General features: G+C 48.1%; 2 protein-coding genes across 4 annotated transcripts; both read right to left on the bottom strand.

Annotated features, from left to right (window-relative positions):
* Positions 1–37437: 37437 nt before the first annotated feature.
* Positions 37438–43576, bottom strand: LOC125520618 (ATP-citrate synthase beta chain protein 1-like). Of its 3 annotated transcripts, none has more exons than XM_048685579.2 (17): positions 43420–43576; positions 41735–41846; positions 41542–41644; positions 41335–41400; positions 41125–41248; positions 40742–40876; positions 40346–40406; positions 40181–40257; positions 39643–39798; positions 39416–39544; positions 39201–39333; positions 38972–39099; positions 38726–38831; positions 38566–38642; positions 38397–38467; positions 37979–38263; positions 37438–37885 (listed from the first exon to the last, which is right to left on the bottom strand). In XM_048685579.2, exons 2-17 carry the CDS (start codon positions 41832–41834, stop codon positions 37810–37812), a joined length of 1827 nt encoding a protein of 608 aa, XP_048541536.2. In that variant the 5' UTR covers positions 41835–41846; positions 43420–43576; the 3' UTR covers positions 37438–37809. The 3 variants fall into 3 exon arrangements, with proteins under 3 accessions (XP_048541536.2, XP_048541537.2, XP_048541538.2); XM_048685580.2 differs by lacking the exon at positions 43420–43576 and adding an exon at positions 42936–43088; XM_048685581.2 differs by lacking the exon at positions 43420–43576 and adding an exon at positions 42731–42881.
* Positions 43577–55626: 12050 nt separating this feature from the next.
* LOC125522612 (uncharacterized) lies at positions 55627–56417 on the bottom strand. Its single transcript, XM_048687655.2, has one exon. The coding sequence runs from the start codon at positions 56363–56365 to the stop codon at positions 55799–55801; it is 567 nt and encodes a 188-aa protein (XP_048543612.1). The 5' UTR covers positions 56366–56417; the 3' UTR covers positions 55627–55798.
* Between the last annotated feature and the right edge of the window lie 15672 nt (positions 56418–72089).

The raw sequence follows: 72089 nt of genomic DNA, 5'->3' as shown, positions 1-72089 counted from the left end.
CCCGCCTCACTCACAACTTCTCCATTAATGGGTTAATTAAAGCATCTGGACGGAGGGTGTTTACTTGTGATCCCATGGCAGCATTTGCTTTGTTCGCATTTTCAACTGGTATTCCGCCCTAATTTAAATTGCCACATAGGGCAACGGATAATACGACCATAAATAAAATGACAATGGATAGTACAACGACAAATTTACAATGGCGCACATAATAATCGTCTTACATATTCCGAATAATTTAAAATGCCACATGCGGCAAAACCCGAAAAACACGGGGCAAGAGAAGAAGGAAATTGCAGACAACGATCTGGGTCGTTACTGTCTCTACTCGTCGATGGATCGCCGGACGGCGAAATCCTCCAGCTCCTTTTTCAATTCCTCACGACTTTGCTTGAAAGCAGCCACGGATTCCTCCACCTCCTACTCGTGCTCGATCCGGAGCTTCCTCAAGCCACCCATCAGTTCCTCGACGACTGCTTTCAGCGTCATCTCCGAGGCACTGCTCTGCTCATGCAGCATCTTCCATCCGGCGACCTCCTCCTCCTTCTCGGCGACCAACTTGAGGAGCTTCGCATTGTCATCCATGAGTTGCTCGACGAGGCCGGTCGCCTTGTCAACCGAGGCATCGCTGATCTTGAGCAGCTTCATCAAGCCGTCGACCAGCTCTTGTTGCGTAGTGACGCCAGCGAGAATGTCGCCGTCGCCGGTGAAGGACTTCAGGAACGCCGGCTCGTCGCGATGGCCGACGCCGCGAATGCGCTTGTGAGAGCCCTCGCTGTTGGGGAACGTAGTAATTTCAAAAAATTTCCTACGCACACGCAAGATCATGTGATGCATAGCAACGAGAGGGGAGAGTGTTGTCTACGTACCCACGTAGACCGACTGCGGAAGCGATCACACAACGTAGAGGAAGTAGTCGTACGTCTTCCCGATCCGACCGATCCAAGCACCGTTACTCCGGCACCTCCGAGTTCTTAGCACACGTACAGCTCGATGACGATCCCTAGGCTCCGATCCAGCAAAGCTTCGGGGAGGAGTTCCGTCAGCACGACGGCGTGGTGACGATCTTGATGTTCTACCGACGCAGGGCTTCGCCTAAGCACTACAACGATATGATCGAGGTGGATTATGGTGGCAGGGGGCACCGCACACAGCTAAGGAACGATCTCAATGATCAACTTGTGTGTCCATGGGGTGCCCCCTGCCCCAGTATATAAAGGATGGAGGAGGAGGAGGCCGACCAAGGCTATTGGTGCGGCCAGGATGGGAGTCCTACTAGGATTCCAAGTCCTAGTAGGAGTCCATCAAGAGGGGAGGAAGGGAGAAGGAAGTGGAGGAGTAGGAAAGGTGGCCGGCCCCCTTTTCCCTAGTCCAATTCGGACTAGAGGGGAGGGGGGGCGCAGCAGCCTTTTTCCTCTTCCCACTAAAGCCCATCAAGGCCCATTACTTCTCCCGTAACTACCCGGTACTCCGAAAAATACCCGAATCACTCGGAACCTTTCCGATGTCCGAATATAGTTGTCCAATATATCGATCTTTATGTCTCGACCATTTCGAGACTCCTCGTCATGTCCCCGATCTCATCCGGGACTCCGAACTCCTTCGGTACATCAAAACTCATAATATAACTGTCATCGAAACCTTAAGCGTGCGGACCCTACGGTTCGAGAACAATGTAGACATGACCGAGACACGTCTCCGGTCAATAACCAATAGCGGGACCTGGATGCCCATATTGGCTCCTACATATTCTACGAAGATCTTTATCGGTCAGACCGCATAACAACATACGTTGTTCCCTTTGTCTTCGGTATGTTACTTGCCCGAGATTCGATCGTCGGTATCCAATACCTAGTTCAATCTCGTTACCGGCAAGTCTCTTTACTCGTTCCGTAATACATCATCTCGCAACTAACTCATTAGTTGCAATGCTTGCAAGGCTTATGTGATGTGCATTACCGAGAGGGCCCAGAGATACCTCTCCAACCGGAGTGACAAATCCTAATCTCGAAATACGCCAACCCAACATCTACCTTTGGAGACACCTGTAATGCTCCTTTATAATCACCCAGTTACGTTGTGACGTTTGGTAGCACCCAAAGTGTTCCTCCGGCAAACGGGAGTTGCATAATCTCATAGTCATAGGAACATGTATAAGTCATGAAGAAAGCAATAGCAACACACTAAACGATCGGGTGCTAAGCTAATGGAATGGGTCATGTCAATCAGATCATTCAACTAATGATGTGACCTCGTTAATCAAATAACAACACTTTGTTCATGGTTAGGAAACATAACCATCTTTGATTAACGAGCTAGTCAAGTAGAGGCATACTAGTGACACTCTGTTTGTCTATGTATTCACACATGTATTATGTTTCTGATTAATACAATTCTAGCATGAATAATAAACATTTACCATGAAATAAGGAAATAAATAATAACTTTATTATTGCCTCTAGGGCATATTTCCTTCAGTCTCCCACTTGCACTAGAGTCAATAATCTAGATCACATCACCATGTGATTAACATCGATAGTTCACATCATCATGTGATTAACACCCATAGTTCACATCGCTATGTGACCAACACCCAAAGGGTTTACTAGATTCAGTAATCTAGTTCACATCGCTATGTGATTAACACCCAAGGAGTACTAAGGTGTGATCATGTTTTGCTTGTGAGAGAATCTTAGTCAACGGGTCTGCCACATTCAGATCCGCATGTATTTTGCAAATTTCTATGTCAACAATGCTCTGCATGGAGCTACTCTAGCTAATTGCTCCCACTTTCAATATGTATCTAGACCGAGACTTAGAGTCATCTAGATTAGTGTCAAACTTGCATCGGCGTAACCCTTTACGACGAACCCTTTTTTTCACTTCCATAATCGAGAAACATATCCTTATTCCACTAAGGACAATTTTGACCGCTGTCCAGTGATCTACTCCTAGATCACTATTGTATTCCCTTGCCAAACTCAGTGGTAGGGCATACAATAGATCTGGTATACAGCATGGCATACTTTATAGAACCTCTGATTGAGGCATAGGGAATGACTTTCATTCTCTTTCTATTTTCTTCCGTGGTCGGGCTTTGAGTCTTACTCAACTTCACACCTTGTAACACAGGCAAGAACTCTTTCTTTGACTGTTCCATTTTGAACTACTTCAAAATCTTGTCAAGGTATGTACTCATTGAAAAAACTTATCAAGCGTCTTGATCTATCTCTATAGATCTTGAAGCTCAATATGTAAGCAGCTTCACCGAAGTCTTTCTTTGAAAAACTCCTTTCAAACACTCCTTTTATGCTTTACAGAATAATTCTACATTATTTCTGATCAACAATATGTCGTTCACATATACTTATCAGAAATGCTGTAGTGCTCCCACTCACTTTCTCGTAAATACAGGCTTCACCGCAAGTCTGTATAAAACTATATGCTTTGATCAACTCATCAAAGCGTATATTCCAACTCCGAGATGCTTGCACCAGTCCACAGATGGATCGCTGGAGTTTGCACATTTTGTTAGCACCTTTCGGATTGACAAAACCTTCTGGTTGCATCGTATACAACTCTTCTTTAGTAAATCCATTAAGGAATGCAGTTTTGTTTATCCATTTGCCAGATTTCATAAAACGCGGCAATTGCTAACATGATTCGGACAGACTTAAGCATAGATACGAGTGAGAAACTCTCATCGTAGTCAACACCTTGAACTTGTCGAAAAACTTTTGCGACAATTCTAGCTTTGTAGATAGTAACACTACTATCAGCGTCCATCTTCCTCTTGAAGATCCATTTATTCTCAATTGCTTGCCGATCATCGGGCAAGTCAACCAAAGTCCATACTTTGTTCTCATACATGGATCCCATCTCAGATTTCATGGCTTCAAGCCACTTTGCGGAATCTGGGCTCACCATCGCTTCTTCATAGTTCGTAGGTTCATCATGATCTAGTAGCATGACTTCCAGAACTGGATTACTGTACCACTCTGGTGCGGATCTTACTCTGGTTGATCTACGAGGTTCAGTAGTATCTTGTTCTGAAGTTTCATGATCATTATCATTAGCTTCCTCACTAACTGGTGTAGGTGTCACTGAAACAGTTTTCTGTGATGTACTACTTTCCAGTAAGGGAGCAGGTACAGTTACCTCGTCAAGTTCTACTTTCCTCCCACTCACTTCTTTCGAGAGAAACTCTTTCTCCAGAAAGTTTCCGAATTTAGCAACAAAAGTCTTGCCTTCGGTCTTGTGATAGAAGGTGTATCCAATAGTTTCTTTTGGATATCCTATGAAGACACATTTCTCCGATTTGGGTTTGAGCTTATCAGGTTGAAACTTTTTCACATAAGCATTGCAACCTCAAACTTTAAGAAAAGACAGCTTAGGTTTCTTGCCAAACCATAGTTCACATGGTGTCGTTTCAACGGATTTAGATGGTGCCCTATTTAACGTGAATGCAGCTGTCTCTAATGCATAACCCCAAAACAATAGTGGTAGATCGGTAAGAGACATCATAGATTGCACTATATCCAATAGAGTACGATTATGACGTTCGGACACACCATTACACTATGGTGTTCCAGGTGGCGTGAGTAGTGAAACTATTCCACATTGTTTTAATTGAAGACCAAACTCGTAACTCAAATATTTTTCTCTACGATCAGATCGTAGAAACTTTATTTTCTTGTTACGATGATTTTTCACTTCACTCTGAAATTCTTTGAACTTTTCAAATGTTTCAGACTTATGTTTCATCAAGTAGATATACTCATGTCTGCTCAAATCATCTATGAAGATCAAAAAATAATGATACCTGTCGCGAGCCTCAATATTCATCGGACCACATACATCAGTATGTATGATTTCCAACAAATCTGTTGCTCGCTCCATTGTTCCGAAGAACAGAGTCTTAGTCATCTTGCCCATGAGGCATGGTTTGCAAGCATCAACTGATTCATAATCAAGTGATTCCAAAAGCCCATCAGCATGGAGTTTCTTCATGCGCTTTACACCAATATGACCTAAACGGCAGTGCTACAAATAAGTTGCACTATCATTATTAACTTTGCATCTTTTGGTTTCAATATTATGATTATGTGTATCACTACGATCGAGATCCAATGAACTATTTTCATTGGGTGTGTAACCATATAAGGTTTTATTCATGTAAACAGAACAACAATTTATTCTCTTACTTAAATGAATAACCGTATTACAATAAACATGATCAAATCATATTCATGCTCAACGCAAACACCAAATAACACTTATTTAGGTTCAACACTAATCCCGAAATTATAGGGAGTGTGCGATGATGATCATATCAATCTTGGAACCACTTCCAACACACATCGTCACTTCACCCTTAACTAGTCTCTGTTTATTCTGCAACTCCCGTTTTGAGTTACTACTCTTAGCAACTGAACTAGTATCAAATACTGAGGGGTTGCTATAAACACTAGTAAAGTACACATCAATAACATGTATATCAAATATACTTATGTTCACTTTGCCATCCTTCTTATCTGCCAATCACTTGGGGTAGTTCCGCTTCCAGTGACCAGTCCCTTTGCAGTAGAAACACTTAGTCTTAGGCTTAGGACCAGACTTGGGCTTCTTCACTTGAGCAGCAACTTGCTTGCTGTTCTTCTTGAAGTTCCCCTTCTTCCCTCTGCCCTTTTCTTGAAACTAGTGATCTTGTCAACCATCAACACTTGATGTTTTCCTTGATTTCTACCTTCGTTGATTTCGGCATCACGAAGAGCTTGGGAGTTGTTTCCGTTATCCCTTGCATATTATAGTTCATCACGAAGTTCTACTAACTTGGTGATGGTGACTAGAGAATTCTGTCAATCACTATCTTATCTGGAAGATTAACTCCCACTTGATTCAAGCGATTGTAGTACCCAGACAATCTGAGCACATGCTCACTAGTTGAGCGATTCTCCTCCATCTTTTAGCTATAGAACTTGTTGGAGATTTCATATCTCTCAACTCGGGTATTTGCTTGAAATATTAAATTCAACTCCTGGAACATCTCATATGGTCCATGACGTTCAAAACGTCTTTGAAGTCCCGATTCTAAGCCGTTAAGCATGGTGCACTTAAACTATCAAGTAGTCATCATATTGAGCTAGCCAAACGTTCATAACGTCTGCATCTGCTCCTGCAATAGGTCTGTCACCTAGCGGTGCATCAAGGAAATAATTCTTCTGTGCAACAATGAGGATAAACCTCAGATCACGGATCCAATCCGCACCATTGCTACTAACATCTTTCAACACAATTTTCTCTAGGAACATATCAAAATAAGCATATGAAAGCAACAACGCGAGCTATTGATCTACAACATAGATATGCTAATACTACCAGGACTAAGTTCACGATAAATTAAAGTTCAATTAATCATATTACTTAAGAACTCCCACTTAGATAGACACTCTAATCCTCTAAGTGATCACGTGATCCAAATCAACTAAACCATGTCCGATCATCACGTGAGATGGAGCAGTTTCATTGGTGAACATCGCTATGTTGATCATATCTACTATATGATTCACGCTTGACCTTTCGGTCTCCGTGTTCCGAGGCCATATCTGTATATGCTTGGCTCGTCAAGTATAACCTGAGTATTCCGCGTGTGCAACTGTTTTGCACCCATTGTATTTGAACGTAGAGCCTATCACACCCGATCATCACGTGGTGTCTCAGCACGAAGAACTTTCGCAACAGTGCATACTCAGGGAGAACACTTCTTGATAATTTAGTGAGAGATCATCTTATAATGCTACCGTCAATCAAAGCAAGATAAGATGCATAAAATATAAACATCATATGCAATCAATATAAGTGATATGATATGGCCATCATCATCTTGTGCCTGTGATCTCCATCTCCGAAGCACCGTCATGATCACCATCGTCACCGGCGCGACACCTTGATCTCCATCGTAGCATCGTTGTCGTCTCGCCAATCTTATGCTTCCACGACTATCACTACCGTATAGTAATAAAGTAAAGCATTACATCGCGATTGCATTGCATACAATAAAGCGACAACCATATGGCTCCTGCCAGTTGCCGATAACTCGTTTACAAAACATGATCATCTCATACAATAAAATTCAGCATCATGCCTTGACCATATCACATCACAACATGCCCTGCAAAAACAAGTTAGACGTCCTCTACTTTGTTGTTGCAAGTTTTACGTGGCTGCTACGGTCTTAAGTAAGGACTAATCTCACCTACGCATCAAAACCACAACGATAGTTTGTCAAATAGACTCCGTTTTAACCTTCGCAAGGACCGGGCATAGCCACACTCGGTTCAACTAAAGTTGGAGAGACAGTCGCCCGCAAGCCATCTATGTGCAAAGCACGTCGAGGGAACCGGTCTCGCGTAAGCGTACGCGTAAGGTTGGTCCGGGTCGTCTCGTCCAACAATACCGCCGAACCAAAGTATGACATGCTGGTAGGCAGTATGACTTGTATCGTCCACAACTCACTTGTGTTCTACTCGTGCAAATAACATCAAACCATAAAACCTAGGCTCGGATGCCACTGTTGGGGAACGTAGTAATTTCAAAAAAATTCCTACGCACACGCAAGATCATGTGATGCATAGCAACGAGAGGGGAGAGTGTTGTCTACGTACCCACGCAGACCGACTGCGGAAGCGATCACACAACGTAGAGGAAGTAGTCGTACGTCTTCCCGATCCGACCGATCCAAGCACCGTTACTCCGGCACCTCCGAGTTCTTAGCACACGTACAACTCGATGACGATCCCCAGGCTCCAATCCAGCAAAGCTTCGGGGAGGAGTTCCGTCAGCACGACGGCGTGGTGACGATCTTGATGTTCTACCGACGTAGGGCTTCGCCTAAGCACTACAACGATATGATCGAGGTGGATTATGGTGGCAGGGGGCACCGCACACAGCTAAGGAACAATCTCAATGATCAACTTGTGTGTCCATGGGGTGCCCCCTGCCCCAGTATATAAAGGATGGAGGAGGAGGAGGACGGCCAAGGCTATTGGTGTGGCCAGGATGGGAGTCCTACTAGGATTCCAAGTCCTAGTAGGAGTCCATCAAGAGGGGAGGAAGGGAGAAGGAAGTGGAGGAGTAGGAAAGGTGGCCGCCCCCCTTTTCCCTAGTCCAATTCGGACTAGAGGGGAGGGGGGGCGCAGAAGCCTTTTTCCTCTTCCCACTAAAGCCCATCAAGGCCCATTACTTCTCCCGTAACTACCCGGTACTCCGAAAAATACCCGAATCACTCGGAACCTTTCCGATGTCCGAATATAGTTGTCCAATATATCGATCTTTATGTCTCGACCATTTCGAGACTCCTCGTCATGTCCCCGATCTCATCCGGGACTCCGAACTCCTTCGGTACATCAAAACTCATAATATAACTGTCATCGAAACCTTAAGCGTGCGGACCCTACGGTTCGAGAACAATGTAGACATGACCGAGACACGTCTTCGGTCAATAACCAATAGCGGGACCTGGATGCCCATATTGGCTCCTACATATTCTACGAAGATCTTTATCGGTCAGACCGCATAACAACATACGTTGTTCCCTTTGTCTTCGGTATGTTACTTGCCCGAGATTCGATCCTCGGTATCCAATACCTAGTTCAATCTCGTTACCGGCAAGTCTCTTTACTCGTTCCGTAATACATCATCTCGCAACTAACTCATTAGTTGCAATGCTTGCAAGGCTTATGTGATGTGCATTACCGAGAGGGCCCAGAGATACCTCTCCGACCGGAGTGACAAATCCTAATCTCGAAATACGCCAACCCAACATCTACCTTTGGAGACACCTGTAATGCTCCTTTATAATCACCCAGTTACGTTGTGACGTTTGGTAGCACCCAAAGTGTTCCTCCGGCAAACGGGAGTTGCATAATCTCATAGTCATAGGAACATGTATAAGTCATGAAGAAAGCAATAGCAACATACTAAACGATTGTGTGCTAAGCTAATGGAATGGGTCATGTCAATCAGATCATTCAACTAATGATGTGACCTCGTTAATCAAATATCAATTCTTTGTTCATGGTTAGGAAACATAACCATCTTTGATTAACGAGCTAGTCAAGTAGAGGCATACTAGTGACACTCTGTTTGTCTATGTATTCACACATGTATTATGTTTCCGGTTAATACAATTCTAGCATGAATAATAAACATTTATCATGATATAAGGAAATAAATAATAACTTTATTATTGCCTCTAGGGCATATTTCCTTCACTCGCGTGCCCATGAGAGCTCGTCCGAGGGCTCCGTGGCATGCCCTGACATCTCTGTTGCGGCTGCGGCTTCGCGGCGGGACCTCTCTAGTTCTTCCGCGGCCTTGGTCTTTGCTGTCTGGTTATATGTCCACCCTAAACTCCTCCTACCGGTCATGGCGGAACGACTTGACAGAGAAAACCAGTTTTGTGGATGATGAGGAGAGGAACTGCGAAGTAATTTTCGAGTGGGTAGTTTTTATTGCCCGGTGCTAAGTGTGAACACATATTAGTTTGAGAGGTGTGAACAGATTTGCAATTACTTATTGCATTATAATAAGCAATGTGACGAGAAACAAGGTCAAAATTTATTGATGGCAGAAGGTTAACCACGTGGTTGCTCGCCGTTGAGGCGGCCGCGGTGCGCTCCGCTCTGGCGCCCCTGCGCGCGCTCTGCTCGCCGTCGAGGCAAAGTTACAATGGCAACTGTTAATAATTCTTAATAACTGTCTTATATATTCAGGATAATTTAAAATGCCAAATGCGGCAAGGCCCAAAACACTCACGACCTACATATGCATACAATTATAATAAAATATAAGCTAAAAGGCTGAGCTGGCGGCCTTCCGACGATGGTCTTCTCGGACTCCATGATCAGCATAGCACCCTTGCGGCCGTTCACTCTGAGTGTCCCGACCCGCCTCTGCCTACGGAGCTGCTGGCGCTGATGGGAGGCTCTTGGGGCTGCTAGGCCTCTTCCAGAAGAACTTGACAGCATGCAATCGCGCGCATGACAACTCCGCGGAACCGCTCCATTTCCATGTCTCTGGCCTGGTAGCAAATTCCGTCGATCACCTGCATCCTCAAGATATCACGTTGGAGATGTTCTACTTCATCGGGGACGTCACCTCTGCCAAGATGCGCTCAAGCCTGGCCACCACATCATCGAGATCAAGGTTGACACGGCCGTCGCGGGCAATGATGAAGCCACATGCTGCCTTTGTCTTGACTGAATCACAGAGGTCCTATGCCCATTCCTTGTGGGGCATCAGGCTCTCGATGAGCACTGGTGACGGCGGTTCTTCGGGTGGGTCGTCGATCATGCTGCTGAGCAGCTCTGGATCTTTTGCACGGTGGATGGCAAACTGCTCATCACACCTCCTCTGCAATATGTCGATTGTGCTCCCAAGGACTGTGACGCCGATATCACTGCCGATGGGCCATGGTGCCCGCACCGGCTGATGAAGCTCTTGCTCCCCGACCTGCTTCGGCTCGTTCTCCTTGCCGAAGATGTAACGCAGGTAGGCGTCGACGTCGAAGCTTTGGTCGTTGCCTGGCATGCTTGGAATAACTAATGGTAGATGGGTGAGGACTAGATCTTCGCAGAGTGTCGCGGCGATGCGTTGCCGCCTGGGTTATATGCAGCAAGCCGTTAGATTGTGGCGGGAAACCGGTGAGGGAATAGGTGTGGATTTTACAATACACCAATGTGGAGCGCGGGAAGCATTCACTGGAGCGCGGGAAGACTAAGCGGAGCACACACACAACCTGAATACCGTAGCCGGTGCCACGTGTTATTTATCACACAGGTGTTAACATAAGGAAATGCATGTGTAACTTACTAATCATCGCACACGAGTACTCGCAGACGCATCATGTGCGATACTCCTAGCCATCGCAAGCAACTAGTTTGCATTTTTCAAAGTTTTTTATACACACAGAATCACACACGAGCTAACTGTATTAACCGTCTGTGTTGTAAATTCTCATCGCAAATAGTTCATCCGAGTCGGCTGTTTTCCACGTATCACACACATCTTGTTAAGTTAAACCATTTCTGTTGCGTTCGCTAATCGAAAACAGTTCGTCCGAGTGAACCGTATGCCCTATATCACACACACCTTGATGTGGCTAACCGTTTATGTTGCACTCCCTAATAGAAAACGGTTCATCAGAGCGAACTGTATGCCGTATATCGCACACACATTGATATGGCTATCCGTTTCTATTGTTCTGACTCATCGCAAACAGTTCGAACAGGTTAACCGTGTGGCCTGAATCACACACGCAACTAAAATCTGAATCGTGTTTGATGTATCCTCCATCGCAAACGTTTTGCACCTTTTTTGACAGTTTTCATACACCACCGTTTGCGATTACTGCATCGCACACAGTTTCTCGAAGGGTCTCTGATCGTAGTGTCGCGTTAGCAGCATCCTGCAGGAGTGATAGTATAAAAAGTTGCCAAAAGTATATGAAAATTGTATAATATCAGCATAGATACGACGAAGACGTATCAGCTACCTCACCACCCTTGTCCTCAACAATCATATTATGAAAAATGACACAACATGTCATCAACTTTCCAACATCATTGCAGCTCCACGAACAATTCTCCAACGAGCTTGGAGCACTCCGAATGCCCTTTACACATCCTTCCCAGCTGCTTCTTGCATTATTGCAAAGTGGCTCTGTTTGTTGCCTTGGAGATCTGATATGGTCTACACAAACGCCGCCCACTGAGAATAGATTCCATCGGCAAGGCAATACCCCATGTTGTAGTTGTAGCCGTTGATGGTGCATTTCATGGTAGTGATTCCCCATTACAAAGTCTCCTAAACATGGGAGATCACTAGAGCACATTGACGGCGTTGTGAGAATCCATGCATTTCTACTTAGGAGAGAATGATAGTTGCCCGCAACAATCTCTGGTGAGCTTGAAGAAGTGATAGTGTGTCTCCACTCTCTCCACCATGCACAAGAGAAATGGTTTGTGCATGTGGAACCATCGACGAAACCATGGTTCATCAGGGAAAGTTGGTTCTGAAACATGGTAGTCCCTGTAGAGTAGCCGTGCTCTAGAGACCATATCCCGATTCAGAACTCTTCTCCCTGTGATTGAGCTCTCGAAATTGAGAATGTGCTCCACCTCCCGGTACATTTCCTGTTGGATGCTCATCATCATCTTGGCTTCTTCGTCCGAATCCAACGAATCGAGGAACTCCTGGTGAATTAATTCATCAAGCTCTGCGGGTTCGTACTCCTCGTCCGACAGACCATCAGAATCCATCATTTTGCCTACAAAACAGTAAAAAAAGGGGGTTAGACATTCTGACAAACACATGGAGGGCAAGGTGCAGTTCGAGAGTACCCGGAGCATACTGCGGCGGCGTCCGAGCCGGCGACCGTGTCTGTGCAAGCGGGAATGGAGGGGAGGAGTGTTTTCGCAGTGTTGCCGAAGCTAAGGGCTCAATACAGCGACAGAACAAGGGTGGCGGCGGAGTTAGGGGTGGGCTGATGCGGACAAGGGAGAAGAGAGGGGAGGAACAAGGACGAATCGACAAGGTCGGAGAGGAATTTGGTGCAATTTAGTATGGGTCCGACCTGTATGGTCTGACGCGACGAACACACCTGGGCCTTTCCATACCCGTCCCAAATTTTGGCCGGATATGACGGGTGCTGTCTGCGCGGACGTTTGGAACCGGTTTAAGAAGCCCGACTAGGTTGGCTTTTTCTGATCGGTCAATGACCGGGCCATCCATTCGGCCTTTCGGGCCGGTTTGGGGCGAGTTGGTGTTGGCAAGCTTGCAAATAATGAGGAAGAATGATGAGGAGCGTTTGCTTCTTATCCGTTTGAGATGGCATGTGGAAACGACGGTGCTTCATGGCAAATGCGTACGGACAGCAACCGGTGGACCAATTTCCTTTTCTCTCTACGAGTAGCAACAGTTTGCTTGGTGTGAGAGCATCTCCAACAGGCGTCTAACGGAGCCGCGCCCAAAACTTTTTTTACAACGTCAAAATAGTGTTTTAGCGCGCCGCATGACCGAGCATTTTCAGCAGATGCCTAAAAATATAATGCCCAGCTAGCAACGATGACATCTTCAGCAGACGTCCAAAATTACGCGTACCCAGCTCGCCGTCCGTGGCATATGCTCGCCGCCATGGTCATGGCCACGGGCCGCCGCCCGTGGCATGCTCGCCGCCGTGGCCGTGGCCCGCGGCCGCGCTCCGCCCTGCCGTGGCCTGCTCGCCCCGCCGTGGCCACGCGCCGCTGCCATGGCCTGCTCCTCCCCTGCTCGCCCCATCGTGGCCGCGCCCGCGCCCGCCGTGGCTGCTCCTGCACTCGCCCCGCCGTGGCCTGCTCGCCCCGTCGTGGCCGCGCCCGCGCCCGCGCCCGTCGTGGCCGCGCCCGCACTCGCCCCGCCGTGACCTGCTATAACGCCCTCGATGCGGCTATATCTCCCACGTGTCGAAGCACGATTTAGAGGCATAACCGCATTGAAAGCAATGTCGCAAGTGAGGTAATCTTCACACAACCCATGTAATACATAAGGGAAAGAGATACATAGTTGGCTTACAATCGCCACTTCACACAATTACATGAAAAGAATGTGGACGATCTTGGAGAAAAACATAAGACTTATGATAATTCATTCTTACGTCAAACTTGGAAAAGAATTTGAGAATAACTCCGGGAGAATTAGAAGAGTTAGGTAAGATCCTGGAAAAAGACCAGTGGGTTAGGGCCCACTCAAAAGAAACACCGTTGAACGATTTAAAAGAGAGAATGCACCGGTTGAATTAAAAGGCTTGAATGAGATTACATCCTCGAAAAAAAGCTTGAACGAAAGCAGAGTGAACACATGAATCTTCGAGATATCTTTAGCACTCTGGAAGAATTGAATATCGAGAAATGAAATATTATGAGGTGCACCGGTATGAGAAGGCATTTGAAACGAGGGAAGGATATGATCAACAAAGCTTGAATTAGTTCCACCGGAGAAGAAAGAGAATGAATAATGATGAACTTGAGGTTCCGTTAGAATCTTCATGAGAATCACCGGATAAGAACATTGAAGGAAAAGAATGGAGAGACTTCACAAGAATAAAATGGATACCTGATGAAGAAATCTGAGTCCTTGAAGAAACAAAGGGTGGGTAGGCGGGAAAAACAAAGGCAACTTGGAGACGGATGAAACAAACACCATTAGGAAGAAATGATAATTGATCTTGCTGATGTTGAAATGATCGGATCCACTTGAAGAGAAACACGCCGGTTGAAAGGATTGACATGACAAACTCGATTATCAAGAAGGATTAGTATTCACATCGGAGTATGAGAACACCGCTTAGGAACAGGTATGGAATCAACATTTGACTTCGAAGCAACTCGAATACCACAACTCAAAACAAAACAAAGAATTGGCTTGCAGAATAAGCCGGAACAAACATATGATAGAGATTTCGTCCGAAGTTTTCGTGGTGGGGCCTACACGGGCTCGATCATACAACACCATCATGTACAAGGCAGTGCACATGACATACGAAGCGTCCCCGAGTCGGCATAGCCAAGGACTCTTTAAGACACAACGAGACCACTGTAAAACCAACCGTGGATAGGCGGACCACTAGACGTCGAACCCCAATTTCATATCATACATCTGTCAGAAAGATATCCTAAGAGCTACTTGAATTCCCACTTATAAACTCCCAAAAATTTTCCGGTTATGCAATCAGGTGTTGGGGATACAGGGGAAGCATAATATCTCACCCAAAACTAGCAAATCCTACATCCAGCTGTATCCATCCTTCAACACATAACCAAGAAACCTTTGGAAATCGTTTACCTCAACCTTCGAAAAGCATCCGTTATACGATTTATGGCAATACTCCCGAACTCCCGCCCCAGTACTGGGTGGCGTCGAGGTTATCTCACCAACAACTGCATAAAAGAGATTTTCGATGTCGGCAAAACTATCTCAGGTATTCCAGAACTGCAACGATAAAATTGTGACGACAACACCTCGGAGCTCAACTCCCCGGGACACTGCCACAACCCCTAAATGATAGGAGGCACCAAGAACAATGTTCTCGTCACAAATCGATCGGAACGATTCCAAGATACCCGCGTGATCCTAAAAAAAATTTAAGTGAAATTTGAGAAGAGAAGAGTCAAAACTCTACGTCAGGATGCCTCACCAGAGCGACGAAAGGACTAAGGAGTAAAAAGAATTCCTAACTCTCCGATATATATAAATCCTAACTGACTCAAAACATTTCTAGACTCAATAACGCCAGCGATTCGATCAAGCAGGGGGCTCCTAAGGTCGGGGAAGGCTCTGATTACCAACTTGTAATGCCCTCGATGCGGCTATATCTCCCACATGTCGAAGCACGACTTAGAGGCATAACCGCATTGAAAGCAATGTCGCAAGTGAGGTAATCTTCACACAACCCATGTAATACATAAGGAAAAGAGATACATAGTTGGCTTACAATCGCCACTTCACACAATTACATGAATAAAGCATTACATCAACCAGTTACAATCAAGGCCCGACTACGGAGCCAAAATAAAGGAAGACTACCCCAAATGCTACACAGATCCCCGATCGTCCCGACTGGGCTCCACTACTGATCAACTGGAAATGAAACAACATAAAGGACAAGATCTTCATCGAGCTCCTCCTTGAGCTTGGTTGCGTTATCTGCACGGTTCAACGGCACCTGCAAGATGGTTTTGGAAGTATCTGAGAGTCACAGGGACTCAGCAATCTCACACCCTCGCGATCAAGACTATTTAAGCTTATAGGTAAGGTAAAAAGTATGAGGTGGAGCTGCAGCAAGCGACTAGCACATATGGTGGCTAACATATTCACAAAAGAGAGCGAGAAGAGAAGGCAAAAGCACGGTCGATGAACTATGATCAAGAAGTGATCCTAAAACAACCTACGTCAAGCATAACTCCAACACCGTGTTCACTTCCCGGACCCCGCCGAGAAGAGACCATCACGGTAACACACGCGGTTGGTGCATTTTAATTAAGGTCAACTTCAGGATTTCTACAACCGGACATTAACAAATTCCCATCTGCCCATAACCGCGGCACGGCTTTCGAAAGTTCAATACCCTGCAGGGGTGTCCCAACTTAGCCCATCACAAGCTCTCACGGTCAACGAAGGATATTCCTTCTAGAGGGAAGACCCGATCAGACTCGGAATCCCGGTTACAAGACATCCTCGACAATGGTAAAACAAGTCCAGCAAGACTGCTCGATGCGCCGACATCCTGATGGGAGCTGCACATATCTTGTTCTCAGGGCAACACCGGATAAGCAATCTGTACAACTAAAACGAGCCCTTGAGTTTCCCCGAGGTGGCGCTGCAAGGGGCTCTAGTTTGGACCAACACTTAGACAAGCACTGGCCCGGGGGGGTTTAAAATAAAGATGACCCTTGGGCTGGCCTAACCCAAGAGAAAAAAAGGCAAGGTGGAAAATGGTAAAACCAATGTTGGGCCTTGCTGGAGGAGTTTTATTCAAAGCGAACTGTCAAGGGGTTCCCATTATAACCCAACCGCGTAAGGAACGCAAAATCCAGGAACATAACACCGATATGACGGAAACTAGGGCGGCAAGAGTGGAACAAAACACCAGGCATAAGGCCGAGCCTTCCACCCTTTACCAAGTATATAGATGCATTAATTAAATAAGAGATATTGTGATATCCCAATAAAATATCCATGTTCCAAACATGGAACCAGCTCCAATCTTCACCTGCAACTAACAATGCTATAAGAGGGGTTGAGCAAAGCGGTAACATAGCCAAACAACGGTTTGCTAGGACAAGGTGGGTTAGAGGCTTGGTTCAACAATATGGGAGGCATGATAAACAAGTGGTAGGTATCGCAGCATAGGCATAGCAAAAGAGCGAGCAACTAGCAAGCAAAGATAGAAGTGATTTCGAGGGTATGCTCATCTTGCCTGAGATCCCGCAAGGAAGAAGAACGAGTCCATGAAGAAGACAAACAGACGAAGTCGAACGGATCCTCACAGACACGGCGTTATCAGAACTAACCCGAAGAAGCAACACCGGAAAGAAGCAAACAACATAGTAAACAACCACCACATAATCCTGGCATGATGCACAACCAAGTATGATGCATGTCCGGTTTAATGATACATGTCATGGCAAAGTGCACAAACAACTCTACAAGTTAAGTGGATCTCAATATGCAACGAGTTGCATATTGATGGAACACCACATCAATTATTTAGTTCACTCTCGGTTAGGTACTCAACAATATTAAATGTTGGTTAACATGGCAAGAGGTGAAGCATAACAAAACTATACCATCTAAACAATTGAAATGGGGCCGGATATAATAAACAACGAATCCGGTAGATCCCCATATGCCTTAGTAATTTATTGCAACAACAATTTTAAAACATTTAATTGTTGTTATCATGATGCGGATGACATGAACAAGTTTATGCAATATTTATGAAAATATTGACATGATAAGATATGAGGCATTTGTCATCGTGACGGAAACGAAAGGGGTGCCACGACAACGAATCCGAAAGTGATGCCACGGCAACATATCGGTCTCCGGTAACTCGATTGAGATACCAATGCAAAGGGGAAGTGTGCGGGAGCGTGTCGTGCAAGATGGTGGGTGATCCCGGTAACCGGGTTCCCCATGAATTAGCAGCAGAAGAGGAGGACCGAGCAAGTGACAACTCGGGCACGGTGCAAACACAGGGTGCAACTCATACAACACATGCAAACGTTCACGGACGGTCGTCTCGATGGTTATACCTTCGAAGCGTGCGAACGGGACGGTTCGAGTTCGTCGAGGGAAGTAGAGGAAGTAGTCGTTCACGGGTCGTCGAGGGAAGTAGTGGTACTTTTCCGAAGAGGAACTTGATGAACCCAACATCTCTAAGGCGACGGTAGTCGTACACGGCAACGGTAACTTTAGGGTCGCCCATTTCATGGTACTTAGGTGAATCCACGAGAAATGGTAGTCGTACATGGTTCATCGAGGAACCTGACGTTTCGGCCTGTAGTCGTTCGAGCGTCCGATGGTAATGGTACTCGGTCGCTTCGAAGAGGTACTTGGGGTCATTCGAACTTGCCGATCTCGTCATCTCGAAGGGGTACTTGACATTCTTAGCGATTCCGAAGACGACGGTAGAGGTACACTTGTTGTAGGGGTACTTGTCGGATCCACGGTGACGGTAGAGGTACAAACGTTCTTGCGGTACTTGTCGGTCCGGTCTTGGTGTAGATGTACATGGCAAACATAGTGGTACTCGCGGACTTCGGCGGCGGTAGTCGTACACGGTTCGTAGGGGTACTTGACGTCCACGGGGCCGACGGCAGGCGTTCTAAGCATCGAGTGTCCGGGTACTTGGTGAAATCCTCGGAGATGGACTTGGCGGTCCGGGTACGGAGTGGTTGTAGACGTTCTCGAGATGTTCTCGGGTCGATGGTACTTAGCGGGGAGGTAACCATCGGGCTGCCGTTTGTCGGAAACGAGCTGCACCAAGGAAGATCGAAGCAGCGGCGGCAGCGGCGGCAGCAACAGAGTTGGCCAAAGGGGAATGCTCAGGCAGGAGCTCCATAGCACAGCGAGGCGACGAGGAGGTCGGGTGGCGGCGATGGGCGGCGCCGGGAAGAGCATCTGCAGCAGGGCGTGGAGGAAGGAGTAGCAGAGGAAGGGGTCGCGCGGAGGGGCCACGGCGACGGCGAACTTGGAGGCGGGGCGGCGTCGGGCGCGCAGGTGGCTGGTCGCCGGCGCGTGGAGGAGCAAGAGCGATGTGGATGAGGTGACACAGGGTCGGCGAGGAAGGAGAGGCCGGCAGGGGGCGTGGCCATGGCGGGACGCGGCTGCTCGTGGAGGACGGCGAGCGCCGGCAATGGAGGACGAGCTGCGGCACAACCGCGTCGGAGTAGGAGGCCAGCTTGGCTGCGCGACATGGAGGCGCACGGGAGGAGTAGAGGTACAGCCAGCGGGCGGAGAAGGCGAAGGACGGCGGCGCTGGTGGGAGAAGGAGGCGGGGCTCGGGGCTCGCGCATGCTGGGGAGCACCTCTCCCTGGCGATGCGTGTGGGAGCGAGGGAATGGTGCGCGAGGCGTGTGTGGCGGCGGAGGGAGGACGAGGGAACGAGTGGTCGAGGGAAGAGAGATAGGGTTTGGATGGATTGGGCTCTGCTGGGCCTAGCAGGCCGGCCTGTGTGCAAAAGGGCTGCGGGAGGCTGGCGGCTGGCCTTGGCCAAATAAGTGGGGAGGGGAAAAGGCCATGAGGCCTCGGTTGAACTCCTCTCTCTCTCTCTTATTTTTAGCAGAAAACAAATAAGGAGAAGAAAAGGAAAAAGGGAGGTTAGGGAAAGAATTTGAGTACGCGGATAAATTTTCCGGACTCGCAAAAATACGGGGAATTTGATAAAAATGGCCTGAGGATTTTTAGAGGAAGAAAAATCCACACGCGTTGGATTTAGCTCGGCAAGTTTTTAATTTCGAAACCCATTCAAATGAACTCCAAATGGGTTGAAATTATAGGAGGTGACCCTACACAATAGATGTGATTTATGGGCAGATTTGGAGCATTAATGGAGAAAGTAAAATTGCAAACCCAATTTGCAATTTAACTTAAAAAGTCGAAACGGAAGGGTAGGAGGATGAGTCGGGTAAGGAAAGAGTTGAAGTGTAGTGCAATTGTGTTATGGGTGATTCTGACTTAAAGGAATATTTTATAGTAGCTCCCTAAATATTAGGAGGATATGTTATAAAGAGAACTCACCATGTGAATTTCCTCGATTTAAATGGATCAAAGATCCATGCCATTTATTTAGTTGAGTTTTTAAAAATAGGGTGCAAGATGACATGATGCAATGCACATGATGCAAAGATGAAATGCAACGGACCAAACAAATCACATGACGAAACCCGGAAATCATGGAAGGCACCTGAAGCTCCAGACTTGGGGCGTTACACCTGCTCCTCTTCTGTTCTCCCCATTGCGGTCGCGCCCGCGCTCGCCCTACCTTGGCCGCGTCCGCGCTCGCCCCGCTGTGGCTGCGCTCCTCCCCTACGCGCCCCGCCGTGGCGCCGCCCGTGCTCCTCCCCTGCCCGAGCGCCGGCCGTGGCCGTGGCTACGCTCCTCCCCTGCGCGCCCCGCCGTGGCGCCGCCCGTGCTCCTCCCCTGCCCGAGCGCCGGCCGTGGCCGGGCCCGCGCCGCCCTGCCATGGCCGCGCTCCTCCCCGCTCACGTCGCCGTCGTGGCCGTGGACGCACCCGCGCCCCGCCGCCCGTGGCCGGTGTCGTGGTTCTAACTCTGACAGTGATGTAGGGGGGTGAGTATGGAGAGGCGAGATCCTAGCTATGGGGAAGTTGTTACACGCGAGGTTTACGAGTTCAGGCCCTTCTCAGAGGAAGTAATAGCCCTACGTCTCGGCGCCCGGAGGCGGTCGACTGGATTATGCGTGTATAGGTTACAGGGGTGCGAACCCTTCCTACTAAGGAGGGGGGTGGCTTATATAGAGTTCGCCGGCCCCCTCCTGCCCTCAGTAATGCAGGGTTTAAAGTACATTTAAGATTGGGCGTTACTGGTAACGCCTCTAATAAAGTGCTATAATGACCATGAAGACTACTTAACGGCTGACCGTTTGCCTACAGAGCGACTGCTGATCTCCTGGCGGTCGAGTGATAGCTTCTTGGTCGAGTGATAGCTTCTTGGTCGAGTGTCTTGAGCCCGTCGAGTGGAATGCATTCAAGTCGATTGAAAGGTGATTTCTCCCAGGGGTGTCCTAGAGTAGGACTCTTGGGTCAGGCCCGTGTCCCTACCCTAGGTACATGTCTTCATCATGAGCCCCCGAATGGATCGAGGTTAGAGTGGGGAAAGAGTTGGAGATCTTTCCGACTGGTTCTTCGGGCTATGTGAGCGCCTCGTTTCGGGACAATCGTCACGGATGACGTTGCCATCCTTTTTCAGTCGCCTTGATCCATTCCAGGCCTTCCGTCGAGTGAATTTCTTTGTTTGTGCCATACCGAGTGCCGGCGCGATCGGGGTCTTCTGTTTTTTAGCAAGTTGTTCCGCGGCCCGCGGATGTCGCAGGATTTGGATTTTGGGAAGCGCGCGGGACGGGAGCGGCCGCAGTAATCGGAAGCGATAAAGCGGAAGTTCCTCGATCTCCGCGTCGCCTTTTTCGCCACGTACTGCGCGCGCGTCTGTTGCGGGATTTGACTGGATGGCCTGGGCCTACCGGCCAGCCACTCGGGAGCGGCCCCTTATAAGTTGCCGGCTCGGGGTTTCTAAGCCGTGCGCTCTCTTCTGCTTCCTTCTTTCTTTCTTCCTCTCTTCCTTCGCCAGCCCTCCTGCGACCCTCGGCCGTACCCTAGCGCCGCGAGCCCGTGCGAGATCTCCCCGGCGACAATGGTGAAGGGCAAGACCACTGCTTTGGAGCGCGCGAAGAAGGCGGCGGCGGCAGGGAAGGGGAAGAAGTCTTCGCGAGGTGGATCTTCGTCCCGGACCACCCTGCCCAAGGGTTGGATTCAGGGTGATTGGATGCCATCAGTGCTCCGATAGGAAGACCTCGACGACATGGTCGAGGGAGGAGCCATTCCTCACGAGGCCGCGCGTCTCCCGGGGAGGGAGATCGAGCCGCAACCCCGCGACGGTGAGTGCGTGCTCCTCGCCACCCACATCGACCGAGGGTTTTCTCTGCCTCCCCATCCGTTCTTCCGGAGTTTCTTGAATTTCTTCGGAGCGCAGCTCCATCACTTTACCCCCAATTCCATAGTCTATCTTGCCGCGTTCATTTCCATGTGCGAGGCTTTCCTGGGTTGCCATCCGCATTGGGGGCTTTTCAAGCATATCTTCACTTGCCGCTCCCAGTCGGTGAAGAAGGCCAAGTCGAGTGACGAGAAGACGCAAGTTATCCAGTTGTGCGGGGGTCTGGCGATCCAGACGAGGGGGAAGAGTTGTTTCCCCTCTATCACCTTCCCGGAGTCGGTCCGCGGCTGGCAGTCGACCTGGTTCTACTGCCAGGACCAGGCGACCCCCGGGCAGTCGACCGGTCTTCCTCCTTTTTCACTCGACCGAGCCGAGAAGCCTATCTCTCTGAAGGTCACGCCGGAGGAAAGCGCCCAGGTCAAGGTATTGGCGGGTCAAGTGGTTGAACTTGTCTGTGAGGGGGTGACTGGGATGGACCTGTTAGAGGTCTTTCTCCAGAGGCGCATCCAACCGCTCCAGGCGCGAGACCATCCGATGTGGCTGTATTCTGGCCTTGACGACACCACTCGGATCCACCCGGAGGAGGTTACCGATGAGATGCTGGAGGGGTGGTTGTCAAGCATCACGGGGAATAAAGACAACCCCCGAGGAGCCAGAAGGGTGATTCCACTCGACCACTCATATGAAGTGGATCAGGTATGTTTTTGTGTCGGATATCTGATCTTCTGTATTAGTCTTCTTTGTGTAAGTCGACTGACTTTCGTCCTATCTGTTGTCTTCCAGGCTACCACTGAGATGTACTCGACGCCCAACGGAGCCCAAGGGCCGACCGAGGAAGGCGAGGGGAGCGGAGGCGAGAGCGGGGACGACCAGGTCGAGTGGGAGTCCGACGGTGAGGGAGAGGAGGGCGACGACATCTTCTCCAGTGAAGAGGAGGAGGAAGCTGAACCCTCCCGCCCGGAGGGACGATCCAAGCTCGCCCACGATCCAGCGCAGGAACGTGGCAAGGCGACCGCTCCTGTCGGGCAGTCGTCGAAACGCCCTCGGACTTTTTCTCCTCCACCGACCGGGAAGGCTCCCAAGCACCCACGAACGGCGCCATCTAAGCCGCCCAAGGCTTTGCCCAAGATGAAGATAGCTGTTCCCACCATTTCGGGGTAACAACAACACTTGTTTTCCTTTGTCGACTGTGGATGGATCCTTGGTCGATTCCCTGGGCCAACTGACTAATCTTTTCTGATTTGTAGTGGAGCAACTTCTGAGGTCTCTGCCAGGAACGACGACCAAGAGATGGAGGACGCTGTCACCTCCAACCCTGGTACGATCACTGCCGTCCTGCTTACGAGTCGACTGAAGTGTTGGTCGATTGAATGTTGTCCTTGCAGCTCCTCCTCATGTTATCGACCTCCCGGACGACGACGACGCACCATTGAGGGTGAAGAGGAAGAAGAAGGTGTTGGCTGGCAAGACTCCGCAATCCACTCCCGCGCCTGAGGCTGCAGTTCGGGATGATGGCGAACCCACTCGGGCTTCCGTGACCTTCGCTGTTCCTTTGACGAGTGTGCAGCCTTCAGCGTCGACTGCAGATCCGTCTTCGCTTTTTGCTGCATACCCCGTCCCTGAGGACCAAGTGGCTGCTGCGAAGGAGGCTGTACGCCAGGCTGGAGTCATGATGGAACAGGTAAAAGTGGCTCGGGAGGCTTGCCAGGCGGCTTACGACGCAAGCTCGGCTCTTCAGAGCAATGTCCAGGTCAGTCGACTTCAACACTTGGTCTGTTTTGGTATGTCCTTTGAAGATTCTCTTTCCCGAAGGTCTTTAAGTTTGTACACCCACTGGGTGTGTGTGTGTGTGTGTTTTGACGAGTGGGGGCACGCTAAGTGCACCCACCGGGTGTAGTCCCCGAGACTACGGTCGGCTGCTGGCAGTCGGCTGTAGTCTTTAAATTGAGTCATAGTTGAGTTTCTTCGCTCTATCTGATCGGGCCATGTCGAATGGAACGGTATCCCGTCGACTGCGGGCAGTCGACGGCTTTCTCTCTCTTTTTTTTACTGGGTGTAGGCTTATTATCTCTTAGCTGCTCGGAAGCAACTTGTCTTTGACTCGACTTCAGGGGTCGGTCGGGTGGCCTTTGACTTGACTTCGGGGGTCGGTCGGGTGGGATAGGAACCGGTGGGGGCACGCTAAGTGCACCCACTGGGTGTAGTCCCCGAGACTATGGTGGACTGCTGGCAGTCGACCGTAGTCTTAGTGTTTACTGCCTTTGTTGCTTTTTCCTTTTTACTGAAATTGTAACTCCTCCTCTCTGGCTTCAGAAATCTTGTGATCTTGGAACCCACTTGGCTGACTTGGAGAAGCAGCAAATTCAAATGAAACTTGATCTGGAGCTGTCCAGGACAGAACTGCAGACGGTCAGAGATGGCACCGCAGGTAAGACGCCTTTGTCAACTGGTTAGTATTTCTTCGCTTTCTCCGACTCAATCATCGTTTTTACAGAAACACTGAAAGAAGCTCTGGCGAAGAAGGATCAGGACTTGGCTGCTGCCCGCAAGGAGGCTGAAGACAAGACCGCTCTGGCCGCACAGAAGCTATCTTCGGTCGACCACTTAGAACAAGAAAATACCAAGCTCAAGACTGCTCTGAATGAAGCCAACAGGGAGTGTTCACGTTGGAAGAAGGAAAACCTCACCCTGAGCGAGAAGCTGGAAGGCCTCGCTCGCGGGAGAAACGGCCTGGAGAGCTACTTGGGGGACCTCGCGAAGAAGTTGTACCTTAAGCTTGAAGGTGCGCATTCAGTTCCGACTGGTTTTTGAGTCGACTCATTCTGTGAAAATTGTCTTATCCTTGAATCTTGTATGCAGAGCTTTGCCAGAATTTTGAAGAGGAGACCAGTCGAGTGGAGCCGAGCTTGGACCCTGTTAACTCTCTTGTGAAGGACGAGGCCGCAATGAACGTGCTCCGTCTGGAGTCTCGTGTTGACGGCGTCGTGGATTACTTGGCTCGACTGAAGGTTGCCATGACGTGGATCGACCCGATACTTTGGCCAGAATCTACGCTCCAGAATGATCTCGAGTCTCTGATGACTCGACTCAATGGAATCTCTGACCGAGTGCAGGAGTGGAAGAAGTCTTCAGCTCGGTGCGGCGCTGACGTGGCTCTGTCCCTGGTCCGCGTCCACTGTAAGGAGGTGCGGGAGGAGAAGCTGGCCACCCTCCAAGTCGCCAACACGAGGAAGCACAACTTCCAGGACTTCATGGAGACATTCATTGCTGCTGCTACCCGCATCGCAGATGGGATCGACTTGGATGAGTTCGTCGCCCCTGCCAGTCCTCCTCCTCCTGAGGAATGAAAAAACTTGCCTCGGGATGCCGAGTGTATTTTGTAATCCGTTGAACTCTGCCTTAAATTCGCCTCGGAATGCCGAGTGGAAGTGTAACAGTTTTGACTCTGCCGAGCTGTGGGCTCGAGTACTTTGATCTGAGGTCTCTCCGATCTTTTAGGCTTTATTTGAACTTGATTTGTCGTTGAATCTCTTTGTGGATGACCCGTCGAGTGGGAGGTTTGCTCTCCACTTGGTAGGATTTTTAAACTTAGGCGAGTGCTGACCGCAGCTAAGTCTCTTCGTAGGAGAGCTTAGGCGAGTGCTGGACTGCAGCTAAGCCCCCCGAGTGGGAGGTTTGCTCTCCACTCGGTAGGATTTTTTAAACTTAGGCGAGTGCTGATCGCAGCTAAGTCTCTTCGTAGGAGAGCTTAGGCGAGTGCTGGACTGCAGCTAAGCCCCCGAGTGGGAGGTTTGCTCTCCACTCGGTAGGATTTTTGAAACTTAGGCAAGTGCTGACCGCAGCTAAGTCTCTGCGTATGAGAACTTAGGCGAGTGCTGGACTGCAGCTAAGCCCCCGAGTGGGAGGTTTGCTCTCCACTCGGTAGGATTTTTTAAACTTAGGCGAGTGCTGACCGCAGCTAAGTCTCTGCGTAGGAGACCTTAGGCGAGTGCTGGACTGCAGCTAAGCCCCCGAGTGGGAGGTTTGCTCTCCACTCGGTAGGATTTTTTAAACTTAGGCGAGTGCTGACCGCAGCCAAGTCTCTTCGTAGGAGAGCTTAGGCGAGTGCTGAACTGCAGCTAAGCCCCCGAGTGGGAGGTTTGCTCTCCACTCGGTAGGATTTTTTAAACTTAGGCGAGTGCTGACCGCAGCTAAGTCTCTTCGTAGGAGAGCTTAGGCGAGTGCTGAACTGCAGCTAAGCCCCCGAGTGGGAGGTTTGCTCTCCACTCGGTAGGATTTTTCAAACTTAGGCGAGTGCTGACTGCGGCTAAGTCTCTTCGTAGGAGAGCTTAGGCGAGTGCTGGACTGCAGCTAAGCCCCCGAGTGGGAGGATCGCTCTCCACTCGGTAGGATTTTTTGAAACTTAGGCGAGTGCCAGACTGCAGCTAAGTCTCTAAATGAGAGAACTTAGGCGAGTGCTGGACTTCAGCTAAGCCCCCGAGTGGGAGGATCGCTCTCCACTCGGTAGGATTTTTTGAAACTTAGGCGAGTGCCGGACTGCAGCTAAGTCTCTAAATGAGAGAACTTAGGCGAGTACTGGACTGCAGCTAAGCCCCCGAGTGGGAGGATCGCTCTCCACTCGGTAGGATTTTTTGAAACTTAGGCGAGTGTCGGACTGCAGCTAAGTCTCTAAATGAGAGAACTTAGGCGAGTACTAGACTGCAGCTAAGCCCCCGAGTGGGAGGATCGCTCTCCACTCGGTAGGATTTTTTGAAACTTAGGCGAGTGCCAGACTGCAGCTAAGTCTCTAAATGAGAGAACTTAGGCGAGTGCTGGACTGCAGCTAAGCCCCCGAGTGGGAGGATCTCCACTCGGTAGGATTTTTTGAAACTTAGGCGAGTGCCGGACTGCAGCTAAGTCTCTAAATGAGAGAACTTAGGCGAGTACTGGACTGCAGCTAAGCCCCCGAGTGGGAGGATCGCTCTCCACTCGGTAGGATTTTTTGAAACTTAGGCGAGTGCCAGACTGCAGCTAAGTCTCTAAATGAGAGAACTTAGGCGAGTGCTGGACTGCAGCTAAGCCCCCGAGTGGGAGGATCGCTCTCCACTCGGTAGGATTTTTTTGAAACTTAGGCGAGTGCCGGACTGCAGCTAAGTCTCTAAATGAGAGAACTTAGGCGAGTACTGGACTGCAGCTAAGCCCCCGAGTGGGAGGATCGCTCTCCACTCGGTAGGATTTTTTGAAACTTAGGCGAGTGCCAGACTGCAGCTAAGTCTCTAAATGAGAGAACTTAGGCGAGTACTGGACTGCAGCTAAGCCCCCGAGTGGGAGGATCGCTCTCCACTCGGTAGGATTTTTTGAAACTTAGGCGAGTGCCGGACTCGCAGCTAAGTCACCCACTGGGGGTTCTCGTATGTAAACATAAGCGACAACAATCATTGGAACACTCTTGACCTTGATAGAAATGAAGTGCGGAAGTTTCTCTTATTACATCTTTATGGGAAGGAACTTAAGTGTAAAAGGGGCGGAGTAGTTCCGCATTCCAAGCTCGCGGCTCGTCGATCTGGCGATCGACATTGTAGAGGTGATACGCTCCGTTGTGGAGGACTCTGGTGATGATGAAGGGGCCTTCCCAAGTAGGAGCAAGCTTGTGTGGTTTTTGTTGATCCACTCGGAGGACCAAATCTCCTTCTTGGAAGGCTCGACCCTTCACATGCCGGGCGTGGAATCGACGCAAGTCTTGCTGATAAATGGTCGATCTGATCATGGCCATCTCCCTCTCTTCTTCGAGGAGGTCGACTGCGTCTTGCCGGGCCTGTTCTGCTTCATCTTCGGTGTAAAGCTCGACTCGGGGCGCGTTGTGAAGAAGATCACTTGGCAGAACCGCTTCGGCTCCATAAACCAGAAAGAATGGAGTTCTTCCAGTCGACCGGTTGGGCGTGGTCCTCAATCCCCACAGAACTGACGGAAGCTCGTCGACCCAAGCACCTGCCGCGTGCTTGAGATCACGCATCAGCCGAGGTTTCAGTCCTTTAAGAATCAGACCATTTGCTCTCTCAGCTTTCCCATTCGACTGAGGATGCGCGACCGACGCATAGTCGACTCGTGTGCCTTGAGCGGCGCAAAAAGCTCTGAACTGGTCCGAATCGAAGTTTGACCCATTGTCGGTGATGATGCTATGAGGGACTCCATATCTGAATGTTAGTCCTTTGACGAAACTGATAGCAGTGCCAGCATCGAGGTTCTTGATAGGCTTGGCTTCGATCCATTTGGTGAACTTGTCGACCGCCACAAGCACATGCGTGAACCCACTCCTGCCTGTTCTCAGTGGACCGACCATGTCCAGTCCCCAGACAGCGAATGGCCAGACGAGAGGAATGGTCTTCAGGGCCGATGCAGGCTTGTGTGACATGTTGGAGTAGAACTGGCAGCCTCCGCACTTGTCGACTATCTCTTTTGCCATCTCATTTGCTCTAGGCCAGAAGAATCCCGCTCGGTATGCTTTAGCCACAATGGTCCGAGAGGACGCATGGTGGCCGCAGGTTCCCGAGTGGATATCATCAAGGATTATCCGACCTTCTTCTGGTGTAATGCACTTCTGACCGATTCCAGTCGCGCTTTCTCTATACAACTGCCCCTTTATGACTGTGAAGGCCTTAGATCGGCGGACGATCTGTCGAGACTCTCCCTCGTCTTCTGGGAGTTCTTTCCTTAGGATATACGCGATGTATGGTATCGTCTAGTCGGGAGTGACGGCCAAGACTTCCATGATCAGGTCGACCACAGCAGGAACTTCGACTTCAGTCAGATCTCTGGCACTTTTCGGTTGTGGGGCTTCTTCTGTGAAAGGATCTTCCTGGACTGATGGCGAGCGGATGTGCTCCAAAAACACATTGCTGGGAATGGCTTCTCGCTTGGAGCCTATCTTTGCCAGGTCATCAGCTGCTTGGTTTTTCAGTCGGGGGATGTGATGAAGCTCTAACCCCTCGAATTTCTTTTCTAGCTTTCTCACTGCATTGCAATAACCAGTCATAGCTGGACTTCTGACGTCCCACTCCTTCATCACCTGATTAACCACCAAATCTGAGTCGCCATAGACCATGAGGCGACGGACGCCGAGTGAAATGGCCATGCGCAACCCATACAAAAGTGCTTCATACTCTGCTTCATTGTCGGAGGAATCGAAGTGAATCTGGAGAACATATCTGAGCTTATCTCCTCGGGGGGAGACTAGAACTACCCCAGCACCAGAACCATTCAGCATCTTAGATCCGTCGAAAAACATGGTCCAATGCTCCAAGTGAACTTGAGTCGGAAGTTGCTGTTCAATCCACTCGGCGAATGGAATGGTCAGAGAAGTAGTGTGCAACCTTCTTCGTGGTCATGTAAATCCCATATACAAGCTTCTGATAGTGAGGGTATCTTTGTTTTGAAGGGGTCAAAACTTCAGACAGATAATAGACTGGGCGCTGAACTCTGAAGGCCTTTCCTTCTTCTTCCCGCTCGACCGTGAGTACTGTACTGACAACTTGTCCTGTGGCCGCAATGTACAGCAGCAGAGGCTCTTTGCTGATTGGGGCAGCAAGCACCGGCTGGGTGGAGAGCAGAGCTTTGAGTTCTGCAAACGCTGCGTCAGCTTCTGGAGTCCACTCGAACTTGTCAGACTTCTTCATCAGTCGGTAGAGAGGCAATGCCTTCTCACCGAGACGAGAAATGAATCGACTTAAAGCGGCCAGGCAGCCTGTAAGCTTTTGGACATCGTGCACGCGTACAGGACGCTTCATCCGGAGTATGGTGCCAATCTTCTCAGGATTGGCGTCGATCCCTCGTTCGGAAACGAGAAAACCGAGTAACTTTCCGCCTGGAACTCCGAATGTGCATTTTGATGGATTGAGCTTGATATCATACCTCCTGAGGTTGGCAAAAGTTTCGGCAAGGTCAGCTCGCAGGTCGGAACCTTTCCGTGACTTGACCACAATATCATCCATGTATGCCTCCACATTCCGACTGATTTGAGTGAGTAAACACTTCTGGATCATTCTCATGAACGTGGCTCCGGCGTTCTTGAGGCCGAACGGCATGGTGACATAACAGAAGCATCCGAATGGGGTGATGAAAGCTGTTTTGATTTCGTCGGGTCCATACAGACGGATCTGATGGTACCCGGAATAAGCATCTAGAAAAGACAACCTCTCGCACCCCGCAGTTGAGTCGACTATTTGGTCGATGCGAGGGAGAGGAAAATGATCCTTTGGGTAGGCCCGATTGATATGTTTGAAATCAATGCACATGCGAAGAGACTTGTCCTTCTTGGGGACCATGACGACATTGGCGAGCCACTCGGAGTGGTAAATTTCTCGGATGAACTCGGCTGCTAAGAGCCGAGCCACCTCCTCGCCAATGGCTTGCTTCTTCTGGACGGCGGACCGTCGAAGATGTTCCTTCACAGGCTTGAATTTTGGGTCGACCCGTAGACGGTTCTCAGCCAGCCCCCTGGGAACTCCAGGCATGTCGGAGGGTTTCCATGCGAAGATGTCCCAGTTCTCACGGAGGAGCTGGATGAGCACTTCCTCCTATTTGGAGTCAAGCGTCGTTGAGATGTGAGTCGGGGCAGCATCGGGGTCGGTCGGGTGAACGTCGACTGTTTTCGTTTCACCGGACGACTGAAAAGCTGATTCTGAAGCAGGCTTCTTGGCTCGTAGCAACTCGCTTGGGTCGGCAGTCTTTTGGTACTCTTGAAACTCGACCACTGCCATCTGAGCATCTGCAATCTTTGAGCCCTTCTGAAAGCACTCTTCCGCCTTTTTCCGATTGCCCGTGACAGTGATCACACCTTTGGGGCCAGGCATCTTCAGTTTGAGGTACACGTAACATGGCCGGGCCATGAAGCGTGCGTAAGCTGGCCTGCCCAAAATGGCATGATAAGCACTTTGGAAGTCCACGACCTCGAATGTCAACTTTTCCTTGCGGTAATTCTTTGAATCACCAAAAACCACATCAAGAGCGATCTGGCCGAGTGATTGGGCTTTCTTCCCAGGAATGACTCCATGGAAACTCATGTTACTGGTGCTGAGTCTGGACATCGGAATGCCCATTCCTTTCAATGTTTCAGCATACAGTATGTTCAGGCCACTGCCTCCATCCATCAGTACTTTAGTCAGTCGAGTGCCTTCAACAATTGGGTCGACCACCAAAGCTTGCCTCCCAGGGGTGGCAATGTGCGTCGGGTGATCAGACTGGTCGAATGTGATGGCAGTCTGGGACCACTTCAGGTAACTGGGTGTTGCCGGGGCAACCATGTTCACCTCTCGGTTAATGACTTTCAGTCGACTTTTTCTTTCGACATCGGCAAAAATCATCAGGGTGGAATTGACTTGGGGGTATCCATCGTCGCTGTCTTCCTTGTCCTCGACCCTGTCCGACTCTTTTTCCTTATCCTTGGACTGCTTCCCTTGGAACTGCTGGATCAGGAGTCGGCACTGTCGAGTGGTATGCTTCGGGTAAATAAAATTACCCTCTTCATCCTTCTTGGTGTGGATGTGACATGGCAGATCCAAAACATCATTTCTGTCTTGATCCTTGACTTTTTTGGGCTTCCAGGTGCCCTTGGGTTTTCCCTTGAAGTTTCCTTGGGCTACGGCCAGGGCCTCTCCAGGAGCGGCTGGCTCGGCCTTCCGCTTCTGCTTCCGACTGGAATTGCCTCCAATTTCCTGGTCGACTGCTTTCTGCTTGCCACTTCGGAGTCGATCTTCGTCTTCTCCGTTAGCATACTTGGTGGCCGATTCAGAGACATCTCTCCAGTTCGACCGAACTTCAGATTCAACTCTCTGTATTTAACACCTTCCTTGAAGGCACAAACTGCTTGATGGTCCGGCACGTTTTCAACCGAGTGATGCAGCGTGATCCACCTCTCGATGTATTCCCTCAGAGTTTCATTCGGCTTCTGCACGCAAGACCGCAGCTCGGTTAGGCCCGCGGGTCGCTTACATGTTCCTTCAAAGGTTGTGATAAACACTCGGGAGAGGTCCTCCCAAGTGTAAATGCTGCTGGGTGCTAACTGATTTAGCCATGCTCTGGCCGAGCCCTCTAACATGAGAGGCAAATGCTTCATGGCCACCTCGTCATTGCCACCGCCAATCTGTACAGCCACTCGGTAATCTTCGAGCCAGGTGTCAGGCTTAGATTCACCGGTGAACTTGCTGATTCCAGTCGCCAACCTGAAATTGGGAGGTATCACTGCAGCTCTGATGGCTCGACTGAAGCACTCTGGCCCTAAAGCGCGTACTCTGCTGCTGGCAGGCGCATCTCTATTGTGGCCTCCTCGATGAGCTCTGTTCCTGTCAACCAAACCTTGAACGAGGATGGATCTCGCATCGAAGCCTGGGTCTCTGGGGTCGACTGGAATCCTCTGCCCGACACTATGAGGGCATCTGTCATCTTGCCGTCGAGGCGCATACGACCCGCTCCTCGGGGGAGGGGTTGGCACTCGACGTTGACCATCACGGTCGAATCGGTGATCATACTGCTCATTCCTCCGGTACTGATCATGTTGGCCACCACGTCCCTCACGCCTCGGGGGCGATCTCGGGCTGTGAGCTGACTCAACTGTATCTGTTGCGACAGACCGACTGTGGATCCTATTCCGCGATTGCGAGACAGCGGAATTCTGGTCTCCCGCCGCCCGGAGCAATGCTCTGATCTGTAACAAGCCCCTGCCCGCCTCCGACTGGGAGGGCTGAATTGATTCTGCTATACGGGCCGCGGCGTCCAGATTCTGAACTGGGGTTCGATATACCTGCGTCGGCGGGAAGAGCTGGCGTCGACTAGACTCGGGAGCCCGCTGACGCGCTTGCTCGTCGAGTGCTCGCTGGAGATTCTCCAGTCGAGTGCGCTCGGCCAAGTTGGCCAAACGCGCGTCCTCCAAGGCCCGGGCCTCGGGGGTCTCTCCGACGATAGGAGTGCGGAGCGCGTCCATGTTCCGGCGGCGAAGCTCCTCTCGCTGCAATGACGTGAGAGGTTCGGGGAGATATTCGTCGTGGGGATGCGACGGATCGCCCCCACCCGCGCCTCCGTCAGTGCGAGGGAAACCAGGGGGACTGTGTGTTCCATCGACCGCCAGAACCTCAACCGCTGGATCGCTGCTGTCGCACTCGGATGCGGTCTCCACGGAGCCAGTCGACAGATCGAACAGGCCGTAGAGGGATTCGACGGGCTCGATGGCCGCGACTTGCGGGGCTGCCGATTGGCGGGCCACGGCGTGCCTCACCCACCGCTGAAGTCTCGACCGATCGGAGCGCTTGCGCTGGTGGGAGACAGGGCGGGGAGACGATGCGGGGGCCGACCCATATTGGGTCGACGGTTGCCGCAGGAGGACGCCGCGAACGCATGCGCGGAAATGTGTCGCACCGCGGGCGGGGAGCGCGTCGATGTCGAGCGGCGCCTCCTGAAGCCAGGCAGAGTTGTCGATGATGAAGGTGAACGCGCCGAGACGGATCTCGCGGTCCTCCACCAAAACTCCGCAAGAAAACATGATCAAAGGGATCGAGAAAAATTACAACTTCTCCAACTAAGGCTAAGATTCTTGCCCCACGGTGGGCGCCAACTGTCGTGGTTCTAACTCTGACAGTGATGTAGGGGGGTGAGTATGGAGAGGCGAGATCCTAGCTATGGGGAAGTTATTACATGCAAGGTTTACGAGTTCAGGCCCTTCTCAGAGGAAGTAATAGCCCTACGTCTCGGCGCCCGGAGGCGGTCGACTGGATTATGCGTGTATAGGTTACAGGGGTGCGAACCCTTCCTACTAAGGAGGGGGGTGGCTTATATAGAGTTCGCCGGCCCCCTCCTGCCCTCAGTAATGCAGGGTTTAAAGTACATTTAAGATTGGGCGTTACTGGTAACGCCTCTAATAAAGTGCTATAATGACCATGAAGACTACTTAACGGCTGACCGTTTGCCTACAGAGCGACTGCTGATCTCCTGGCGGTCGAGTGATAGCTTCTTGGTCGAGTGATAGCTTCTTGGTCGAGTGTCTTGAGCCCGTCGAGTGGAATGCCTTCAAGTCGATTGAAAGGTGATTTCTCCCAGGGGTGTCCTAGAGTAGGACTTTTGGGTCAGGCCCGTGTCCCTACCTTAGGTACATGTCTTCATCAGCCGGCTGGCGCATGCACGCGAGGAGGCTACCGGTAGGCGCACGCGAGGAGTTCAACGTGCGGGAGAAGTTCGGCGCGCGGGAGCTCACGCCCCAAGTATCCAGCTTCCGGTCCAGTTTCTTCCGGCATGCTCAACACTTTTTACAGCGTGCGTTATTATGCAGCGTTTGCTGGAGTGTTATTTTTAATTCCGCACGTGCTAAACTTGTGATTTTTTGGGTGTGACGTTAATATTAGTCGTCCGTTGGAGATGCTCTGAGAAAGAAAATTTCGGATTCATTCAGTAGGCCCAGACGACGCCGTTCCCTTTTCGCGTCATCTGGGTGCTGGATTCGATCATCTGAAAGCAAAGCAAAGCAGGAGGAGTGAATGGTGCAGCGCGACAAGGACACAGGCAGGCCGCTCGCCCCGTCGCATGCATCTACAGTAGGATATTTCCTCATTATAATGGTTTTCCTTTTCGTCAACTAGTAGTACGATTCTTGCAATCCTATTGGAATATCCGCATCTGCGTGTTTTCTTTTTTTGACGTGTTGGTGGTGCAGCTCAACCGCTGAAGTTCGTTCACTGTGCTGCGATGGTGGCGACACGAGTGGACCTCGATCGCCCTCGCGCAACCTGAAGCGGCACCAGTGCGTACGTGCGTGGGTGGGATCAGTGACAGGATGTGATTAGCGAGAGGTAGAGTGACCTCCTATCCCCTCGCGACTCACGTGTTAAACGAGCCATCCCTCGAGGCGAATAAGAAGAAAAAGGATGGGGAGGCCCTTAATTACCTACAGCAGCGATCTCAGTCGTCAGAATGCCTCCGGTCCCAGAGATCAGTACAAGAGAGAGAGAGGGAGAGAGAGAGAGGAGCTTGTCACAGGTATGATCATGTCTTAATTAGGGTATATGTTTAACCACGCGGTCAGCAGCATGAAAACAAACTATGCAAAAATAAAACATGGTCCAGCTAAAAAATGTCTTAGAAATCTAAGTGTACAAAAATTTGGTCACATTTTAGCCTGTCTAAGAGAATCTGGCAACGCTATTAAGCCTAAAGGAAGAATATCTTGTCAATGTGTGATTAGAACCTACCACTGACTTAGCTTGAGGGGTGTGTGTGTGTGTTTTGAAAGATCCAACACTTGCTGGCGTTGCATTGATTTAGCAGAGGGGAGCGGTTACAGAGTTTGATCAAGTGGTCGGGTGAATGACAGAAAACATGCTATGCTATCTTGGTTGCTCTCGCGCCCATCTTGAGCCCGAGAACGGGGGGTTATTTACCCAAAACTACCACACTTGGTTAGGGTAACAACTTGGTACCACATTTAAATCAGAGTATAAAAAATCACTGAAAATGCGTCTAATCTATAACACGGAGTACTGATTGTCTGATAAGCTTGCGAAAATAGTGAAACTGACAAGTTAGGCCCGTATGTCGGGCTGACGTGGCGACGACTAAAAGCTTTGACCAACTGATGTGGCAAATGAAATGTGGACCCCATCTGTCAATGACTAGACGGCCATCTTCTTCCCATATCTCTTTCTTTGAGGCATTCCGTCGAACATCTTTTGGGCGCCATTCATTTTCCTCTCGCTGGAGAGAGTGAGCAGCACTAGCTCGTCCGCCTCTCCATGGAGCGCCGGCGGGGTAGATGTTCTCACGCCGGGACAGAAGGGGGCCCGTGGACTCCACCGGCCATGGCGACGATGGCACGAGGTCCCCCGTGGCCAGAGCGAGCTCGCCGTCGACCAGCATGAGCACGAAGTACCCTGTCGGCGGCTCCGGCCGGCGCGGCGCGAGGCGTGCGCGCAAGAGGTCCCATGAGAACGCGACGGAGTGTCCGGACACGCTGGGTCATGGCACCCTGAGAGCGGCTCCGATGGCCGGACGGTGCAGCAAGTCTGGCACGAGCAGCTGCTGGTGACTGAGGCGGCCATCCACGGGCTGCGGTGGTCGCGTCCTGGTCCTGGCCGGCTACTCCCATCGAAGCAGGCAAAGAGCAACGCCGCCGCCGCGTGCCTAGGCCGGCTCGCCGGCCAACGAGCAGTGCCCCGCCTTACCGCGCGCCCAGGCCAACGAGTAGTATAGGATTGGCCACGGACGGCGGTGCGTGTAGGCGTGACATCGGTAGAAGCTGTGGCGGTCGGCTCGTCGTTGTGGCCGGCTAGAGGATGGAGGCTCGTGGACGACGCCATGGCAGAGGCGCTCTGGCCTGCGGGGGTGCCCACAAGATGTTTGTTGAAATGCCCGTGGAAAAAGGAGGAAGAAGTAAAAAAAGAAAAAAAAATACTTGAGTCATCGACAGGCGGGACCTATGTCCAACTCAGCATATTGTCCACATAGGCACGCCACCTCAGCCCGACATGCGGGCCCAACTTATCAGTTTCGCTGTTTTCGCGGCCAAATTCCAGCATCAGTGCTCCGTGTTACACATTTTCGGTGGTTTTTTATGTCCTGATTCAAATGTAGTATCAAGTTGTTACCCTGGCCTCAAGTGTGGTGATTTTGGGTAAATAACTCGAGAACGGGCAATACCGTGCTAATCCCTCGCTACCGTGGCCCCAAAGGTGTGTTTTAATGCGTGACAAAATACATATGGCTTGAGGAGCGAAGGGGTTGTTGGGTGGGAAAATACACATGAGCTTCTGGGTGCTCCACACCCCTATACGAAAAATAATTGTAAAAAATACCCAAAAAATTAAAAAAAAATCTGAAATTTAGGGATATCAAACCTGGGTTCCCAATCTACTCCTGTGTGAAATTTCGTGAAAAATTTCCCAAAAACATATCCATGGCGAAGGAAATACTATCCGAACAAAAATCTACCCAAAGAGTTTTTTTCTATACATAGAAATTTTTTGTCTTTTTTGCCACGAAAACATTTCCTGGTATTTTTTCACGAAATTTCACACAAAAGTAGATCGGGAACCCACGTTTGATATTCTCAAATACCAGATTTTTTTCAAATTTCTCGGCATTTTTTTTGAATAAATTGTTCGTACAGTGGTGTGGAGCACCCGAGTGCTCCAAATCCTCGTCCTTGTTGGGTGCGCATTTAATACTGCCATATATATGTCCCTAGCAAGTGGCAAAGATCTCAACAATAAATTGAAGCGCTATCACCACACCAGGAGCAACCAAGGCATGCTATAGCTGTGATATACTGTAGAACTCAACATAGACATGTCGTAAGGTTAAAACAAATAAATCGCATCACTAAACCAGGCCTTCCTGCAAACCAATTCATTTTCGGTATATTACCATGTTATTGAGATATAACTTATTTGAGCAATATATAATATAACAAACACAACGATCAAAGAAGAAAATGGCGCGGTAAAGCACGCACATGCTTCTAGTGCAGCTTGGTAGCGGCAGTGACTGGTGCTGTGCATCAGCACAAGAGACATATCAAACACAGAAAAGATTTTAAATGGATACCATTATATGGTACTCCTTCGGTCTCACAATATAAGATCGTTTTTCAAGCTAATATATGGTAGCCATGACGGGGAGGGCATGCCAATAAGTTTGGGATCGATCGGTCGCCTAGAGCTCGAAGCAGCAACACATGCATATTTTATCACCATAAAATTGACAATGTAGATATTTCAGAGTTTTGTGATGGGGAACTAGAATCACAACCATTACAATATTCCCCAAATGTCTGAACTAAATTTGACAGCCACTTAATTGATGATAACATGAAACAACTATCAAGTATCCTTTCAAATATCTGATGCCCTAATGCTTTCATGCTTGAATGAAGAAAAAATGAAACAAACTTTCATCTGTAACGGTCTTGTATCCCTCCTCGCCTAGTTCCATCAACAGTAAGAATTTTGAATTCTACTCATTTGGTGTAGTTATGCTCGATTTTATTTTTATGGTGTACACACAGGTGGAAGACCAATACGGTGCCTCATTTGGTGTAGAGGACATCCTCCCAAGGGTGACGGTACAGTGGTTGCTTGAGCCTCTTCTGGTCAAAGGTGTGCCTGTGAATCCAAGAAGCAGATTGGAAATGTTTAAAAAAATGTAACTAGGGTAGCAATAGTTAGATTTCATCATTATAAAAGAGCGAGACTTACCCAATTAGGCCAATTGAACGTGCAAGCACAAAGAGTCCATTAAGATACCCAATCTCTATAATCTCGTCAATCTCTTGCTTGCTGAACATTCCACTCCCAGAAAGAAGATCCAAGAAAAGAGAGCCGATCGCGCCATCAACATTCATAACCAAATTGTTGGCCTTTGACAGGGTGTAGGTCTCAACCTGAACAGCGTACTCCATGTACTTGACTGAAGGGAAGTGTGCATGAGCATATTTCTGTAAAAGCTGCACTCGCTTGTCCCTGTTGTCTCTGCTTTTGATCCTAATAAAGACATGCAAGTGAAATTTCAGAAAAGACAACAACATAACTCAGAGGTTGTACATTAAAAACAATCAACTTGTCTCAAATCCATTTTCAGGTGCAAGTTTATTATGATGTCATGGGGGCATTATACCTGTGACCAATCCCAGGGACACGGATTCCCTTCTTTTTCATGCCCTCAACAAATTCATAAGGCGTAAGACCCTAGAATCAGTTGATGTAGTTTATAAGATCAACTAAGGAACACATGAAAACCGGAGCTGGATAAAAAAAACAAAGGGATATGAAATAAGATGGCCCACCCTATCATATGCATCTTTGAAGTACCGAGCGGCGTCATCAATTGCACCACCAAATCGGGGGCCAATTGTCAACAATCCTGTGTTATTCCAACCATAAGTCTCAGTATACTGTTGTGTACATAATGGTACAGGTTCGCATGCATCAATTAGACAAGCTCACCAGATACCAAGCTGGAAACAAGGTCCTTTCCAGCCCTAGCAGTAACTATAGAATTGTGAGCACCGGATACACAAGGACCATGATCAGCACAAAGCATGACGCATATCTGTCAGACATATGAAGAAACCTTATTAGGACCAAGTGAACTCTAGATATAGAAGGGGGAAAGGTACAAAATTATCACAGCATGTTAGAGCTTTTGTAGGGAAGATAGACTATCCATGTTACATTTAACCCACAAATTACCTCAATAAATTGAGTACAATAACGAGGAAGGCTACGCTTGAACCACAAAAGAGAAATAACATCACCAACTCCATAACCCCTTTCAATAATTGTAGACATGGGCACACCAGCGTAGCAAGGTTCCTCACCTGCATCATACATATGCACATTTATTGTATTCGGGGAGAGAAAGCGGGGCAAAGGACAATTATCAAGCATATGTAGGATAACATGTTGACACCAATCTGACCTCTATCATCAGAGATAGTGGAGATAATGTGCGTGGGAGCTCGGACCTTCCCACTTTTAATGGCAGTGTTAAGATCCTCAGGAATTAGGGGAGGTGTAACCTCAGGGACAGGAGGAATATTTCCTTCCTCAACCTGCAAAAATATATATAACCCCATTGGTTCCCACTGAACATTCCCCAAAAAATACTTGCAAAAGACATCAGCCGTGATGTACCAGCTTCTCAAATGTCTCCTTAATCACACTTTCAAGAGCTTCAAATGAAGTAGGGACAACTGCCCCAGCATCCCTTAGTGCCTGATTCTTAGCTTGTGCGGATTCCAACTCACCACCGCTCTTTGCACCCTGTTATGATATCAAAATTAATAAATGAACCACATCTGTGCATACTGACTGTATTGTTCAGCTCACCAGAAAAGAGCACCAATTTGTTTACAACTTACAGCATGGCCAAACTGGACCTCAGATTTGAATAGACGTGCGCATGTCCCACTAACCCAAGCAACAACAGGTTTCTGAACCTTTCCTTGTTTCAAGGCTTCGACGAGCGAATACTCATCACTTCCTCCAAGCTCTCCAAGAACAACCATCATTTTAACCTAAAGCCAACAAATGAGATGTTGATACACCAGTGATCAGAATCCAGACTTGGGTTGCAAATAATGCAGGAATGGAATTATCGTGAAAGCATACTTGTGCGCCAAACAACCATTTTGTCCTAAAAATGTAAATGGGAGTGGATACAAAGACAATAGAGATACACCAAAGTTATGGTAAAGGAGTAGCCTCTGAAAATTAGAAGACAAAAAGGATGTGATAAAGGAACATGTAACAGTGACATCCTGTGGGTGTCCAATCATGCCAGAGAAGAAAAATATAACATTCGCAGGACACTTGTGCGACAAAGATGATGAATATTCATACACTACAGGAAGAAGGTTAACACTATCTGTTTCTATATAGAGATGTTAAGTGTCAAACCTGAGGTATGTTATTAAAACGCAGAATGTGATCTGAAAGAGTTGAGCCAGGGAAAACATCTCCCCCAATTGCAATTCCTGAATGTGTTAAGAAAAAGTTAGCATGGGTGCTTTATTCATGTGAATCAGGGAATGTGACATTTACATTTATTCACAAACAAGGTACCTTCATAAATACCATCAGTCACTCTTGCAATGGTGTTGTACAGCTCATTTGACATGCCACCCTATTGAAGTAATGGAAGTTCAGTTTGTAATGAATATTCAAAATATACAGCTGAGAATATATGCTTATCAGTCGTCAAATTAAAGAAGTGGAGTTCTGGAATGAAAACAAAGGGAACGTCAGGAGCTCTCCACATTTTTCCCAATAAAAAGATAAAAGCTGAAGCATCATAATGCTGTTCTAAAGTTCTAAGGCTCCCCATATGTAAACAAAAAGTTGTCTTTACAGACACAATGGACAGTTCTTTTTATTCTGTTACTTTATTTATGGACATGAATCATACAGAAATACATGTGATGAAGGAAGTAAGTTTATTAACAACGAACTGAAGCATACCGATTTAGACACAAAACCAACTGATCCGGGCCTGTACAGCTTGCATTGAATTATGTTATCAATGGTTCCAGCAGTATCACCAATCTTGAAAGCACCAGCCTGAACTCCTCCAACTGTTGCAGGTCCAATGATGACCTACAAATAACACTAAATCACTTAGCAAAAATAAACAATAAACATGCAGGCCACTGTCAGCCTGCATTACCAGAAAAAGCAAATGCTCTCAAGCTCACAAGCCATCATTTAGTTTACAAATGTGTCTATAAGGATATACTCCTTCACTAATTAATATGAAATTGTCTTACTCTAAGCACTTTATGATGAAAACCGGTGATCACACCCAAACTTAAAAGCAGTAATTCCATGTAAAATATAATCCTTACCTTGTTGTTAGCACGTGCATAACTAATTAGCTGCTTTGCGTCTGACTCAGGAACTCCCTCTGCTATAATGGCTACAACTCGGAGAGTTGGCTGCTTCAAAGCTGACATTGAAGAGGCAGCCGCACTGCAGATTTAGAAAATACAGTGAAATTGTAGTTGCTCCAGATCATGCAGTATTTTCTCAGACAGACTATCAATGCTGTAACTAACCTCCGGAAGGATGCAAAGTTGATAAACACATCCGCAGTTGGGTGTGCATCGCAAGCAGCTTCAATTCTACAAAAGATACATGAATAGATAAATTGTTCATGCATGAATATTGAGCTAGCAAACTGCTAATGTAATATCCCTCCATCTGAAATAAGAACCACACTCTTGTTCAATCAAACAAGATAAATGAGGAAGCAGAGAGCTCACGTAGGATGAACTGGAATAGCAATTTCTTCTTGTCCAAAAAAAAGTTTCTGGAACCCATCAGAACCAGGATTGATGATTCCAGCAACAGAAGGTGTTTCTCTCCCTATCAGGCAGTGCAAGTTCAGTAAGAAAGAAGCAAAACAGAAACACTAAACAATCCTTTTAAACCAATGACGATAGGAAGAATATATACCACAGAGGAAGTCAAAATCAAGCATCCGCTGGATAGGAAGTTGCTTATAATTATAGAATAGCGCTTGGGTGGTTTTCGAGAAGATTTGACCTGTCGCCATGATTTACTTCCCCTGAAAATTAACAGGTATTAGGCTACGATAACCACAGTAATAGCTACTATTCAGAAAAGCATAAATCGTAAGCCCCCTACCCTACTAGTCGGCAAAGTACCAGAATAGAATGGAAGAAATGTTGATATGATATGTCAAGCATAAGCCCAGCATCCAACATGATAACTGGACAAAAACTACAAAAATAAACACCTGGTGTAAAGTTCATATTCATGTCAAATTCACCCAAAAGTGACCAGGCACTGGGTCCATGTGACATTTGATTCCTAAAACCTAGTGCCAAATCACTGTTGTGAATACTGCCAAAACAGGACACTCCAAGAATCTATAGGATTAAATTGCTTGATCCCTATAAGTATACCATAGAAGGAGGCTGGCATCTGCACACTGCACCAGATCTCAAACACGATGCACCAGCATATTCAGTTCACTACTTCTGGCGACTAAATCAGGATCAAGTTGTCTGATCCTCAAAACCAATAGGATATAAAGTTGTTGAGAAAGACCTGAGAAGAAGCCCGGATCTCAAGCAAAGATGACGCACCAGCACATTTCATTCCACAATCGCCCAACTAGCTGCGTGTTAAATTATGTTCGCCCCTCCAAGAGAAGATTCGAATCCACAGTAAAAACTATAGTAGTATACTAAGCCTCCGTTTGCACCAAGATCCCTGAAGATCAATTTTTATAGCGGCAACTAAAAAAGAACCTTAACGCCTGGACCTGGGCTAAGCAAATGGATCTGCGCGAGAGTCCCAAACCGACAAAACACACAGGACAAGGCAGCAACCCGTCAAATACGAAACAAAGCTCGCGCCGCAGGGGGGCATTTCTCGGTCGAATTCGGATCAAACGCAGCAAGCAAGCAGGCAACCCATTCCCACCCAAAATTTGAGATACGAGGCGCGAGATCCCCACGAGACACCACGGGATCCCGCCGGCCGCGCGGCAGATCCGCGGCGCACCCGCACGGCCCGACCCACCAACTGTTCGACGAAACGCCGCAGAGAGCAGAGTGCTAGAGGAGGCAGTGCGTAGGGGTGGGTGCATTCATGTGTGAGCGAGCACGGTTGGCAGCGGCGGGCGAACCTTCCGAGGCGAGGCGGAGCTGGGCGGGGGCGGGATTGCTCCGGGAGTAGAATTGATTTGGGTCTCGCTCGGCCGGGCAGGAGAGGTAGAATAGAAGGATTTATAGTGGCGGGAAGCAGATGGGGAGTAGGCGTGCAGGTAGTTGGCTGTTGTGGTGGCGCGCACATGGGCCTCCGGGTCTGTGGCAACTACCTCGAATGATGGATGGTTGCGGGAATCCGTCGCAATCTATCTATACTTCAGTCAGATTTCGTCCAGGAGTAGTATGAAATATGAGTATTTGGATCAGTGGGAATACTCAGCCATCGAATCCAACGCGAGACACCACGGGATCCCGCCAGCCGCGGCGTCCACTGCGGCGCCCGGAGGACACCCACACCCGACCCACCAGCTGTTCGACCAAACGCCGCAGAGGGCAGCAACAGCACAAGACTTGCCAGAGGGAGTGGGTGAGCAGAGCAGAGCACGGTTGGCGGCGGCGAACCTTTCGAGGCGAGGCGAGGCGGCGGCCGGAATTGCTCCGGGACGGAAACTGATTTTTTGGGGCCTCTGCTCGGGGAAGACGGGGCTGAGGGGGCAAGACAGGGCGGGCGCAGGGATTTATGCGCGCGGGAAGGTGGGAAGTAGGCGGCGGCGGACCGCACGCGCCATCTACCCCCGACGCCGTCAGGTACGGATAATTAAACGTGACATTAGAGCATCTCCAATAGAAAGAAGATGACGTATGTGTAAAAATACCCAACTTTTGCATTTTCGGGGCAAAAAACATCTCTCCAACAACAGATAGTGTAGATGAAAAAAAAGTTACATTCTCTGTCTCCTGAAGACGTAAACTACAACACTTTGCGGTGCAAATTTGCATCTCCACCTATAAAAGATGTAACAACGCGACCGTCCGCCAACTGCCCAGCTGTTGTTTCTTTTCCTTCCGCGTGACCAGCTGCCACCCACACGACTCCATTCACTTTCGGACAACACCGAATTGAAGCCTCTTCGGCGGCTGTGGCCGGCCTAAAACGCCTTCCCTGGCGATGGGCTAGGCTTCTTCCTAGCCTAGACCCCCCGCCGGAGTTAGTGGAGGTGCGCCACTCCGCCTGCCCGTCGGTCACGAGGTGTTGTCCTCTCTTCCGTCCGTTCAAAGCCGCCTGCCGGCCGCCCCGAGCTCCCGATTTCTTCTCCGCCAACCCGCAGTCGTCCGATTTCGTCCATCCTGCAAGCAAGGTATTTGACGAAATTCCTGAAGGTAAAAAATGATGAAACTTCATGATTTATTTGTTGGGGTTATAGAGTTAGTTTGACGGTGATTTTCCGCATTGCAGACGAGCTCGTGTGACTCCTCTTTCATGGACGATTCCTCGTCGGATGAGGAATTTGATTTGAACGAAGAAGAGGACATTGCTATGCTAGTGGCGATGCACGAGGGGAAGAAGCCGAAGCATGGTGGTTCCGTGTATGGCCGTGCGTTCATTCAGATAGAACGGGTGGAGGCGCACAAGACGTTGATGCACAACTATTTCAGTTCACCACCCATTTTTTCGGAGAGGTACTTCCGACGCCGGTTCAGAATGTCTAAAGACTTGTTCATCCACATTTGCAATTCTGTGAAGCAGCGTGATCGATCCTTCGAGCAAAGGAGGAATTGTGCAAGGTTGGTTGGACATAGCACCGAACAGAAGGTCACTGCCGCATTGCGCATGATGGCCTATGGTGTTCCGACAGACTACATTGATGACAACTTGGTGATGGCAGAGAGCACTTCTATGTTCTATGTCAAACAGTTTGCAAAGACAGTGGTAGAAGTGTTTGGTCCAGAGTACTTGAGAGCTCCCAATGCTCAGGACACTCAGAGGCTGTTGGAGATGAACAAAGATCGTGGGTTTTCAGGTATGCTAGGGTCTGTCGATTGCATACATTGGAAATGGAAAAATTGCCCCAAGAGCATGGCATGGACAGTTCGAGGGTCGTGGGAGGGATGCCACTATCATTTTTGAGGCCGTTGCCGATCGAGAAACATGGATTTGGCATTCATATCTTGCGATGCCTGAATCTTGCAATGACATCAACGTGCTCCATCGGTCACCTCTTTTTGCCAAGTTAGCAAATGGAGAAGCGCCACTGGTGAAAGGATCGATATGGTTGACTAGAGGAGGGGGGTGAATGGGCAACTACCAATTTTTAACTTTTCTTAACAAATTAGGCTTAGCAACAAATCGGTTGTCTAGATGTGCAACTAGGTGAGCAACATATATGATGCTAGCAACAATAACAACACAAACAAGCAAAAGATACAACACAAGTAAAGCTTGCACAAAGTAAAGGGAAGCAGTAATCACAAGTGGAACCGGTGAAGACGAGGATGTGTTACCGAAGTTCCTTCCTTTTAGGGGGAAGTACGTCTCCGTTAGAGCGGTGTGGAGGCACAATGCTCCCCAAGAAGACACTAAGGCCATTGTATTCTCCTCACGCCCTCGCACAATACAATGTGTCGTGATTCCACTAGTGGTGCACTTGAAGGCGGCAACTAGACCTTTACAAACAAGGTTGGGACACACTGCACAACCGAATTGGAGGCTCCCAACAAGACCATGAAGCTTCACCACAATGGATTATGGCTCTGAGGTGACCTCAACCGTCTAGGGGTGCTCAAACACCCAAGAGTAACAAGATCTACAAGGGGTTAGTAGGGGGAATCAAATATCTCTTGGTGGAAGTGTAGATCTAGGCCTTCTCAAGCAATCCCTAAAGAATCAAAAAGTTTTATTGGCTAGGGAGAGAGATCGAGCAAGAATGAGCTTGTGAGCAACAATGAAGCTTGGGGGAAAAGAGGTGAGTCAACTAGAAGAAGATGCCCCCCTTTTATAGTGGGGGGGTGAATCTAACCGTTATGCACCCAAAGCACGTGCACAAGCGGTAGTACCGCTCTGGTGAGCGATACTTCCGCTGGCACAGAAGTTCTAGCCACTGCGTATGACTGAGCAGGTCAAGGAGGCGGTAGTGCCGCCGGAGCGGTACTACCGCTCCCACCAGCTAGTGCTGAGCAGTAGTCGAAACCAGCGGTAGTAAAGGAGGGCAGAACGGTAGTGTCGCCACGGGCGGTACTTCCCCGATGAACTACCCTCTACTTCTGCTCGAGAGACAGAACTATCCAGAAGCGAAAATTAAGCGGTACTCCGAGCGGCAGAAGAATGGCGGTAGTTCTGCCGAAGCGGTACTAGCGCGCTGCTGAGCGGTACTTCTGCTTAGCGGGCCTAGGTTCAGATAAACCCGCAGAGGTAGGGTGGCATACAGAGTCGCAGTACCGCCGGAGTGGTACTACCGCGTTGTACTATCGCTCTACTTCCGCTCATTTACAGAATGCTAAGGCTAAGCAGAAGTGAGTACGGTACTGACCAGCTGTAGTACCGCTGGAGCGGTACTGCCGCTGGAGCGGTACTTCCGCTGGAGCGGTACTTCCGCTTAAGTAGAGCTGGATAGCCTATGCGCTCTGTTACCAGGAAAGAAGGAGGGTGTAGAAAGACTGTATGTGTTGATTCCACCCAAACCTTTCTAACATGGACCCCCTCTTAATAGTATGGTGCTCCTACGACTCAAATCCACCGAAAATGAAACGCAAGAAAAACACCATCTTCTTAATAGCTCCGAGGGGTACGAATCGTCTTGTGCCAGATGATAGATTATCTAAAAAGCTCAATGCATACGATTAGTCCGCAAATGTATTGTCATCTATCACCAAAACCACCAAGGGAGAAATATGCCCTAACAATCTCCCCCTTTTTGGTGGATTGATGACAACACAGGATTTGCACAAGATATGGAGAGAGAGAGAATGAATGCAATCCCAAAGTCTACAAAATATAGGTGGGCTCTGATGACCCACAAGTATAGGGGATCAATTGTAGCTCTTTTTGATAAGTAAGAGTGTCGAACCCAACGAGGAGCAAAAGAAAATGACAAGTGGTTTTCAGCAAGGTAATGTCTGTAAGTGCTGAAATTGTAAGTAGCAGAGTAGTTTGATAGCAAGATAATTTGTAACGGGCAAGTAACGATAATAGTAGCAAAAGTGCAGGAAGATAGCCCAATCCTTTTGAGGCAAAGGACATGCCCAAATGGTTTCTTATGATAAGCAAAGCGTTCTTGAGGGTACACGGGATTTTCATCTAGTCACTTTCATCATGTTGGTTTGATTCGTGTTCGCTACTTTGATAATTTGATATGTGGGTGGGGCGGTGCTTAGGTGCTGTTCTTACTTGAACAAACCTCCTACTTATGATTAACCCTCCCGCAAGCATCCGTAAGTACGAGAAAAGTATTAAAAAAATTCTAACCATAACATTAAACTTTTGAATCCAATCGGTCTCTTATGGAATAGCGCATAAACTGGGGTTTAAACTTCTGTCACTCTCGCAACCCATCATCTAATTGCTACTCCATAATGCATCCCCTTAGGCCCAAATATGATGAAGTGTCATGTAGTCGACGTTCACATGACACTACTAAGGGAATCACAACAGACATACTATCAAAATATCAAACACATATCAAGTTCACATAATTACTTGCAACATGATTTCTCCCGTGACCTCAAGAACAAAAGTAACTACTCACAAATAATAATCATACTCAAGACCAGAGGGGTATTAAATAGCATATTGGATCTGAACATATAATCTTCCACCAAATAAACCATATAGTAATCAACTACAAGATGTAATCAACACTACTAGTCACCCACAAGCACCAATCTATAGTTCCGGTAACAAGATTAAACACAAGAGATGAACTAGGGTTTGAGATGAGATGGTGTTGTTGAAGATGTTGATGGAGATTGCTCTCCCCAAGATGGGAGAGTTGTTGGTGACGATGATGACGATGATTTCCTCCTCTGGAAGGGAAGTTTCCTCGGCGAAATCGCTCCGTCGGAGAGCAAAAGTGCTCCTGCCCAAGTTTCGCCTCGAAACGATGGCGCTCCGTCCCAAAAGTCCTCTCCTTATTTTTTCTAGGTCAAAATAACTTATATACCAGAAGATGGGCACCGAAGGTGGGCCTGGGTGAGCACAACCCACCAGGACGCGCCTGGGCTCCCTGGCGCGCCCAGGTGGGTTGTGCCCACCTGGTGGGCCTCCTCTGATACTTATTTGCTCCAATATTTTTCATATATTCTATAAAAATTCTTCATGAAGTTTTAGCTTGTTTGGAGTTGTGCAGAATAGGTAGCTTGACGTAGCTTTTTCAGGTCCAGATTTTCAGCTGCTGGAATTCTCCCTCTTTCTGTATACTTTGCATATTATGAGAGAAAAAGAATTATAATTACTCCAAAAACATTATTATGAATAAAAATATCATAAATAACAATAGGAAAACATGATGTAAAATGAACGTATCAACTCCCCCAAGTTTAGACCTCGCTTGTCCGCAAATAAAAACCGAAATCGAAAAACATGTCCACATGCTTAGAGAGAGGTGTCGATAAAAACAAAATACGGACATAGAAGCATCATGTTTATTATTATAACAGCAACAAACTTAAACAAAATACATATCTTTGTCATAAATAACAGTAAGTGATTACATACGGAGCAAAATAAGTGAATCTACACTTTAAAATGTCTAAAAACAAGTGAGTCTACATATATCCGTATGTTACAGTCCATTTGAAATGTCTAAAATGACTTATATTTAGAAACGAAGGGAGTAGATGGGTTGGCTATGACAATACTAATGTGACCGGAGGTCGTGAGTTCAAATCCGCCCACATGTAGTTTTTTTGCCTCCTCTTCTCTGTACTACCACCGGGCCGCCAGGATACAACACTCCTTCTATGGGCCTATTTTGGAGTGCGAGCAGACTGCTGGATGTGACCCAGACGGGATGAGTGAGCGTAGCAAGGCAACTTTACGTACAAATCTTTCAGTACGTTAGAAAAAATTAGTACCACCTCGGTAGAAGAAAAACCTCGTAGGGTGAACACATGAAAAATTAAGAGAAACACACCCTGCTTTATTAGTAAGTAGGTATAGATACAGATATAGATTCAAATTATAAAAACATAATGTACTTTTGTTACCTAGCGCTATTCTAGCCGCAGTGTATGACAGTGAGGCTAGTGGGGTTGGGTTGACCCAGTCAAAAGTTGACTAGTCAACGAATGAACAGTGCAGGGAACATGTGTCATTGGCTTAGACTTTTCTTAAAATTTGTTTTTCTTTAAACTAACAGTGGGTCCACATGTCATCTACTATTGGACTAATTAACTAGTACTACTAATTAGACTAACAAACTAAATTAGGAATGGGAACTTGGTGCTCTCGGGTACTCGCGCACCCTATATGCGTAATTTTTTTTTAGTAATTTAAAAAAAGTTTAAAAAATTCCAAATCTTGTTTGGAATCAAAGATGATCAGGTATTGTATTCGTATTAAAAGTTTGGACAAGAAATGATTCATATTAACTTCAGGGCAAAAAAAACAAATTTATGACGACAATATAGCGTGCATTGTACTTGTATGTAGCGTTTTTTTGCCAAATCTTCGACCCAGATGCAACGAAAGTCATTTTCTGAGGAATCTTTTTATATGACTACAATACTTTATCATGTTTGATACCGAGAAAGATTTAGATTTTTTTCAACTTTTTTCAAATTACTATTTTTTTATATATAGGGTGCGTTGGAATTCAGGTTCTCCTTTGTATTTTCCACTAAATTAGTCCCTAAACTAGTATTTGGGCCGGCCACACACAACATACATACGTTGCACGCACACAGCACACACACACGGCACGCAGGCAGTCGGCCATGGCCAGCCGCAAGGCTGAGCAGCAACGTAGCGGCAAGGCAGAGCATGCGAGCAGCGGTGGCGCTAGAGGCAGCAGCAGGTAAGCAACGAAATAAGTGTATATAACCCCCTGAACATTCACGTTTGGGCTACATCACCCCCTCAACTCAAAAACCAATCACTTGATCCCCTATACTTTGCAATATCAGATAAAACACCCCCTGAGATACTTTCAAGCTGGTATAGAGGATGGTTTCGCCGACATGGTGCGCTGACCCGGTTTAGTTGGTTGACTTATACTGCCACCTCGTGCAGTGATCCACATGTCAGTGTAGTAAAATGCTATTTCTTCCCAGGATCATCTGCCTCGCCAAGCACACTTATGGGAGTCCTTGCTCCGAGTGCATCGAACACCGGAAGTGGCAACGCGGAGTGCTCGTCGTCGCCGCTTGGCGCACAAGAGGCCGCCATGAGCCTCACCCATGCCACACGCACGGGAGGCCGCTATGAGCCTCACACTTGCCGCCGTCGCTTGACACACGGGAGGCCACCATGAGTCTCATCCTTGCCGCCGTACCTGGGCGCACGAGTGGCCGGCACTAGCCTAGCCCTCGTTGTTGTCGCTGGGCGCCCGGGAGGCGGCCACGAGCCTCGTGCTCGACGCCCGAGAGGCGGTCGCGAGCCCCGTCATCGTCCTCGTCACTTGACGCACGGCAGGAGGTGGCCACGAGCACGTCCACGCGCACGTTGCCGTCACTCTGTGCACGGGAGACCGCGATGAGAACACCCTCGCCGGAGCCGCTCGGTGCACGGGAGGCTGCTACACCTGCGTGCATTGGAGGTCAACGCCCGCGGGATGGATCGCTGGTCCTGGTAGCAGCCTGGTCTAGAGCGAGAGTGCTGGTAGTGGTGTGCCAAAGCTACGAGAAGTGACATGGCGCAAGGGTCGCACGTCTGTACACGAGCAGGTCGGCAAGGCATAAGTTTCGTGGTAGGCAAGGTGCTGCCAAGGTCCTTCACGGACAATCCGCCATGGTCAGTTTGCAGGTGAGGTCAGCTCACATGTGTAAGCAGCTAGCTGGCCAAGCGTGTAAGCAGTTAGCTAGATACTCCCTCCGTCCGAAAAAGCTTGCCCCAAGCTTATTGCTCAAATGAATGTATCTAGCACTAACTTGATGTTAGATACATTCATTTGAGGGACAAGCTTTTTTAAACGGAGGAAGTAGATGTTAATTGCACTAAACAACTAGCTTGCCGAGCGCACTGATCAAATTTGTACGTAGATGCTAGCTGCGACGCACAAGAAGAACACAGTGAGACTTTTCCGCATGGGCTCGCTGCCACATCAGCAAAACCATCGTCAAAACCCACTAATCAGGGTGCTAGGGGTGTTTTGTCCAGTATTGCAAAGTTTGGGGGATTAAGTAACTGGTTTTTGAGTTGAGGGGGTGAAGTAGCCCAAACGTGAAAGTTCAGGGGGTTATGTACACTTCTTTCCCAAAAGGTACCGGGAGCAGCAAAGCGAGCAGATAGCAGCGGCAGCAAGCAGGCTGCGGGCACGCGCAGGAGCACGGCCGGGCGAAGGCAAGCGCGGCCAGGGGAGCGGCCGGGAGCAGCGGCAGCGCCAATGGCAATAGCGCAACAGCAGCCAGTAGAGGCAGCAGGCAGCGGCCAAGCAGCAGTCGTGGGCGCGCCAGCGCGAGCAGACGCAGGGGAGCAGCAGCGAGAGCAGGCGCAGGGGAGCAGCAGCGCGGGTGCGCGCGGGGCGTGGCCACAGGCAGGAGCAGGCACCGGCGCGCGTACTCGGAAGCTCGAACGCGGCCATGGACGAGGACGACGGAAAACGGCGACGAATCAAAGGGGAAAGGGAGGGAATCGGCAAAGGAGCTCACGTTGATGCAGTGGGCGAGCTTGAGGAGGTCGGGGATGGACCGGAGCAGCGGCATCTGACGACGGACGACGGTGTACGCGAGGAAGACGACGGCTATGTCGGGCCAACGGGGCATCCTAGCTCGATCCCTTTGTCGAGGGTGAAGAAGACGACGACGATGGAGCCCCTGTACGGCTGGACGTATTCTCAAGCGCCTGGGAGGTCGTCGGCCGCGGCGACGTCGTGCTCGGTCCCCTCCAGAACGAGAAGAGGGGAGAGAGATGACCGCACGGCCACGGCCGGCGGATGGCCGCCATGCCCCCCTGCCACACTGTGGCGAGAGGAAGGGCTGAGGGGGTGACTAGGCCGGTTTTCCTAGACGGGCCAAGTGGCCTAGTAGTTTAGGTCTTTTATTTTTCATTTTTCCTTGTATTCTTTTCTGTTTTCTTATGTAGCTACTGTTTTGTATTTTCTTATTGCATCAAATTACTTTTGTAAAATGTGAAACTTGCAATATACTCTCTCCATTCCTAAATATAAGTCTTTGTAGAGATTCCACTATGAACCACATACGGATGTATATAGATGCATTTTAGAGTGTAGATTCACTCATTTTGCTCCGTATGTGGTCCATAGTGAAATCTCTCCAAAGACTTATATTTAGGAACGGAGGGAGTAATTAGTATGCATTATTTTTCACAGCCACAAAATGTTTGGCCCAAAAATAATTTATTAAATTTGAGTTTATTCTTAACTGGGATAAAAAGGTCATGTTGGTCCACTGTTTTAATATCTAGGGACATTTTTTATATTCTTAAATATGTTAATTCTCACATTACAATTATTTAGTGAATATTTGGAACCCATCGAACATTTTTTACTTGACAATTTGTAGAAATAATATTTTCACTTGTTTTTTGGAGTTTGAATTTGACCCCGGTTTTCACCAAGTGGCAAAATGGCTTAGTAAAACATGATGACATGGCATATTAGGTGAGGTTACTGTAGCTTGATTATCAGGGTGTTACATACATCACAGCTAGGGGACATATGCCCCCCACCCTACAAAAACTACAAAATAGGAAAACTTTATGGAGTAGACCTAGGAAGATATAGCTGTTGTGAACAATTTGTATTTGTATTGCGGTGAATCAATTGGATCATCTATTAGGATGAACACAATTTTTTTGAACACCCAATGTTAAATTCCTGAATCCGCCATTGTTTATGGTAATATCAATGCCCGTAGTTCATTCTTCCCTACAATAATTTTTGTTTTTATTTTATTTTCTTCTTGTTGTTCTTGCTTCTCTAGGACTCTTTTTTTGGTTTATTAAGTTTACTATTCTATGAATTCTCTATTTATTTTGCTATCATGTTTTACCTACGATGGCCACTAAGTCAAAAACGCTACTAGCTGCCTGTGTACTCTAAATATATGCAGTCTTGTGAGTTGGTTAGCCCATTAGTAAACATTTTACATGGATAAATGCCCAATTATTATAGCAGCAAGAGAACCTCAAAGGAAAATATAACAACAAAAAAATTATGGTCGTTAGATGTAAAACCAAAGGCTTGAGATTGCAATGATGTCATTTGCCGACTTTTGTTCTCAAATAAGAGGATGGCAGACCATTCACTCGATGTTGAGGAGCTCATGCTTGAACAAGGGTATGATGTTGTCGACAGGCTGAGGAAACGGTTGGAGCAGAAGATCAATTTGATGTTGGTCATTGCGTCTTTTATGGCGGCGTCGTCCTACCAAGCCGGCATGAGCCCCCCAAGAGGCTATTGGCAAGATGACACGGACGGGGTTTTCACCAAGTGGCAAAATGACTTAGTAAATCATGATGACATTGCATATTAGGGTGAGGTTACTGTTGCTTGATTATCTAGGTGTTACATACATCACGGCTAGGGGACATATGCCCCCACCCTACAAAAACTACAAAATAGGAAAACTTTATGGAGTAGACCTAGGAAGATATAGCTGCTAGTGAACAATTTGTATTTGTACGCGCGATGTGCACAACCTAGCCCAAGCAAGGGAGCGAAGAAAACATCACACGAAGAAAGGCGGTGATTTATTCTGGGGCCTTCCTTCCCACCCTGCACACGAAACGATTTTTTTCTATGCTTTTGCTAACTACGTACTCCCTCCGTTCTGACATATTACGGCCTCATATTCTTTGTTTAGCTGTATACTATACGGAAATCCAATTCGGCTCTTGGGAGTATATGCTCCTGCCCATCAAAAATGGTTTTTCCAAATGTAGAAAAAACTGAAAAAATAGATGTGATCATTGTCACACCATGACGCTACCTGCAAATGTTTAGGAGGAAAGCCTAAGTATTTTGATTTGTGCAAAAAAAAAAACAAGTCGAACGACAAATGTTGAGCATAATTGGTTTGATGCCAAAAGTTGGCATGCCAAATTATGGCAATTGCGAAATGTTGGCTAGAGATTGGTTGCTTGCCAATTTTCGCCGCCACTCTCACAAAACATTGTCAAATGTTAGCAACTTTGGATTTTGCCAAATGTCAGCTTGACAAATATTGGCAATGCCAAATGTTGATAGCAAACCAATTATGCCCGTTACCTCCAAATGTTACATTTTTTTACTGACGACCCACCGTCATTTCGTTTCGCATGAAAATTGGCAAGCACACTTGTTACATTAGCAAGAATATCTACAAAAAAAATTCAGAATTTTTAAATTTTATTTACTATCTATTTTGAATTTACTATTCATTAGGGAGCATATGCACCCAAGAGCCAAAAGGGCCTACTACTATACGGAAATCCAATAGAGTAAGGGGCTTGGTTTCCAGGTATTTAATCGTTTTCTGAAACACTTCATTTGTCGGTCTGATATCTCTACTCTTATAAAAACTGAGTTGGTGATGATGGTGTGCCTACCATCTTGCAATAGAGAAAATTCCTTATTTGACACTGTCTTAAAATCTGGTTCCTTATTTGACACTGGAAAAGTTTTTCTTCCCTATTTGACACTAGTCCTAAATTTTATTCCCTATACGACACTTCCGTTCATTTTGAGTCTAAATGACACCTGAAAAGATGATTTTGCCCCTCATGTGGTATGTGTGCGCGCGTGCATGTGCTGTTGCGTGTGTGGGTGCACGCGCACATGTGTGCTGCTGCTGCATGTGTGTGTGCATGTGTGCTGCTGCGTGTGTGTTTGCTACTGCGTGTGTACGTGCGTGTGTGTGTTGTTGCGTGCCTATGTGTTGCCTGTGTGTGTGCTGCTGCGTGTGTGTGTATGTGGGTGTGTGCTGCGTGCGTGTGTGTTGCTGCGTGTGTGTGTGTGTGCACGCGCGCGTGCGTGTGTGTTGGTGCATGTGTATGTGTTGATGCGTGTGTGCTTCTGCTTTCGCACTGATGCTGCGTGTGTGTGCTATTACCCTCCACACACATACCACATGAGGGGCAAAAGAATCTTTTCAGGTGTCATTTAGGCTTAAAATAGACGAAAATGTCATATAGGGAATAAAATTTAGAACTTGTGTCAAATAAAGAAGAAAAACTTTTCCAGTGTCAAATAAGGAAGCAGATTTTAAGATAGTGTCAGATAAGGAATTTTCTCCTTGCAATATAGACCGTTCGATCTATATCTGACGGATAGAAAGCAAACTATGGAAATTTTGCAAAAAGATACCCGCACCTCTCTCCACATTTGCAGATAAGGTCTTTCCTCATTCGTCTTTATCTCCCACAACCTTATTGGTGAGCAATTAAAAAAGGAAGCCTTTGGAACAATCTGGCATGGTGACCGCTGCCGGTGTCGTCCATCCCCATGCCTTCGCTCAGCCCGACCACCAATCACCATCATGCCCCACTCCTCACCTTATCTCTCCTCTTTCTCGAGATATCATTAGTTTTTACACATGGAATTACTCTCGCATGGGTCAATCACAATAGGTGTTTTGTAAAAAAAATGCGTCTTGATGTTCCATGCAATGCACGGGGCATCTTGCTAGTACAGAGACAAGAAACATGAATTGAAATTCCGAGGTAGCGAAGAGTAATAACACAAGTTGATGGGGCCCTTTATTGATTCATCCATACTAGTATACATGAAAAAGCATACAAGAACTTAAACGCCGCAAACTAACGGAGCCACAAGGTGCAAACAGAAAGAAAGAAAAAACATGAAATTCTGGGCTCCATCTTCAGATCTATCACATAAATAGAGATAACTTAAGGGTATGCACCAGCATTACCGCTGCCACCTCCCGTGCCGCCACCGCTGCCGCCGTTCTGACCAGTTCCTGTGCCTCCACCGTTACCGTTAGCATTCGCATTCGCATATGGGTACCAGCCACCACTTGCCGCGCTAGAGCCAGAACCAGCACCACCACCGGCTCCGTAACCGCTGGAACCAGGGCCCGCTGCCTGTCCGCCGCCGCTGCCGGCACCATTACCGCCTGCATAAGAATCACCACCATAACTATATCTTCCGTCGCTCGTATAGCTAGAGCTTGAGCCGTCGCCGGACCCAGCGCCATGTCCGGTGCCACCATCCTGCGACGCACCACCCCCGCTACCGCCCCCTCCCGCATTTGCATGGGCTCCACTACTACCACTATAGGCATTCCCATTGCCACTCCCAGTCCCTCCACCGCTGCCGTTCACAGTGCCACCACCATTCCCCACTCCCGAGCCTGTCCCCGTTGAGCTGGCGTATCTAACTACCCTAGTGGCGCTGGCTAACCCAATGCTCAGTAGCACAACCAAGCTAAGTGACACAAGCTTAATGGCAGCCATTGTGAGAGTGTAGCCAACTGCTAGATGAGATTGGTTGATGGTAGACCATGGAAATGCATGGGTATTTATAGCGTTGAGGTGATCTTGCAAATGTACGTTGGAGCCGTGCTTGTGCCTGACCTAGTGGGCTCATTTTTATGTCAAGCGTATCGGCTCCCGATCACGCTAATCTTGTTTGCCCGAGTAGGCGACGACTTGACAGCCGACAGTAAACTGGTTAATCTCCATCGTAAGCCAGCAGCTTCCTGCACCTTTGCTTCCTTCTAGGGTTACTCCGTATCCATAGTGGGAGTAAACTTACATGCATGGTTATCTCTAGAACATCGTGCCATGCATATATTGACTTAAAAAAGCATGTCAGATTTGACTTGAGTTAATGGATAGTTCATGTTGTGCAAAGTTAATTGGAGGGGAGCTTCCTCGAAGGAGTAGCTGATCTGCAGCACCAGGCTAATCAATGGAAATATCTTCTGCAAGTTCCATCTGCAGCTAGAGGGACACGTACGTGCTTGAAATTAATTAATCATGGATCAATCCGTTTATCTGTCCAAGTAACTACTCCAACAGTACAATAAGAGTACGGAAATCCGTATCATTGTAGATATATTCCACCACGGCGACACTGCCCTCTTTATATATGCCGCTACATGATAGGACAAGGCAAAACTACCCCGGTGGAGTAAAGAAATTGCTGAATACATTAGCAATTTTCTGGTTGATTTAATCCATAATAAATCATGATGAAAACAATATTAAAATTGAATTGATAGCTTTACATTTGAGTACGTACTACGCATGCATCCATGCAAACAATTAGTATGGCTAATGGCGTCTCCAAACGTCGGCCCTCAAGATGGGCATAGTATTATCCGTCAACGCATCCACCGACAGTGATACGGAAGCCGGTCATCTAACGCTCACTGTAAACGCCCGTGATACAAACAAATTTGGATGTAAACCATACAAAAACGATGGAATTCAAACAGAAATAAGTTCTATATATTCTACATAAATTGGATGATATTCCATCCGTTCAACAAATAAAACCTAAAAAAACCTAGGCATGGTCGGGCTGGCCGTTGGCACCTCCGTCGCCGTCCCTGCCTTCACCATTGTCATCATCGGAGTGGTCTTTCTAGTGCCGGAAAGGTGAGAAAGCACTGCCAGCCACCGCCTGCTCTGCTTCCTCCTGTGATGTGCGGAGGGCCACCTCGAAAAATACCAACCCTTGCCAGGGAGCCCTAGGTTCCCTTTCCCCTACTGGCAGCGGCATTGCCGTCGCTGAGTGACCATCTAGGCGATCTTGTTGAGGTCCCCGTCGAGGCCCCTATGTCGCCGCACGAACGTCTCCGCGGTGCTTAGCGATCGGTGCTAGGCCCATACCTTCGCAGGGTTGGGATCCGCACTGACCCAGGCCGGCGCTTCATAGGACTTCGGGAAGGCCAAGCGACGTGCCGCGTTGCAGCGCTCGCGCCGCGCCGCCTCCCTGACCGCCCTCTCCTCGGTCTCCATGATGCTCCGCGATGAAGAGGAGACACTATCGCCGCAACCACCAAGGTAGTGGAGGAGGTGCCCGCGCGCCTTAGTGGTCACATGGGGCACCTCCTCCTTCACGGCTTTGCCATGCCAGACGGTGCGCGGCGGTGACACTATGATGCGACCTTCAACAGAAAAACGATGGCACGAATGCTTTCCCAATCTTTCACGGTACGATTCATCAGGAATGATGTGGCGCTCGCGATCTGGTAGATGCAATCACCACAGAAATAACATGCACATCCAAGAAAGGAAGCACGTGGACGATCCTCCACGGATCAACAACAAACTAGAGATAGTGTCTCTAATCCCTTACCAAAAACACAAAGCAATAATTTAAGCTCCTCGACAGAAACGCACAAATTAACTCGCTACGGGGAGGTATACCCCGGCTTGCCAGTCTTTGTTCGACAACCAAAAATAAAACTGCCCCCCTAAGGCTAGTCATAGTGGGAGTAACTTAGCTAATAACATAATGCACTTTGAGAAAATTCTGCTTATATGGCAAGTAATTAATGAGAGGTGGTAACATAGCGTTTTTTAAGACAAGATGAGTCTACGAGCTAATAAATGAAGCCACCTATGTTACTATTATTATATTATTTTACATTATAAAGATAATAATTTAGACTAGTGTCATATGCATAACATTAACTTAAGTTACTCCCCAATATAACCAGCCTGGTGATCCGATCTGATAGCTATAAATACTAGTCCAGCCGGCCGGACCGATCGGAACCGACTTGTACTACCTTCTTCTAAAAATCCTAACCGAACCAATTCTTGTTTAATTACAACCGGCCAATTAGGCACGGCAATTAGGCACGCAGGCCAATTAACCTTTCAGGCACGCAGGCCAATTAACCTTTCCTAAGAAAAACGTGTACATGCTGGAGTCCTTTGCTTGGACGCACACGTTACATGCATGTAGGTTTCTCTCGGTAGAAATTAGCATACAGGCTTTTGGACCCAGTAAACGTACGGAAGCCAGGTAATCCTTTCTGCAGTTTACCTGTCGACGTTGCACAGTCTGACAATCTCGTCATTTTAATTTGTTGACGCAGTGCGCGCTCTGGTGTCAAAACCGGCAGATTTCAGATAGGGGGTCTCGAACTGTGCGTCTAAGTCGGATGGTAACAGGAGGTAGGAGACACGATGTTTACCCAGGTTCGGACCCTCTCAATGGAGGTAATACCCTACATCCTGCTTGATTGATCTTGATGATATGAGTATTACAAGAGTTGATCTACCATGAGATCGTAGAGGCTAAAACCCTAGAAGCTAGCCTATGGTATGATTGTTGTTGTCCTACGGACTAAACCCTCCGGTTTATATAGACACCAGAGGGGGGGCTAGGGTTACACAAAGTCGGTTACAAGGGAGGAGATCTACATATCCGTATTGCCAAGCTTGCCTTCCACGCCAAGGAAAGTCCCATTCGGACACGAGACGAAGTCTTCAATCTTGTATTTTCATAGTCCAACAGTCCGGCCAAAGGATATAGTCTGACTGTCCGGAGACCCCCTAATCCAGGACTCCCCCAGTAGCCCCTGAACCAGGCTTCAATGACGATGAGTTCGGCGCGCAGATTTGTCTTCGGCATTGCAAGCCGGATTCTTCCTCCGAATACTTCATAGAAGATTTTGAACACTAGGATAGTGTCCGGCTCTGAAAAACAAGTTCCACATACCACCGCAGAGAGAATAATATTTCCACAAATCTAATCTGCTGACGCGTTTGACAGCATGGCATCATGCCATGGCACGGTCATTATTCGAACCGTTTTTCTCAACCAGCACTTCACATATCGCGAGGCGGTTTTCCTGACACGTCTTGTCAAAGCAGAGAGCGTGTCCCCCTTATTACGGGATTCTCATCAATACGGACGTGGGTAACCCAATCGTGCCCGTTGGTATGACTCCTCGATTTTAGGCAAGTCCCAAACGGCCACGAGGAGGACGCTTGATATTCACCCTCTTCATAAAGAGGCCAAGGCTTGTCTTTTGCCCCCTCGTGCTCAATCGAATCCTTCCCCCGCCTTGAGTTCCAACACCCAAGGCTCAGGTCAGGCGCTTCGGACCTTCAACCATGTCCGGATCCAACCTTCAAGGTCGGTGAATGCCTTCCTCTATCACAGAGGAAGACACCAAGAAGCTGAGAGAGGCCAGGTATTTGACCCTTGAAATCTTGCACAGGCTGCCTGCTCGAGGGCAGGTCATTCCCACTCCCGAACCCAGCGAGAGCGTTGTATTCATCTCTCACTTCCTCTGAGGGCTAGGCCTCGCTCTGGATCCCTTTGTTAGGGGGCTCGTGTTCTATTATGGGCTGGATTTCCATGACCTGGCCACGGATTCCCTCCTTCACATCTGGTCATTCATTGTCGTGTGTGAGGCCTTTCTCCGCATTACCCCACACTTCGGCCTGTGGCTCAAGTCTTTCAATGTGAAGCCGAAGATGATTGAGGGGCGACACCCAGAGTGCGGAGGCGCTGTAATAAGCAAAAATGCTGATGTTCCGTGGCCAGAGGGTTCCTTCCCAGAGGTGTCCAGTTTATGGCAACGGGAGTGGTTTCATATCACAGCTCCCCGAAGTGCCAAGTGGGTAGCCGCCTGTAATGCCCTCGATGCGGCTATATCTCCCACGTGTCGAAGCACGACTTAGAGGCATAACTGCATTGAAAGTAATGTCGCAAGTGAGGTAATCTTCACACAACCCATGTAATAAATAAGGGAAAAAGAGATACATAGTTGGCTTACACTCGCCACGTCACACAAATAGCATAAATATCATTACATTCATCCAGTTACACTCAAGGTCCGACTACGGAACCAAAATAAAGAACAACCCCAAATGGGACAAAGTCCCTGATCGCCCCAACTGGGCACCACTACTGATCGCCTGGAAAGGAAATGTAGTATTGTCCTGAGTCCTCATCGAACTCCCACGTGAGCTCAGTCGAATCACCTGGAGCGGTATCATCGGTCCCTGCATCTGGTTTTGGAAGGAATCTGTGAGTCACGGGGACTCATCAATCTCACACCCTCGCGATCAAGACTATTTAAGCTTATAGGAAGGGTAAAAGTATGATGTGGAGCTGCAGCAAGCGACTAGCATATATGTTGGCTAACATACGCAAAAGAGAGCGAGAAGAGAAGGCAAATGCACGGTCGATAAACTATGATCAAGAAGTGATCCTAGAACAACCTACGTCAAACATAACTCGAGACCGTGTTCTCTTCCTGGATTCCGCCGAAAAGAGACCATCACGGCCACACACTCCGTAGATTCATTTTAATTAAGTTATGTTTAAGGTTTTCTACCTCCGGACATTAATAAATTCCCATCTACCCATAACCGCGGGCACGGCTTTCGAAAGTTCAAATCCCTGCAGGGGTGTCCCAACTTAGCCCATCACAAGCTCTCACGGTCAACGAAGGATATTCCTTCTCCCAAGACAATCCGATCAGACTCGGAATCCCGGTTACAAGAAATCTCGACAATGGTAAACTAAACCAGCAAAGCCACCCGAATGTGCCGACAAATCCCGATAGGAGCTGCACATATCTCGTTCTCAGGGCACACTCAGATGAGCCAGACGTCGGGTAGGCCAGCCCAGAGTTGCCCCTGGTAGCCCCGGACATCGCTCAGGTTGGACCAGCACTTAGAGAAGCACTGGCCTGGGGGTGGTGGTGGTTAAAATAAAGATGACCCTTGAGTCCGCGAAACCCAAGGGAAAAGGCTAGGTGGCGAATGGTAAAACCAATATTGGGCATTGCTGGAAGAGTTTTATTCAAGGCGAACTGTCAAGGGGTTCCCATTATAACCCAACCGTGTAAGGAATGCAAAATTAAGGAACATAACACCGGTATGACGGAAACTAGGGCGGCAAAAGTGGAACAAAACACCAGGCATAAGGCCGAGCCTTCCACCCTTTACCAAGTATATAGGTGCATTAAAATAGACAAGATATAATAATGATATCCCAACAATAAGCATGTTCCAACAAGGAACAAACTCCAATCTTCACCTGCAACTAGCAACGCTATAAGAGGGGCTGAGCAAAGCGGTAACATAGCCAAACAACGGTTTGCTAGGACCAGGTGGGTTAGAGGTTTGACATGGCAATATGGGGGCATGATAAGAAAGTGATTGGTATCGTAGCATAGGCATAGCAAAAGAGCGAGCATCTAGCAAGCAAAGATAGAAGTGATTTTGAGGGTATGATCATCTTGCCTGCAAAGTTCTCCGAGTTGACTTGATCCTCGTAAACATACTCAACGGGCTCCTCGATCACGTACTCGTCTCCCGGCTCTACCCAAGCAAGAACAATAAGCAAAGGGAGACACAATCAACCATGTGCAATGCACAAACAACATGATGCAAAACATGGCATGATATGCGGGATGCGGTATGCGATGCATATGCATGATTCAGAAAGGAATGATTGAACCTGGCCTCAACTTGGAAAACCAAGAGTGCCACTGGAAAGAGGAGTTGATCTCGGTCGAAATCGATATAAGGATCACCGGAATGGGATGCACGATTTGGAAATGACAAGCAAAACAAATATGGCACCGGTCTGCGATTAGCAGCATGAGGCCATCTAAATTCATCAAGAACAACAAGCTACAGCACTCTAACATGGCAACAAAAAACATGGCAGGGATCCACTCAAGATTCTTGACAAAAGATGAACACTGAGCTATGGCTAATTCACTCAATAACAGGTTCAAACAAGCATGGCAAAAGTACAAAAGATACCAGGTTACAAACTTAGTGAAATTAACAAGTCAGGAATTCAACATCAGGAAACAATGTTTAGAGCATGAATACTACATGCTACAGGAACATATCATGGCAAAGCAAGGCATGGCATGAAGCTACTCAAAGCATACAACAAAAGTCCCTTACTGACCATAAGCCAAAAGGGATCAGAAAATACAATGGCATCCATGTGAACATAGCAATTAACGTTAACAGATTCAGACTTAGTAGAAAACTGGAACATGACAAAACAGATATCAAGTAGGCATGTTTACGAGCTCGATGCACTCACCACAAGGCATTGCATGATAAACTAGGCATACACCCAGCAAGTGGACATGGCATAGAAGCTAGACATGGCAAGAACAACAACATAGCATGCATGGATCAACTACAACAAGCTCGACAAAAATGCTTAACATGTAAACATTCTGCCAGGAACATCTTATAGCAAAAGTAGAGCTCGATTGACTCAAGCTAGGGTGCTCCATAATTGCAAAGAAAGACATGGATGGATAGAGCACCACAATATCTACAAAACATCCTTACTGATCATGCTCAAAAGAGGCGCGGATCACTCGATAGCAACATGAATACATGGCATACAAATATCAACAGGGCAAAGACTTAGAATATTTCGAAGTCCCTGAAATCAGCAACATTAAGTAAGCTACTTTGCATGCTTGTCCTAGTCACCACAGAGATTAAAAAAATACATGGCATACACCCCTCTAAAGATGGCATGGCATACTTCAAAACACATGTAGGGCTCAAGTTCATAGGAGGCACACATCAATCATGGCAAAAATGACAAATATCCAATTGCTGATATGAAACTGAAACTAACAGAAACTAGCACTCTTCCAACAGCATTTAGGGCATCAAGATGAGCTCAAATGAACATGATGCAATGAGATGAAATGAAGTACTCGTCGAGACGAACATTTTGATATGCTACACGTCCAAAACGGAGCCACGGATGTGGAGATATGATGCGATGAAAAGTGCATAAAAAATTAGGGTTAGGGCATATTAGGTCAACCGAGATCCAGATCCAGATCGGGATCGGGCGCGGACTTCGAGGATGGTCTGCGCCGGAGTTACTGTAGCCACCGGAGTTACTGTAGCCGTCGGAGGTGGACGCCGGAGAGGAGGGGCTCGCTGGACCCGGGGCACACCGGCGACGAGGAGGCTCCGGGCGGCGGCGCCGGTGAGAGGCGAGGCGCCTCGGCCGATGAGCAGCTACGGCCGGCGCGGGTGGCGGCGCGGTGGAGGGAGAGAAGCGGCGCGACAAGGAGCGGAGTCGGGCGGCGGCGCGGGAGGTGTTGGGCTCGGGGGCCTGACTCGGGCCGAGCGGGCCTCGGCGGCGGCCAACGGCCGGCCAGGGACACATCCGGCGCGCGGAGAGACGAGGGGGACTAGGTCTAGGGTTGGAAATGACCCGAAATTTCGGGGGAGAAAGCCTTTTTATAGGTAGGAGGAGCTAGGAGGCTCCAAATTGAGCAGGGTTTTCGGCCACGCGATCGTGATCGAACGGCCTAGGTGATGGAGAGGGTTTAGGTGGGTTTTGGGCCACTTTGGAGGGGTGTTGGGCTGCAACACACACGAGGCCTTTTCGGTCCCTCGGTTAACCATTGGAGTATCAAACGAAGTACAAATGGCACGAAACTTGACAGGCGGTCTACCGGTAGTAAACCAAGGCCGCATGACAAGTCTCGGTCCAATCAAAACATTTAACACCCACACACGAAAAGATGTAGAAAGGGACACTGGAGGACATAGGAGCGCCGGAATGCAAAACGGACTACGGGGAAAATGCTCGGATGCATGAGACGAACACGTATGCAAATGCAATGCACATGATGACATGACATGAGATGCATGACAAAGACAAAAGCACACGAAGACAAAACCCGACAACGAGGAAATAACATAACTTAGTGCCGGAAATGGCAAGAGTTGGAATACAAATATGGCATGTTACATACGGGGTGTTACAACACTCCACCACTACGAAAGGATCTCGTCTCAAGATCTAGGACTGAAAAACTCCGGGTACTCAGAACGGAGGTGATCCTCGCGTTCCCAGGTGGCTTCACGGTCGGAATGATGTGACCACTTGACTTTCAGGAATTTGATAGACATGTTGCGAGTCTTGCGCTCAGTTTCTTCAAGAATAGCAACTGGGTGCTCACGATAAGACATGTCTTCTTGGAGATCAATGTCTTCGAAGTTGATGGTGCGGTCAGGAGTCTTGAAACACTTGCGGAGTTGAGAGACATGAAACACGTCGTGCACGTTTGCAAAGTTGGATGGAAGCTCAAGTTGATAGGCGAGATCACCTCTTTTGCCAATGATCTTGAAAGGACCCACGTATCTAGTGGCAAGCTTCCCTTTGATACCGAAGCAACGAGTACCTTTCATTGGAGAGACGCGGAGGTAGACATGATCTCCGATCTCGAAAGCCAAGTCACGATGCTTGCTATCATAGTAACTCTTCTGGCGCGATTGCGTGGATTTGAGATTTTCACGAATGACTTTGCACATTTCTTCAGCCTCTGTGATCAAGTCATTGCCAAGAAGTTGGCATTCACCAGTCTCTGACCAGTTAAGAGGAGTACGACACTTCCTGCCATAGAGAATCTCGAATGGGGCCTTGCCCGAACTCGCTTGGAAGCTGTTATTGTAGGAGAACTCGGCATATGGAAGGCAATCTTCCCACTTCATACCGAAAGAGATGACACAAGCCCTGAGCATATATTCAAGAATCTGATTTACTCGCTCGACCTGGCCACTAGTTTGAGGATGAAAAGCTGTGCTGAAGCAAATGTTGGTGCCCATGGCGTTCTGAAAAGAATCCCAGAACTTGGAGGTGAAGATGCTGCCACGATCTGAAGAAATCAACTGCGGAATGCCGTGCAGAGAGACAATCCTGGAGGTATATAGCTCTGCCAACTGAGCTGCTGTGATAGATTCTTTGATAGGAAGGAAATGAGCCACTTTAGTGAGCTTGTCGATGACAACGAAGATAGCATCATTGCCACACTTGGACTTTGGAAATCCAGTCACGAAGTCCATCCCAATATGGTCAAACTTCCATTCTGGAATGGCAAGAGGTTGGAGGATACCAGCTGGTCTGTCAGGACCCCGATTCCAAATCACATCGATCTAGCCGGTAACACCTCATATCACTTTGCGGCCTCATGCACGGTATTCCCACGGGTGTCGCCTTACCATGGCCCGGGACCGTTTGTGACTTTTGGCTCACGTATATGATATTGTCGCTAGCATCCATATGATGGAGAATCCAGGCCGACATGGCTAGTCGTGAACCCAAAGCGGCACTAACCTATGGGGACATGCATACATGAATCACATCGAGCATGTCGGTCAGCAGCGTGTGAATCCGGGCTGTAGCACTGGGCTAACAGGACTCCGGGAACCCGGGCTGTAGCAGGCTAGGCAGGACTCCGGATGTCACCGCATGACATTTCCCCAAAGGGACAGACACAGGAACGAAGTGAAACACATGCCGGCCAGTCAAGTGTCCTGAGCAGTAGTGCTGGGCTAGCAGGACTCCGGTGAACCGGGCTGTAGCAGACTACTATGGCTCATGGAAGCACTAGACTACATTTCCCCATAAGAGAGGCTGCCAAGGATAAACAACTAGGTTGTCGGATCCCACACATACCAAGCATTTCAATCATACACACAATATGCTCGATATGTGTAAATACAACATGGCATCACAACATAACTCTACAACTCAAGTACTTAATCCTTAGGCTCCGAGGAGCGGGATATTACAAACATGGGTCTCATGACCCAACAAACATAGCATACAAATCAAGGCACAAGCAGAAGCTTAACATGTCTGAGTACAGACATGTACAAATGAAAAAGGCTAAGAAGCCTGACTATCTACCAGATCCTGCCGAGGGCACAAGATCGTAGCTGAGGTATCAAGCTAAACGTCGAAGTCCACGTGGAACTACTAGCGAGACTGAAGCCTCTCTGCAAAAACATAAATTAAGCAAACGTGAGTACAATTGTACTCAGCAAGACTTACATCAGAACTAACTACATATGCATCGGTATTAACAAAGGGGGTGGTGGAGTTTAACTGCAGCAAGCCAGCTTTGACTCAGTGGCTAACCTGAACTACGACTGCAAGCAACTCGTTTGAGGTGGCGCACACGAGTCCACAAATTCACCATATCAATATACCACTATGAATCCGCTCCTGTCTCCCTGCGAGAATGCCATCCATAGCACTCATGCTTATCTTGCGAGTTTTAGAGTAACCACTTTCACTTGTCTATGAACTATGGAAGGGGTCCAAGTTTCCATATCCGAGGAATCCGACTATTCGAATAGATAATGATAACCCTGCAGGGGTGTACTTCTTCACACACACTCCCACCACTTACCGTCGTTTACACGACATGTACTCGGCAACCTTCAAGCGGAAGCCCAACGAGGGTGTCGGCCACGTCCTACCTAAACACCTAAGTCTCTAGTCCAGATTTATCACCTATTCAGGTTCCATCCGCAGGGAGTCCGGCCGAGGTTTCCACATACGGCCCCGAACGATGTGAACAGGGTTCCTGAGACACCAAACGGGCGCCCGGTACACCGTGCCATGGTGTATCTACCGCAACATAGCCCACCCCTAGGGTCAGCGCTACGCACGGCCGCCAACACATAACCTACAAACACCAGAAACTAGTTGCAACTCCTGGACAGAGTACTAGGGTGATTAAGAAGCCGAGAGGGTCAATTAAGGATCCCAATGAGTGGTAGTAGCTGTTCATGGATCACAAACACAGAACTCAGTTCCTGAGGACGGTTTCAATGAGACAACCCACCATGTACTCCTACATGGCCTCTCACCGCTACCTTTACCAAATCGTGTTCACACACTTAGCTCTCAATAGTAGGACATGTTTACACACCTCCGATTCATCCCCGATAAATTAGACCTGACTCAACTCTAAGCAGTAGCAGGCATGACAAACAAGCATGAATGAGTAGGCACATCAGGGCTCAAACAACTCCTACTCATGCTAGTGGGTTTCATCTATTTACTGTGGAAATGACAGGTCATGCAGAGGAAAGGGGTTCAACTACCGCAACATGTAACAGTTGAACCATTGTTGTCCTAATGCAGTAAAAGAGAGCAGGAGCGAGAGAGTGGGATTGTATCGGAATGAACAAGGGGTTTTTGCTTGCCTGGCACTTCTGAAGATAGTATAGTTCTTCATCGGTGCCATCGAACTCGTCGTCGGAACCACGTCTATCGAGAGGGGACAAATACCGGCAAACAAAGAGGAACACAATCAATGCAATGCAACAATTATGATGCATGATAATGTCATGGCAATATGCTGTTGATTGAGCTAATGCAACTAGCAACCATATTAAATGAAGTTGGTTTGAACCAAGGGTTCAAATTCAAACTCTATATGTGCTTATTTAAATGTCATTTATGCAAATTGCCCTGTACAGCAACCCTAGGTTGTTCAAACATGCATGCAATTGCCATAAACAGATTCCTTGAATTTTTCTGATAATTTTTCATTTATAATTTATCTTATTTGGAGTTATAGATTAATTTCTATGATTTTTCAAAGTTTTGGATATTTTCTGAAAATAAATAAATCATTTAGATTTATTTAAAATCCAGAAAAGGTTTTACTGCGTCAGCATGACAAAAGAGTGATGTCATCAGGTCAACTGTGGCTGGCAGGTCAAACCTGACCAGTGGGGCCCACTGGTCAGTGACACACCGCTGGCATGAGTCACTGACGTGTGGGGCCGGTCAAAGGCCACGTCAGCAAGGTCAAAGCTGACGCGTGGGTCCTACGGGGTTGGATTAGTTCTAACTAATTTCATTAGCTGACTAACTAAACCGGTGGGGCCCGTGTGTAAGTGGGTCAGGGGGGTTAATTAGTGGGCGATTAGCCCTAACTAGGTGGCCACGTCAGCGCATCGGCGGCTAGCCGCCGGCGACCAAACGGGGCGGCGGAGGTGCTCGGGATTCGCCGTCCGGCGACCGTTCGACTTGCTGTTTGGCCCTACGGGCTGCTGGACGTGCGCCGCATCCAACAGAGCATGCGGCTAGGCGAGAGGAGGCCGGAAACGACGACTGCAACAACGGTTGGCGGCGGCCGGAGTTCGGCTTAGCACGGGCGAGGCGCTGTGCTAGGCTGACGAGCGAGCTAAGCGGCGGGGCGGATTCCTGGGAGCTCCAGGAGCACGCTGGTGCCACTGGACCGAGCGGAGATGCTCAGGAGTGAAAGTGCAACTATCCCTAGGTGGTTTTGGTAATTCTTAACAACATATAGCTCATTGAGCTAATGCTATTCCAAGATGATTATTTCAGGAAAGCTCAATGATTGGCATGGCATGGATGGTGAAAGTGGAACCCTCAAAATGCTAAGGACAAAGGATTGGCTCAAGCTCAAAAGCTCAAGACTCTTCATTTCATATTAAAGTGATCCAAGATCACATTGAGTCTTTAGGAAAAGCCAATACTATCAAGGAGGGATGAGGTGTTGCTTAATGAGCCTCTTGCTTCATGTGCTTAGTGATATGCTCCAAAACCCTCAACTACTTTCCCATATCCACATATGACCTAAACCCTAAGCCAAACTCGGTCCTACCGATTCTTTCTATCCGGCGCCACCGAGTTTCACTTGTCATAAGCCACTGCCAAACCCTAGCAATTCGGTTCTACCGATAGGGATCTCGGTCTCACCGAGATGGGATTGCAAACTCTCTGTTTCCCTTTTGTAACTTTTCGGTCTCACCGAAAGAGCGAATCGGTCCCACCGAGATTGCAATGTAAATTCAGTGTTTCCTTTTTGTAACTTTTCGGTCTCACCGAAAGAGCAAATCGGTCCCACCGAGTTTGCCTGACCAACTCTCTGGTTAGCTAATTACCAAATTCGGTCTCACCGAGTTTGTGTAATCGGTCTCACCGAGATTACGTTATGCCCAAACCCTAACCATATCGGTCCTACCGAGTTGCATGTCAGTCCCACCGAAAATCTCTAACGGTCATTAGGTTTACCTTTTCGGTCCGACCGAGTTTGTTGATTCGGTCCCACCGAGATTGGAAAACTGTGTGTAACGGTTGGATTTTGTGTGGAGGCTATATATACCCCTCCACCTCCTCTTCATTCGTGGAGAGAGCCATCAGAACACACACACAATTCCAACTCATATGTTCTGAGAGAGAACCACCTACTCATGTGTTGAGACCAAGATATTCCATTCCTACCATATGAATCCTGATCTCTAGCCTTCCCCAAGTTGCTTTCCACTCAAATCTTCTTTCCACAAAAACCAAATCCTATGAGAGAGAGTTGAGTGTTGGGGAGACTATCATTTGAAGCACAAGAGCAAGGAGTTCATTACCTACACACCATTTGTTACTTCTTGGAGAGTGGTGTCTCCTAGATTGGCTAGGTGTCACTTGGGAGCCTCCGACAAGATTGTGGAGTTGAACCAAGGAGTTTGTAAGGGCAAGGAGATCGCCTACTTCGTGAAGATCTACCGCTAGTGAGGCAAGTCCTTCGTGGGCGATGGCCATGGTGGGATAGACAAGGTTGCTTCTTCGTGGACCCTTTGTGGGTGGTTGCTTCTTCGTGGACCCTTCGTGGGTGGAGCCCTTCGTGGACTCGCGCAACCGTTACCCTTTGTGGGTGGAGCCCTCCGTGGACTCGCGCAACCGTTACCCTTCGTGGGTTGAAGTCTCCATCAACGTGGATGTAGGATAGCACCACCTATCCGAACCACGGGAAAAACATCCATGTCTCCAATTGCGTTTGAATTCTCCAAACCCTTCCCTTTACATTCTTGCAAGTTGCATGCTTTACTTTCCGCTGCCAATATACTCTTTGCATGCTTGCTTGAATTGTGTGATGATTGCTTGACTTGTCCTACAATAGCTAAAATCTTCCAAGAACTAAAATTGGGAAAAGGTTAAGTTTTTATTTGGTCAAGTAGTCTAATCACCCCCTCTAGACATACTTTCGATCCTACAAGTGGTATCAGAGCTTTGGTCTCCATTTGCTTTGATCTCCATAGCTTTTGGTGGTCATAGCCTTGGTTTCACAACCTAGGAGAGTATGGCGTCTAGCGAGGGAAATTATCACCGTAGAGGTCCTTACTTTCATGGTACTAATTTTGCTAGTTGGAAGCATAAAATGAAAATGCATATTCTTGGACATAACCCCGCCGTTTGGGCTATTGTGTGTGTTGGTTTGCAAGGTGACTTCTTTGATGGGAAAGAACCAAACCGTGAAGCTACCGCGGATGAGTTGAAGATGTTGCAATACAATGCTCAAGCTTGTGATATTTTCTTCAACGGATTGTGCCCTGAAGAATTCAACAAAATCAGCCGTCTTGAGAATGCAAAGGAAATTTGGGACACTTTGATTGATATGCACGAAGGTACCGACTCCGTCAAGGAATCCAAGTTGGATGTGCTTCAAAGTCAACTTGACAAGTTCAAAATGAAGGATGGTGAAGGTGTCGCTGAAATGTACTCTAGGCTTGCTCTCATCACAAATGAGATTGCCGGCTTAGGAAGTGAAGAGATGACCGATAGATTCATCATCAAGAAGATTCTAAGAGCCTTGGATGGAAAATATGATACCGTGTGCACATTGATCCAAATGATGCCCAATTACAAAGATCTCAAGCCAACGGAGGTGATTGGAAGAATTGTTGCTCATGAGATGTCACTTAAGGATAAAGAGGAACTTCACAACAAATCAAGTGGTGCCTACAAAGCCTCATGTGAAGCCCCTACATCATCAAGTGAGAAACAAAACTTCAATGAAGAATTGAGCTTAATGGTGAAGAACTTCAACAAGTTCTACAAGAGTAGAAGCAAAGATAGAAGCTTCAAGTCAAGGTCCTACAATGACAAAAGATCTTCTAGTCGAGAGCGAAACTGCTACAGTTGTGGAAGACCCGGACACTATTACAATGAGTGTACGACTCCCTACAAGAGAAGAGAAGATTCTCCAAAAAGAAGAAGCAAAGAATCACCACCAAGAGAGAGAAGGAGTAGAGATGATCGTTATGAACGAAGATACTCACAGAGAAGCAAGAATTCGGAAAGGAAGGAAAAATCATCAAGGAGCTACACAAAACGAAGACATCAAGCTCATGTTGGTGAATGGGTATCCGGCTCCGACTCCGACAGCCACTCCGAGAGAAGTTATCACCCCGACTCCGAAGATACTCAAGATGAAGGTGTTGCCGGTCTAGCACTTGTGTCAACCAACTCCTACGACATATTTGACTCACCAAATGAAGGAATTGGAAGATGCTTCATGGCCAAAGGTCCTAAGGTAACACACCCCGAGTATGTTGATTTCAATAGTGATGAAGATGACTTGTTAGGTGA

The sequence above is a fragment of the Triticum urartu genome, chromosome 7A (genome assembly GCF_056163025.1).
Source record: "Triticum urartu cultivar PI428250 chromosome 7A, HENAU_Tu73, whole genome shotgun sequence".
NCBI lineage: Eukaryota > Viridiplantae > Streptophyta > Magnoliopsida > Poales > Poaceae > Triticum > Triticum urartu.
This window is presented reverse-complemented; position numbering and strand designations above follow the sequence as displayed.

Excerpts from the sequence above, each read along its gene's own strand:
- LOC125520618 (XM_048685579.2), bottom strand. The coding sequence starts at position 41,834 with ATGGCGACAGGTCAAATCTTCTCGAAAACCACCCAAGCGCTATTCTAT. Across the intron at positions 39,334-39,415 it reads AGGAGACATTTGAGAAGCTG|GTTGAGGAAGGAAATATTCC; the intron begins GTACATCACGGC and ends ATATTTTTGCAG. Across the intron at positions 38,468-38,565 it reads TCAAAGATGCATATGATAGG|GGTCTTACGCCTTATGAATT; the intron begins GTGGGCCATCTT and ends AACTGATTCTAG.
- LOC125522612 (XM_048687655.2), bottom strand. The coding sequence starts at position 56,365 with ATGGCTGCCATTAAGCTTGTGTCACTTAGCTTGGTTGTGCTACTGAGC.